Consider the following 69,170-nt stretch of genomic DNA (forward strand, 5'->3'; position numbering starts at 1 on the left):
ACTTTGTACGTGAATACACAAAGTATCATTAAAAACTAAAACAATTATGAATGGTATATATAATGATATCATGTATAATTCATACTGATAATTTTGCATGATTTTTCTAGCTCCATCTTCCTTACATAGAAGATTGTATTACCAACTAATGACTTAAATCTTATCCTAATCAATAATTTCTTTGGAAGTTAAGGATGACGGATGCAATTTTACATTTATCCAATGTACTGTCCGCTTACTGGGATTGAACTTGTGACTTCTCAGGTGGGAGAACCACAGCTATGCCGCTTGACCACAAGCACCTTGTGCTCAGATAACATGTAGTGACTTTCCTATATGGGAGGTCATGAGATCGAGCCTCAGTGGAGGTATTGTTGACTCTTTGTGCTACAACATGTTGAAAAAGTATGTATGAACAGATACTACAATGTAATAAATTAAAGTCAATAGACTAAAAAAATAATTTATTTATTTATAAATCCACCGACTATGTAATTGATTTTGGTATCATTAATCACAATTTTTAAAGGTTAATAGTTGTAACCGACATATATATTGTTGAGATACTATGATTGACATTTGGTACAACTAAATTAGGTTGTGACCAATCCAATCAAAAGCCATAATCAATCAGTTTATATAGGTTAAATAAAAGGCCATAAAACCAATTTACATGTAAGTAATAATATTTTTTATATTTTTTATATTTTTTTGACAATAATATTTTTTATATGATGTATGCAAATGTACAATTATGATTTTAAACTAGTATTGTCAAAGTGGACTGACGGGCATGCCAAAGCCTACTATTTGGCGGGCCTCAAAAATCAAATCTTGATGCCTTTATCGCGGGAATTATTGAAGGGGTGGACTGGTCCGGCTCGCCAAGCTTAGCTTATTTTGACAATTATATTTTAAGCACAATAAATATATTAATAAAATTATTATATCTCTAAAATTTAATAAGTGTTAATAATGTTAGATTTTAAATAGAATATAAATTATTGTAGTGTTATTAGTTGTACCAACTTTTTTTGGGATATTATTGTCTTACACCATTACACTTTCTTTCTAATTTTACCTTTCACATTTTACATTTTGAATTTTTCTTTAACATTAGTCATTAACAGTACTAGAACAAAAAATACATTATTAGTGATATAATTGGTATCATATTGAGTGCTTTTCTTTAGTATTTTTTGTGTTCAATATTTTTTCTTTATCAATTTTACCCTCACTATGTAAAATAAGAACACATGCATACACATGTGAATATATAGTTTTTTTTTTATATAATTTAACTTAATAATAGTTTTAAATCAATGAATAATGAGTATCTAATTTAATGCAATTTCTCATTTCAAAATTTAGCTTGTATTTATTTATTTTTTAAAATTTAACTCAAATTTTCCAAAAGAGTTTGCTTTCCATTTACATTATCTTACTTAATGTTGTTATATATACATGATTGACTTATTGTAAACAAAACATTACTTTTTCATTTATTATAGTATAGGTGTTAAACTTTAATTAGAATATAAAAAATCAAAGATAAAATCTATTTGCATTTGCTACAAATGTAACATACTAAGAGCATCAATATCAATGGGGTTTTTTGGTAGCTTTTGAGGAGTTTTTGTAAGTGTGGCTGTTAGTTGGCAGCCACTTTGACTCGCCTCAACAGGCGCGTGAAGAACATACACGCGCTCGCTGGAGCGCGAACTGATGCCCAATCGCGCGAATTGCGCTACTTTATTATTATTTTTTTTTCTTCTTCTCCTTGATTTTGCAGGAGAAATAACTTAGCAAAATTTTGCCTTCACATCAGCTTCCTTCTTCAACCCATGGTTCTTGCTTTGACAATATCCTTCAAAAAACCACATGTATGGATGCTCTAAGTCCAATGTACTTTTAAAAAAAAGTCCAATGTACTTTTTAGAAATTTTAATTTATCATTTTTTAATCATAAAAAAAATCAAAATTTCACATTCTAATAATTATAAGATTGATATGTTTCTTCTTCAATCACGCATTTGTGCATGTATACAAATTACAACTAGTTTCATTTATAAATATTAATTAATTATCCCGGGCACAGCTCAACTAGTCAACAAATTCAAAATAAGTCTAGCTTTGTTGTGTAGCAGTCGCAGGAGCATAATTCGAATCCTTCCAATGACCCAAAAAAAAGTATGATTTGGCCTTGTTTTGGACCTTAGTGTACAAGTATTCGAAGACTTGTTAGTCAGCCTCTCAATTGAGGCACATCTTGCGATTTAATTTTTCCACTAATCTCTAAGACAACAACGGTGAGTTGACTTTTAAGTTTGTGATAAAGCATCTAAATTAATTAAATAAAAATTAAATACAATGTTCTACACTCTTTTAATGAAACTTGATTGGATTAGCTTCTAATATTAAAGTTAGGTATCTTTAGTGGTTTTTACCCTATGAAGGAATTGAATAGCATAAACGTATACTCCGTAAATAAATAAATGCAGAGTAATTAAGTTGTTACGTGCACTATACTATCTGATCCATCTACCTAGCTTTCTCAAGCCTCAACTAAATCAAAGATGAAACTTGAAAAAAATTAAAAATTAAAAATTAAATGAATGGCGACTAAATATTAAATATTATTAGTACCACTTACAAGAAAATAATGAGGTACATTATTATTATTATTATTATTATTATTATTATTATTATTATTATTATTATTAACTAGAAAATTATGTGCTTATTAGTAGTTGTAACACTTTTTTTAAAGGAACAAAATCAATCAATCATTGAGTGATACAATTAGGGGGATAATCCACCCAAGTACAAAGACCAGTGTTTGAATGGGCTGCCCGTGCTACGGTGTGAGTTTGCGCATTCACTGATCTGCGGATATATCTAATGACAAAATCTTGAAAATTAGATAATATGAACAGACTATCCCTAATAACAGTGTTCGTATAAAATAAATCATTAGGGAGGTCATTAAAGAGTCTACAGACTTGCTAGCAATCTGTCAGTAGTTGTATCACTTAGTTTTGAGCTTTTTCCATTTTTATTCCTCGAATGTACTATTATACTATACGTCTTTCATATTTTTATATATTGACTATTTTATTTTATTTTATTTTATTTTTTACTTTTTTAATGTCAATAAGTAAAGGGTAAACCCTGATGCAGCGTCACTTAATTCATCTTTAAGGGGGTGTTTGGTTGGATAGGAAATATTTTCTATGGAAATTGTTTTCCTAAAACTGGAAGAAAATGATGTTTTATGTTTTTTGGTTATATGGAAAACATTTTCCATTGAAAAATTTTTTCCTTGAGAATGATAAAACTTTTTCCTAGCTCATCCTAGTAAAACAATAGAATTCATATTCTTAGTAATTTCTTTTTCACCAACCAAACAATGGAATCCATTTTTTTGGAATTTATTTTTCATGAAATTTTAATTCCATTTCCCTTCAAATATTTTTTCAGCAAACCAAACGGGTTGTAAATGTAGCAGAAACTTGAAGAATCATACATTAAATGTGAAAAAGATTAATAATTATTGAACAAATGTAAAAAATGTATAACAGTACATTAAGAGGATCAAAAATAGAAAAAAAATAATAGTTTTTAATGAATTATATGTTGTTTTAGAATACCAAATGCCATGATTTTATATAACTTGAATAGTTGAGAGGTTGGTAGAGCAATTACTAATACCAAATTGACAAGTTATTGAAAAAGGTAGGAAGCAAGCTGCAACCCTCCCTAGCTAGCTTGTCAAATCTCTTAAAGGCCTCTACCTTCTACCCTCTACCCTCTACCACCATTACCAATCCAAGCTTCTATAGGGGAAAGAAAACTAGGGCTAGCTACATCACATATGCTTTTATGGAAACATATATTGAATGCCATTTTTACCCATTACTTATATATATATATATATATATATATATATATATATATATATATATATATATATATATGATTATAAGAGAACAAGTCCATAGGAGAAAACTAAAAACTAATCACGATCTTACATTTAAAAAAGTTGAACACACCAGATCATATTTTAAAAAATGCGGTGATAGTTTCATAATTATCACAAACTTTATCATGCAAACGTGAACACTCAAACCTACTATTTAATATTAACATTTTACAAATTTAGTGTTAACATTTTGCATATTTAGTATTAAAAATTTGCACTTGCAAAAATGAGAAAATACATTACAATAATAAGGGTTTCGATTTTAGAGTTTTATGATTGATTTTTTAATTTTATTTAGTCCAGTTGTTCACTGTTTACTGCTTAAGGTTTAACATTTGCAGTTTAGATTTAAAATTTAGCTTTTTCGTTAAAGTTTGCACAGTGGAGTTGATGATAATTATGAAATTGCCATCACACATTTTTTTAAAAATCTGTTAAGATATGTTGAATTTTTACAGATGTAAAGCTGAGATTGGTTATTATTTCTCTCTTATGAAAGTGTTTTTACAAAATTCACATATATATATATATATATATATATATATAGAGAGAGAGAGAGAGAGAGAGAGAGAGAGGGGGGGAAGGGTTCAGGTGCGGGTATATCTTCCTGTGCAGTTGTGCGGTACTCACCTTAAGCATTAAAATGGTGCACCTTAAGTACACAAGCCACGCACCTTAAGAACACAAATCATGCACCAAAGGTTTTAAAATGACGCACCTTAAGTTTCAACAACTCACGCACCTTTAACATACATATTATGCACTTTAAGAAAAAAAAACCACGTACCTTAAACTTTAGGTTCACGCACCTTATGCTTTAACACACATGCACCTTAAGCATACAAATTACGCGTTTTAAGAAGAAAATTACGCACCTAAACCTATCGCATAACCGCATGGAAAATATCCAACCGCACGGGAGTCTAAATTCTATATTTCATTCATTATTTCTTAGAGAAATACAAAGTAAAGAATGTATCTGATTATTTACTCTCTCTTTTTTTTATTTGAAAAATAAAAAAAAAATAGACAATTAAATAGACCATAAGAAAAATACAAAAGAAAAAAGAAAAAAAAATCATAATATCTGGTAGGAGAAAAGCCAAAGGTGCCCAAGCCTTCACGCAAATGCAAAAAAAGTACAATATACTGCGGCCGTATAATTGTACAGGAAAAACAAAAGAAACGACAATAATAACGTTCTTTAAAATAAAATTAAAAAAAAAAAAAAAAACTGACAGACATCTGAAGCCGTACGAAACGTTACAATCCTAACGTGTGAACTCTGTTTGGTAAAGTACCCATTTCCATTTTGTTCGTGCACTGCCACAATACGAGGTCTTTTTCTTTTTATTTTTTCTCTTTTTTTTTTTTCACTTAAAAATCTTGGTATTTATATTTTAAAATAAATTTTTTAGTATTATACGAAATAAATAAGTATACATCGACTTTAAAATCAAAATATTTATATTTACTAATAATCTTATCCGTCTAAAAATCTTATCAGAAAATACGCTTGTGAAAAATAACATTTTCGAATGGATGCTGATCTAACAACTAAGAACATTCATATTAGTGATTTTTTTTTTTAAAAAAAGAGCATTCACATTAGTGATTTTTTTGTGGAGTTTTTACAGAAGAAAATATTAAGATAGAGTTTTTGCATTGAGGGGTGAAATTTTCATAAATTTTTTTTCTCTTGCAATTCTAAATTTTTTGTGGGCACTAGTCAAGGGGCAAATGATGCGCATTTCGCGCACTGTCGTGCCCAGCATGGCACGTAAAATGATCCATTTTTTGTCAGAATCGTTTTTTTTCCTCTTTTCTATTTCTCCCATTTTCTCTATCCGGTCTCTCTCCCAATTGTCCCAACAAAAAATTCACAAAAAATTATGGCCATGTTTGGTAATATAGTTAGCTTATATGTCAATTTTGACTTATTTGACCACAATTAACTATTTAAAAAGCTACTCAAAACAATTTTTTCGATCAACTTTTTTAAAAATAAATCATTTTATCTGTAATCAGCTATCAACTAACATCTAATTTACCAAACATTTTTCTACAATTAGTTAAAGCTAACAAACTCATTAACTCAATCAACTAAAAGCTAACCGCTAACAACTAACAACTATTTACCAAACACCCCTTATGTCTATTGAGTTTGCTCTAGTACCCGGTGGTCACATTAAAAAAAAAAATGAAAACAATAGAATTTATATTTATACCACTTATTTCATAAAATAATATTTTGATAAAACACACGAAAAAATTATAAAGTAATTATAGATTATCACGTCAAGGTATTAAAAAAAAAAGATTATTACGTCAAGAAGTTTCTTGTTTGATAAATATAAGAATTAAAAGTTAAAACTAGGTTCTTTTTTGAAATATTAAAATTAGGTTCTAATTTGGAAATGTTTGGTAAATAGATAGGATCATAGGACTCAATATTTTCTTGCGTCTTGGTGTTGTAAGCATCCGCCACGTGGCAGCGGGAGTGGGCCCACATCGTTCACCGGAACAGATACCCCCAACTGCCGTCACCGATTTGCGTCTTCTTCCATATAGGCCGAGCTGCATCATCATTACGCTTTCTATTTCATTAAAAAAAAAAATTGTTAATATTTTTATAAGAAAAAAAAAAACAATTATCAGTTTTATTTATTTCTGAAATCTCAATTCCCATTGTTTATTTATATAATTGACTTTCTCCTCTGTTTCCCAGAAATGTAGAGTGCTTGTTTCCATCGAACTTAGCTCAGAAAATCACAAAAGTAGATTACACATATTATTGTAGTTTCTTTCTTATTATATATAAATGGGTTCTCTTCCCTTTCACGTTTCCTTCTAAAGATTCGATTTTTATCTTTCTGTTTCCACGAGGAGGAGAAGGGCTTGATCAGCTCTTTCTCCTGGGATTCTTATATTTTTGAATTTTGGGGTTTTCTTCAAAAACTATATTTACCCATTTGTTTAGTGAGTCTGAAATTGGGGGTGGGTGGGTGGGTTGGGAGATGGGGGGATGCATGTCAAGGCCGGGTAGATTTGGAGGTGAGAAAAAGAAGAAATGTGGGAAGAGAAGGAAATCTGGTATCAAGAAGAGGGTCTCTTTTCATTCTTCTGATCCATCATTGGATAAAGCTGACAAGAATCCATCTTTCACCAATCCTATAATCCATGGTTTGTGTTTTGTTTATGTATATTATGTGTGTAGTGTTCTTGTAAATGTGTTTGATCCAAGCATTAGTGAAGTTAAGAAAACAAAATTTGTGTTTTTTTGAGGTTTATTTGCTTTTCTTTGGGATGTTTTTAGCTGAGTTTAAGGGTTGTGGAAGAGAATTGAAAAAGTTGAAAGGTTAGAGAGCTGAGCTGCATTATTGATGAGATGTGTTTGGATAAAAAGTTTCCACTTCTGAATATTATAAGAACATTTATGCTAATAATGTGGGGTTAAAGTAAAAGAACCAAGGAATTTGTATACTTTTTGCCTTAATTCCTTGAATTCTTGCCTAGATGGGATCTTGTTAATAAACTACAGTACTTGAGAAGATCACTTGATGGACCTTCACAGTGGTCCTTTAGTACTAACTGTTTCTGGAACTATGTTATTCTCCAATTGCAGCAATCATTTGTTTGTGTATTTGTTGTGTTAGTCTGCACCTGAAAGATGAATAATGCTGGGTTCCCAACTAAGCCCCTTGTTGTATGTGATGATGCTGATATCAGGAAGTGCTGAGGAGACATGGTTTGATTCTGCTGCAGTGTTTGAATCTGACTGCAGTGATGAAGAATTCCAGAGTGTAACTGATGGTATGTTTTTCGAGATACACACAAGTATTGATCCTCTAGTTTTACCCTCCCACTTGTTGGGCGGAGGCCAGTGAAGGGCCAAGTCCAGGACCAGGTGGGTAGGGATTGTTGGACGGAGGCCTGAAGGGCCAAGTCCAGTGCTAGGTGGCTAAGGGGATTGTTGGACGGAGGCCTGAAGGGCCAAGTCCAACACTACATGCCCAGCACTAGGGGTGGCTAAGGGGATTGTTGGACGGAGGCCTCCAGCACTAGGGGTGGCTAAGGGGATTGTTGGACGGAGGCCTGAAGGACCAAATCTGGCTAAGGGGATTGTTGGACGGAGGCCTGAAGGACCAAATCTAGCACTACATGGCTAAGGGGATTGTTGGACGGAGGCCTGAAGGGCCAAGTCCAACACTACATGCCCAGCACTAGGGGTGGCTAAGGGGATTGTTGGACGGAGGCCTCCAGCACTAGGGGTGGCTAAGGGGATTGTTGGACGGAGGCCTGAAGGACCAAATCTGGCTAAGGGGATTGTTGGACGGAGGCCTGAAGGACCAAATCCAGCACTACATGGCTAAGGGGATTGTTGGACGGAGTCCTTAAGGGCCAGTCCAGCACTACATGACTAGGGGATTGTTGGGCAGAGGCCTGAAGGGCTAAGTTTAACACTAGGTGGCTAGGGAATTGTTGGGCGGAGCCTGAAGGGCTAAGTTTAACACTAGGTGGCTAGGGGATTGTTGGGTGGAGGCCTGAAGGGCTAAGTTTAACACTAGGTGGCTAGGGGATTGTTGGACAGAGGCATGAAGGGCCAAGTCCAGCACCTTGCCTCTTGAAAATGTGGCGATATAAAGAAATAAAGATGTGCTTTAGCTACGAGCTATAGCTTTTGGCTTAGTGGTAAGCGTTTTATCCTAACACCACCCCAAACATAGTTTGAAGGATGTTACTTATCATGTGAGAACTTGAACAGATGTTCACTCTCTCAGCGGCTCTGAAGCCGAACATGCGCACAAACCCGAGTATTCACCGAAAGATTCTGAGGTGAAGCCGGTGTTCCTTGATGAAATATCTCCCTGCATAGATGAATGCAGTGGCAGGGATGAAGATTTGTTAAACAATTGTGGAATTCTCCCAAACAACTGTTTGCCCTGTCTTGCATCTGCTATCCCTCATGTCGAGAAGAGAAGATCCTTCAGCTCCAGCCCTCCAAATTCAAGGAAAAAGAATGCGTTAAAACTGTCCTTCAAATGGAAAGAAGGAAATTCTAATGCAATTTTACGTGAGTTAATAATAAACTCAGATTTGTTTTTTTTTTTTTTACTCATTGCTTTAGTTCAAAATATCTTAATTTGCATCATATAAAGGTAGCCCCACTTGCTAATCAGTTGAGTATTAAGACACTCAATATGATAAGGAGTTTTAACAGTTGATTAAAAACGAAATGTATTATTTTAGTATTTGACTATTTACAATGCCATTAATTCCTAACATGCTTGTTGACAATTGAGCACAAAAAACTGATTATTTTACTCTCTTTTGGAGGCTTATGATTTGAAACTCCGACTTACTTACCTCTGTTACTGAAATGATTAGAGAACGAAAATTGAACCGATGATATTTATTGTATGGTGCAGTTTCATCGAAGTCACTTCTGCAAAGACCAATAGCTGGCTCCCAAGTACCATTTTGTCCCTTAGAAAAACGAGTGTCAGACAGCTGGTCACGCATTGAAGCAGCTACTTTCAAAGTTCGAGCGGAGAACTATTTTCGGTAAGCAATCTGCACCCTTCTCCGCTCCCTAGTAATACCATTTATGCTTGTCTTGCTTTGCAATTCCATTTTTGACATTTTATCTATTTTCTGTTTGCAGGGATAAAAAGAAGGATTTTGCTCCCAAAAACGCAGCGTATTACCCCTTTGGTGTTGATGTATTTTTATGTCCTAGGAAAATAAATCATATATCTCAGCTTGTGGAACTTCCGGTTATAGAATCTTCTGGGATGCTTCCGCCTATTCTTGTCGTGAATATTCAGGTATCACGATGATTTTCTGGGCTGTCTTTTCATAAATTTAATATTAAGGACAATAACACACCGAAGATTATCTATTCCCTTCAGATATTTTAAGCTTTCCTACTCGGACAATATTTTCGTTTAATAGGTACCGCTGTATCCAGCCACAATTTTTCAAAACGAAACTGATGGCGAAGGAATCAGTTTCGTGTTGTATTTCAAGCTTTCCGAAACTTATGCTAAAGAACTTCCGTCCCATTTTCAAGAGAGTATAAGAGTAAGTTTGAGCTATACTTTAGTTCTATTACTTAGCATCGTATTTTGTGGCAAACCTAATTTTATATCTATGATGGTGATTTCTATGCGGCTTTCAGCTGTTACTGCACTTACATGGTGTGCTCTTTTCTTTTTGCTATTTGAAACAACAGCGCCTAATTGAGAACGACACGGAAAAGGTAAAGGCGTTTCCTGTTGACAATACTGTGCCCTTTCGGGAACGGTTGAAGATATTAGGTCGTGTAGCGAACGTGGAACATCTGCCGTTGAGTGCAGCCGAGAGGAAGCTCATGCATGCCTACAATGAAAAGCCTGTCCTTTCGCGGCCTCAGCACGAGTTCTACACAGTAAGTCATATCCAAATCTCGTTTCATGTAAAACCAAGTTTTAAAGTAACCAACCCGATTGATTCCATAATCTCTACTCACGATATTATTCACAACCCTGCTTGGAGTAAACCTGATTGCCTGCACAGGTTCAGTAAGCAGTATTTGGGAGAAGATTTAGGGTTTATACCATTACATCATGAAGGCGTGAGAGTGACTGATTCGATTCTCATTAGAGAGTGTTGAATTTGATCATTTTTTTGGTGCAGGGAGAGAACTATTTCGAGATCGATTTAGATATGCACAGATTCAGTTACATCTCTAGGAAGGGATTTGAAGCATTCTTAGATAGGCTAAAGCTTTGCATCTTGGATTTTGGGCTCACAATTCAGGCAAGCTTAGCTTTTATGTTCATTCTTTGCAATTGAAACCATTGCTTCTGCCATTGTTGCTGATCAAAGCTTCTGGTGTTGTGAATGGAATGAAACAGGGTAACAAATCTGAAGAATTGCCAGAGCAGATGTTATGTTGTGTGAGACTGAATGAAATTGATTATGTAAATTATCAGCAGCTAGGGCCTAGGGTTGACCCTAATTATGTAAACTGAAAATTAGATCATAGAGAAATGATAAATAAATGTAGTTTTTTGGGAGCAAATTTTACTCTTTTTTTTTTTTAGTACTATTGACTTTGTTACAATGTAGTATCTGTTCGTAGCTACTTTTTCGACCAAATGAAGCACAAAGAGTCAATAACGTCTCCACTGAAACTCGAATTCATCCCCATGTGAGGTGCAACTAAATCACAATGTCTTTGGCTTACTTTTAATCTTTTAATCATCTATTATTATAACATGGCAAGTTCTCTTGTGTGACCGACTCACGTGTCTCTACCCGTAAGACGCGTTCAGTCATGAGAATTTGGATCTTATAGTATATAGATTTAGTATATGCAAACTGTTTATTACAGTATTGCTATAAAATATTTACATTTATTTTATAAAATATTATATTTAAGTTAAGAATATTGATTACATCTGCAATTCTGCTATGTAATGACACTTTATAGTTTTCTTATAAAGTACTAATTTATATTACAAAGTATATTATTCAGTATATATAAGCTTGAGGTATTGATGGTTTCCCTACAAAATGAGCATTATATTTATGCTATAAAGTATTATATATAAGATTTAAAGTATTGATTATATCTGTTTTTCTATTATGTTATTACTTTATTTTTTGTAAATTGTCTATTACAGTTTTGTTATAAAGTGCTTTGCTACAAAGTTTTTTATATATAGGGTATAAAATATTGATTATATTTGAATGTTGCTATGTTATTACTTTATTTCCTGTAAATTGTCTATTAAAGTTTTGTTAGAAAGTAATACATTTATGTTATATATATGACTTAAAGTATTAATGATATATGCAATTTTATTATGTTACTTCTTATTATTTTTATGGTAAGAATGTTACCGGAAAACATTGCTTAATCGTTTTGAGTACAAGATTGAGTATCCCCCGCCTGTCACAAGGGAATGACTTTTATACTGGACCATAGCTACAAAATATAATAGTTACACTAATAAGTACAATGGTCATTTAATAATTGTGCCTCTCCTTTGTAAGTGCACTACCCTCTATAATTGTTGCTCCTTAACAAGTTGGTGTTCTAATAAGTGTATTGGCTATAAGTCCTAGTGCAATTGTTGGGCTCTAAGTCCTAGTGTAATTGTTTCACATACTCCTACTAAGGTCTTGGCCTTTACTATTTGACTGTCTTAATCGTCTTGACGGGTTATATTAAAAGTGTTTCAGGTTAGATCTAACTTATTAAATTATCACGACACTAACCCTACTCCTAAGTTGCGAGCACAATGAAATCAACTAGGGAGTAACAATAGTGATTTTTTTTTTATTTTATGTTTACTTTTTTTTTTCTTATTTATTATTGTGTGCATAAAGTCAAGAGTCCGAGCCTGGGACATGGGCAACGTCTAATCCCACTCCCCTACCTCTTCGATTTTCTTTTCAAACCTTTGATAGTTTACACCCGGGCAAATCATCGAATTCTAACTTAAATTGTCATGACTTTGGACTTGGTACATGTGCGACATTGATCCAACCAAGTAAATCTCCGAGTGTTTTTTAGTGAATGATCCAATACTAGTTGGGTTTCGTAAGGTCGAACCCTATGGTTTTGTTAGAGTTGTGCGTAAAAGTGAGTCTGTAGCCAAGGGACAACTACTTCCATTGGATAGGTAAGGTCTGACCCCCACACCCTTATGGTACGATAATTTTATTTTATTTTTTTGTTGAGTTTGGTTAAGGTAGGGTATCAACCATTTTTGTTAAGACTCGAGATTTGTCGAACCTCAAGCATTTTTCTACGAACTTTCACCCCTCCTTATATCCCAGTACAAGAATTTCATAAATTAAAATGAAAGGAAATACCATGATCAACATTTACAATGAATCTTTACTTTTTTAAAGGTTAATTGGTTTCCTACCTCCCACCAATTTAGTGGATGACTTGTTTCTTGCATCCTCTAACTCCTTTTCCCTTAAAACCAGTTAGTTTTTTTTTCCGATTTATAACTTTTTCTCTCTCCCGTTATTTTCTCTCGTGGAGTGTTTTTTTCCGACTAGGGTTTTGGTTTCCGGTCTTTTGGTTTTCTTTTCGTTTCTGGTTTGCGATTGCCATGGAGGCCAGAGGGTCGAGTAATTTAGCACAGGCGTGTGAGGCACTAACATTGGATGGTGACGATGAGGGAGTGGTTGTGGAGATTGAGGAGGAGGAACAGCCGCAGGTCGATTACCGTTTTACTCTTGTTGGAAGAGTGGTGACTGATCGGAGCGTCAAGTTTGTTATTTTTCATGATGTGATGGCGAAAGCATGGAAACCAGTGAAGGGTGTTCATATCACTGAGTTTGGTACTGGGAGGTTCCTGTTTCGTTTTTTCCATGAAGGGGATGTAGTTCGTGTGCTGGAGGATGGTCCGTGGACTTTTGATCAGAACCTGGTTGTGATGCGGCGAATTGAGCAAGGTGAAAATCTGGCGGAGTTGGAGTTGAATGAGGCATCGTTCTGGCTTCAGGTACATAGTCTACCTTCGGGTTTCATGTCTGAGAAGGTGGCGAGAGTTGTTGGAGATTCGGTTGGTAGGTTCCAATCAGCGGATCCTCGAAATTTTGACTGCTAAGAAGACGTTTATGAGGGTGAGGGTTAAGTTAAATATCCAGAAACCTTTGCGTGTTAGGATAAGGATGAAGAAACCAGGGGGGGAATGGTTCTGGGTGGACTTTCGCTACGAGAGGCTACCATCATTCTGTTTTCACTGTGGTGTGATCGATCACAGCGATAGGTTCTGTCCGGTAGCTTTTGCGACGCCGGTGGTAGGGAAGGAGAAGTCGTTTGGACCTTGGTTGCGTGCTGGTGGGAAGAAGCCGCCGCCTGTTTCGTCTAACCGGTGGTTGGTGCTGGACCCGTCAACGGTCGATTCTCCACCAGAGTCGCCAGTTGGGGGTTTGGTAACGACTAGCAGTAATGGTGACTTAACTCGGCATTTATTGTCGGGTAAAGGGGTTACTGGTTTTTCAAATGATGGAGGTGATCATTTAGGGGGTAATTATGGGGGTACTAATGAGGGTGTTAATGTTGAGGGTGTTAATGCTGATAGTGATTGTGAGGGTGTCGTGGTTGTAGAACAAAAGAGAAGGAGAATGTGGCCTTCTGATGGGGTTCGTGAGGCGTATGAGGATGGGTTTAGTTTAATGATAGTTGATGGTCAGTTATTGAATATTACTGATGAGGTGGGTCCTGGTTCCCAGGCCCACCCGGCCCAATGAGTTGCCTAAGTTGGAACTGTCGAGGGTTGGGTAACCCTCTGGCAGTTCATGTACTGTTAGGTTTTGTGCATCATCATAAACCTGACATTCATGTACTGTTAGGTTTTGTGCATCATCATAAACCTGACATGTTATTTCTTTTAGGTTTTGTGCATCATCATAAACCTGACATGTTATTTCTTTTTGAAACTTTAAGTAGTTCTGACCGTATGGAGAGAGTTCGGGTTCAATTAAAGTATGAGAATTGTTTTGTTGTGAGTGCTCAAGGGCGAAGTGGAGGTTTAGCATTGCTGTGGAATGGTGGTTTGGATGTGGAGGTGGTGGGTTATTCGAACCACTACATTGATACGTTGGTGTCTTCCGGGGGGGTCTACTCCGCGGTGGCGTTTCACTGGTTACTACGGCAGCCCGGAGAGGCACCGAAGACATTACTCTTGGGATTTATTAAGGTACTTGTCTACTCTTTACAGTATTCCTTGGGTTTTAATGGGGGATTTCAACGATTTATTATGGGATTGGGAGAAGGTGGGCAGGGTTCATCATCCTGAGTGGCTGTTACGAGGGTTCCGGGAGGCAGTGAGTGAGAGTGGTCTTACTGACTTCGGGTTTGAAGGGTTTCAGTTCACGTGGGAAAGAGGCGACTTCGGGTTTGAAGGGTTTCAGTTCACGTGGGAAAGAGGCTGGGGGACGGAGAGGTGGGTTCAAGAGAAGCTAGATCGTATTTTGGTTACGGGGGATTGGCGGGATTTGTTTGGTGATGCCCGGGCTTGGTCTCTTGAAGGAAGCTGTTCTGACCATATGCCAATTTTATTAAAATTGGCGTCTGCAAGAAGGAGGGTGGGTAGAAATAAGGTGAGGTATGAGAATGCTTGGGATTACTATGATGAATGTCGTAGGGCAGTGAATGATACATGGGAGGGGATGAATGGCTGTGATATTGTGCATAAATTATATTGCTGTAAAGAAGCTGCATGGAGATGGGGGAGGCGGACGTTTAAGGGTATGGCGGCGGAAATTATTTCTTGTCGTCAGGAGATGAGTCGGCTTCGGGCAGTGCGGGGTGGCGGGAATGGTCATGATTTTATCGTGATGCAGCGTCGGTATTTTACGTTATTGAAAGTCCAAAGTGATGGTTGGCGTCAACGAGCGAACGAGAGGTGGTATACGGGGGGTGATGTGAATAGTAGATTTTTTCACAATTCTGTGAATGGGCGTCGAAGGCGTAATTATATACGGGGAGTGAGGGATGTTGAGGGGAATTTAATTTCGGATGAGGAGGGTATGGGGGCAGTGGTTTTAAGCTATTTTACTGGTTTGTACACGGCGAAGGAGGGAAGTGGTGGTCCTGTGTTAGAATGTTTGGAGAGGAAGGTGTCGAGTGAGCAGAATGAGATGCTGTTGCGGGATTTTTCCCATGAGGAGGTCCGGGCCGCAGTATTTGCCATGCATCCTGATAAATCTCCAGGTCCGGATGGTTTTTCTCCGGCTTTTTTCCAGATTCACTGGCCTGTTTTGGGTAATGAGGTACTCTCTTTTTGTCAGTCTTTTCTGCTTTCTGGTTGTTTACCTGCAACTGTCAATGATACCCATATAGCCTTGATCCCAAAAATTAAAAACCCACAGTTAATGTCTGACTTTCGGCCTATATCTTTATGCAATGTCTTATATCGTATGTTAGGGAAAGTCTTGTCTATGCGTCTTCGGGTTTTGCTTGACTCAATTGTTTCCACTGCTCAGAGTGCTTTTATTCCGGGTCGTTCAATTATTGATAATATAATGATAGCTTACGAGTCTAGTCATGCTCTGAATAGGGGTCAGGGTACTGGGGGTGGGTCTGTAGCTTTAAAAGTTGATATGAGCAAAGCTTACGACCGGGTGGAGTGGGGTTTTTTAGGAGCTGTTTTGTTGAGATTGGGGTTCAGTGAGAGGTGGGTCAGTTTGATGAAGGAGTGTGTGTGTACGGTCAAATATAATGTGTTGGTGAATGGTAGGGAGTGGGGTCCTATTACTCCTACTAGGGGTCTCCGTCAAGGTGACCCTCTTTCCCCTTGTCTTTTTATTCTCCTTGCTGAAAGCTTGAGTGCTATGTTACGGGTTCAGGAGAGTGAGGGTGCATTACATGGGGTTCGTATTACTAGGAATGCTCCGTCCATTTCCCATTTATTCTTTGCTGACGATTGTCTATTCTTCTTTCGGGCAAATAATTTAGAAGCGGGTCTTATTCGTGAGGTGTTAAGGGAGTGTGGGCAAGCTAGCGGTCAGCGAGTGAATTATGACAAAACTTCAATTGTTTTTGGGAGACAGGTGAGTAGGGAGGATAAGGAGGCTGTATGTGAGGTCTTGGGTGTGCATGTACAGTAGGGGAGGGGACGATATCTTGGTTTGCCGGGTTTAGTTGGTCGTGGGAAGAGAGAGGTGTTGGGCTTTATTAAGGAAAAGGTAAGAGCTCGGATTAACCATTGGGGGAATCGTTTTTTGTCTAGGGGGGGTAGAGAGGTTCTGTTAAAAACAGTTCTTCAGAGTATTCCGAATTATGCTATGAATGTGTTTCTTCTTCCAAAAACTCTTTCTAGTGAGCTTGAGCGTTTAATGAACTCTTTTTGGTGGGGTTGTGAGCAAAGAGGGAGTTCGGGGATAAGGTGGAGTACTTGGGGTGCGCTGTGTAGACCAAAGAAATTTGGGGGTATGGGTTTTAGATTGGTAAGAGAGATGAACCTCGCTATGTTAGGGAAACAAGGGTGGAAACTTTTTTCTAATCCGGCTGCTTTGGTTACCCGGGTGTTTAAAGCTCGGTATTTCCCTAATTGCTCGTTTCTTGAAGCTAGTTTGGGTTCTAATCCTTCTTTTGTTTGGTCTAGCGTGAGGGAGTCTCAATCTATGATTCGGGAGGGTTCCCGAGTGTGTGTAGGGGATGGAAATATGGCTCGGGTTTGGGGAGTGCCATGGTTACCAGATTCTTCTAATCCTTACATATCTACTCCGGCGATGGACTATTTGGGTAATCCTTTAATTAACTCTCTTTTTTGTTCCAAACACTTTGAGATGGGATGGTGAGGTGGTGAGGGACATTTTTAATGCTAGGGATGCTCACCTAATAATGAGCTTGCCTACTTCATATAGACCGGTGGGGGATTCTTGGTTTTGGGGGGAGGACGTGTCGGGGGAGTATTCTGTGAAAAGTGCATACATGTTATTAACAGGGAGGTTGAGTGTGGTGGATGAGGTGTGTTGGGGTGGGATGTGGGAGTGGGAGTTACCTCCAAAGATAAAGTGTTTTTTTTTGGGCTTTGTGTTCTAATAAGTTGCCTACTAAAGATTTGTTGGCTATCAACGAGTGCCTTGTGATCTGATTTGTCCTATGTGTGGCTTGGCACCGGAGTCCACGATTCATCTTTTTGCTAATTGCAGTTTTATGCATGAATGTTGGCGTGAATTACATGTGAATTGGCGGATGGATTATGTGGATTGTCTTGATACTTGGATTAAGGATATTTGGTCATCTTTGCATAAAGACTTGATTATTAAATTTATTTTAATTTGTTGGGCAGCATGGGATAATCGTAACAGGATGGTGTTTAGTCAACAATGCATGACTCCTAAACTTATGGTGGCAGCTGCTTTGCATTACTATAATGATTGGCTCAAGATTAAGGTGAACACTTCCACTCTAAGTACTTCTCCACACAGACTGATACATACTACACGCTGGCAGTCTCCCATGCATGGCTTTTTGAAGATAAATGTTGATGTTGCAATGGATTGTGTTAATCATAGAATGGGGTTTGGTTGGGTTGTGAGAGGAGAGGGCGGTCATAGAATGGGGTTTGGTTGGGTTGTGAGAGGAGAGGGCGGAGTAGTTAGGGGAATGGGATGGAAAGTCGAAGATGGTATGTTCTCGGTTCGGGGAATGGGATGGAAAGTCGAAGATGGTATGTTCTCGGTTCGTGAAGCAGGATGGAAAGTCGAAGATGGTATGTTCTCGGTTCGTGAAGCAGAGGCAGTTGGAATACGGGAGGTTTTGAGTTGGGTTAAGCGGAAGGGTTGGAGCCGGGTTATTATAGAGACTGATGCTCAGGTCGTTACGAACGCGGTGAGTGGCGGTCGAAGCGGTGGTCCTTTTGGTTTACTTATTGAAGATATTAGACTTCTTTTAAATCAGTTAGATTTGGTTTCTATTCAGTTTGTAAAGAGGGAAGCAAATATGCTTGCACATACTATAGCGAAGNTAAGCGGAAGGGTTGGAGCCGGGTTATTATAGAGACTGATGCTCAGGTCGTTACGAACGCGGTGAGTGGCGGTCGAAGCGGTGGTCCTTTTGGTTTACTTATTGAAGATATTAGACTTCTTTTAAATCAGTTAGATTTGGTTTCTATTCAGTTTGTAAAGAGGGAAGCAAATATGCTTGCACATACTATAGTGAAGAAATCTTTGGATGATTCGTGTATAGGTGTGGGGGATTATTTTGACTATATCCCTCGTTTTGTTTCTTGTATTGCTTGTTTGGATTTTGCTGAGGTTTAATATATGTGGTTTTGTTGGTTTTCAAAAAAAAAAAAAGAAAAAACTCCTTTTCCCTTTTCTCACGATCTGGTTGTACTGTAATGAGCATTATTTTTGTTATTAATTTAAATGTAAATGAATTTTTTTTTATAATTTATTTACAATTTTTGATTAAATTGATGTTTATATTTTATTCATTTTAATAATTAGCTTTGTTTTTTATTTTTAATATTTTTATTGTTATTGAGTTAGTTTTAGTTAATAAATTGTATTGGCCATTATTTGATTTAATATTATTCAATAATACTTCCATAATCATTTTATTAGCTTAAATTATTTATTCTTTAAGCAGATTAATCCGTTTATAACAATTGAATCATGTGCTCCATCCAACTAAAAGCCTAAGCTGATAGTTGGACTGCACATTTATGCTCACACGCCCCAAGCAACACGTGGACCATAGTCTTTTGTGTGCGGGCCGACTTTGATGGGCTCCAAGCAACACGTGGACCATAGTTCTGATACCAAATTGAATCATGTGCTCCATCCAACTAAAAGCCTAAGCTGATAGTTGGACTGCACATTTATGTTTATATTATATTTATGCTCACAATAACTCTACATAAAAAGTGGGGTAAATAACTTAAATCGAAAAGAAAGAAAAGACAATGACAAAAATAGGAAGCTTTTTAAAAATGTATAATATTGGAAAAAATTTATTTTGAACATGCATTTTTTTTTAGAAGACAATGAGTTTCTCAAAAATTCAATATAATTTTTTTTTTTTGCTAAAATACTAGAAATGCATGTCTCCACATGCGTTTATTGTATAAATACGAAAAACATATGCCCACATACATTTCTCAACCATCGTTCTTTCTTATATTTATACGAGAAACGTCGCATTTCTTATATTTTAACCAAAAAAAAAAAAAAAGGAAGTATTTTTGACAAAAAACACGCTCCAAATAATTTTTTTCTAAAATTATCTATTTTTAGAAAGCTTCCTATTTTTGTAATTACGAAAGTTATCCATTTCAGTGATTGACCTAAAAAGTGTCAGGTAGCGAGAAGACAGGAGAATTCTTCCTGAGCAAAGTTCTATGGAGTTCGCAGAGTTTCTTGAGTAAATTCAACAGATTTGTTATGCATACGTTGAGGAGAGGAATTTGTTAATCATTGTATCTGAAAATTATATGAATAGAGGGCGATTCTGAAGAGGGAGGCATCACTTTTATTCTCACCGAAGAATTTCGTCGCAAATTCTTAGTGGCAGCGTCGATTTCTGAGCTGCGACAAATTTCCAGTAGCGCGGCAGCTTCAATTTCCGTAGATGATTACTAATGTCCAGGCAATTTGGAATTTCCTCCTTTTCATTCACTAATTTGCTGTTTCTATTATTGCAATTTGCAATACCTAACCTAGTTTTCAACATTTTATTTGTTAGTAGCTTTACATCAGTACATGAAGTCTAATTGTGGATTTCTAACTTTTGTATGTCTAGGACCTCAAAGCCCCTCAGCTTCCATTGCAGTCTTGAAAATGAAAACAAAGAGAAATGCTTTGTCTACGTTCTTCACTAACATGAGTTGGAGGAGAATAAGGACAGCAAGCTCTACTCCTATTTCGCCCATTTTTGCGGCGGAGGTGGAGTCAGGTACGGTTTCTTCTGAGCCCTCACTGCTTGCGTTTCCTTCTGGCCCACAAACGGTTTCTTTAAATAATAATAGCTCCGTTTCTCCGAATCAATCCAAATTCAGAAACAGCTTTAATGATTTAGACGATGCCCTGAATTTATTCCGTCAAATGGCTCATACCTGCCCCTTGCCTTCTGTTAGTCAGTTCAACAAACTGCTTAGTAGAATTCTGAAATTGAAGCATTATTCCGTAGTTGTTTCCCTCTTTCAAGAAATGCGCATTAATGGCATCCCAATCAGTGTGTGTACCATTAACATTCTGGTGGAAGCAATAGGGTTCGATTAATCGTTCCGATTGCACACCCTGCTCTCCTGCCATAAATCCCTATTCCCTAATTCTCTTCTGCCAATTCCCTAAAGACTCAGAGTCGCCGACCTCTCCGGCTCTCCCAAGCCCTAGTCAACGTCACAAACTCACAGACTGTAGTAGCAACCAGCAGTCCAGCACCGACCGGCGAGGCAGCGACGTCGCCCACCCACTCCGGTCACGACGCAGTCAGCTGGCCTACAGGTAATTGAATTAATTTTTTTTAATTGCTGTTTTTTTTTTCTTTTTTTTTTTTTTTTAGTGTTGGCAGTGTATCCTACTATTGTAGGACTGGAGATTACATGGTGATTTGGGTGATATGACCTACAAAATGGGGAGAAAGGAGGGAAAGGTTAACTTTCACTGTTGGATGAAAACAGTAACTTCTTTCCTCAAAGCCCTAACTTTCATTTCATGAAAACAAAGAGAAATAATGCTAATTTGTCTTGGTTCTTCACTAACATGAGTTGGAGGAGAATAACCACAGCAAGCTCTACTCCCATTTCGCCCAATTTTGCGGCAGGTACGGCTTCTTCAAATCATAATAACTCCTCGGTTTCTTCCAAATTCAGGAAGAGCTTTAATGATTTATTCCGTCAAATGGCTCGTACCCGCCCCTTGCCTTCTGTTTTTCACTTCAACAAACTGCTTAGCAAAATTCGGAAATTGAAGCATTATTCCCTAGTTGTTTCCCTCTTTCAAGAAATGCGCATAAAGGGCATCCCAATCAATGTGTATACCATTAACATTCTGGTGGATGTGTACTGCCGCTCTAGTCGAGTAGATTGCGGGTTTTGTCTACTTGGTGTGGTGTTCAAGTGTGGATTAGAGTTTAATGTGGTAACATTCAACACTCTGATCAAGGGTCTCTTTCTGGATAATAAGATTGTGGAGGGTGTAGGGCTTTTCAAGAAGTTGGTGAGGGAAAATGTGTGCAAAGTTGATCAAATTACTTATGGTAGTGTTATAAATGGGCTTTGCAAGGCAGGTCATACACAGAATGCTCTTGATTTACTTATAGTAATGCAAGAAGAGGGACCTAAGCCTAATACTATAGCCTATAACATTGTGATTGATTCTCTATGTAAAGACAGAATTGTTGATCAGGCTCTTGGCCTTCTCTCTGAGATGATTGAAAGAGGAGTTCCCCCGGACATCTTCACATACACTTCACTAATTCAAGGCCTTTGCAATTTTAACCGATGGAAAGAGGTTACGAAGTTAATGAATGATATGGTCCTACATAATGTATATCCAGGTGTCTATATTTTCAATATATTAGTGGATGCCCTCTGTAAGGTGGGGAAGTTGGAAAGTGCGGAAACTATTATTCAGATCATGATTCAAAGGAAGATTTATCCTGATGTCGTCACGTACAACACTCTCATTGAGGGGTACTGTTTGCAAGAACTGATGGATGAAGCGAGAAAAGTTTTTGGTCGGATGGTAGAAAGTGGCATTCAACCTGATGTTATGACCTATAACACATTAATTAGTGGATACTGTAAAATAAAAGAAATGGATAAAGCCAGGAGAGCTTTTGGTCAGATGGTAGAAAGTGGCCTTCAACCTGATGTTAGGACCTATAGCACATTAATTAATGGATACTGTAAAATAAAAGAAATGGATAAGGCCCTGCATCTATTTTGTGAAATTCCTCAAAAAGGGCTTCATCCTGATGTTGTTACGTATACCATAATGTTGCAGGGGTTATTTCTGGTGGGTAGATGTTCTGCTGCACTGAAACTTTTTCAGGAGATGCTGGTTGCTGGACATAAACCAAATTTTTACACTTCATGTGTCTTACTTGATGGTTTGTGTGGTAATGGACTTGTTGAAGAGGCGATGTCAGTCTATCATCAGTTATTAACGAGAAACAGAAATGGTTCTCATGTTTATGGTGCCATCATAATTGATAGGCTCTGCAAGATAGGGCGGCTTAATGCTGCACGCGATGTATTCAATGACCTCATCTCTAAAGGTCGATGCCTAAATGTGAATACATACACTGTAATGATAAATGGGCTTTGTCGAGAAGGATTAACAGATGAAGCCTTAGAGTTGTTAAGGAAAATGGAGAGAAATGATTGCTTACCAAATACTGTGACTTATAATGTTATTTTGCAAGGATTTGTTAGGGAGAAAAAATGTCATGAGGCAAATCTACTTTTGGATGAAATGGTTGGTAAGGGTATTTCTCCAGATGATGACACATTGTTCTTCATAAACGACTTACTTGCACTTAAAACTGAAGATGAGACAGCACTAAAGGTGATGCAGAAATTTGCTGCAAATCATGTAAAGTAACTACATATTTGGAATCTTTTAGCTTCTCTGCTTGTTCATGGATTGTTACTTTTGGAGGAATGTTTTCGGGGATTTCACTCCCAGTTCCATCTTCTTGTTCAAATGTGTGCATATTTCTTGAGTCAAGTCTGCTAAACCCAGCTCTTTATTTACCAAAAGACTACCCTTGGAAGATTGGATATGTAGAATAGGCTGAAGTATTCTTTTCTTGAGTTTGTGCAGATTTGAATGGTATTGGACCTTCAAAAACTTGCCATCCATACAGTTAAGACCCAATTCTATGGAAAGGGTACCAAGCAAGAATTGTAACCAACCAAGCACTTGATTTACAGCATCACTAATGCATCAGATTGCTGATGTAATAGTCATTGTAAGATTAATGCAAATTGCAAACTGATATGTTTTTATAAAATTATGTATTATATGTTCAATAATTCTATATATGGGAAAGTTTACGGTCCCAATAAGTATCGTTACCTTTTTTTAAGGGGTAAAGTGCTGGTTATTATTGCTATTGAATTTGGTTTTTCCATACAAGAGGAGCTTTGAACTCCCAACCACTCTTAAGGGACGAGAGTACCTGGGTCATTCACGTCAATAAAGTTGGTTGAGTATTGATATGTTTTGCACTAGGTACAACAAAAAAATGCATATATGGTTTGTATTGAGTACTATGAGGATAAATGTATACATAGTACTCGGTACAAGTCTTTTAGATTGAATCTAAGGCAAGAGGCACCAGTGTCAATTGACACTTCGAATTTTCCTTATTTTTAACTGGTAATACACTTAAATCATGTGGCAATATGATATTGCTTTTATGTAGGGAGTAAAATAGTATCGTTGGGACGTGGATCTTAGGTCTAGATTATGGGCTAGCCTAGGAGGTGAGTGCAAGATTAATCCAATTGTGGTGGTCCCGATTTAGCTCATTGTGATCTTTTGTCGACTATATGACTAAGATTACAATGTGTGCTTTATCCAGAATGCAGATTTTGAGTGTAATTTCCTAGATAAAAACTCATCTCATCTATGTTACATCACCATTGTTAGTTATACAAGGTAAACAAAACCGAAAGCACTACAATAATATTACTAAGTAGCCAAGCAAAAGCAGCAAAGATGAGAGAATGAGCTCCATTGAATAAGCCCGGTGGGCGGCGGCTGGAGCCGGAGAAGGCGGCCGACTACCGACCACCACCGTCTTCTCTTTCGGGCAGGTGAAACCGCAGCGGCTCGGTCTGACAACTCTGTAAACGCCGGTGCTGGTTAAGATGAAAACATCTTTTCTGTTGTCCTGAGCAAATGAGAAAATATAGCCTAAAGCAGGCAGAGGGGTGTTGGTGTTGGTGTTGGGGACAGTGGTGCAGTTGAGTGGTGAATCATGGGCACACCCAAAAGGCAGGTCTGTTTTTGTGAAGTTGCCACTGTTTGTGGGGGTTTCTACACCTGCCCACATGTTCTTTGCATACAAATCCCCATACAAATAACTGCACATATATAGATTCATTGTTATTATTATTAGTAATGTTGCAGAAGGCGCTAGGCGCTAGTTAGGCGTTCGGGGCGTCTAACGCCTAGAGCACCTAGGCAGTGTTGTTATAATCTCAAATTAGTTAACTGCATATATTAGATGATTAGTTGAGTATATGACTGAAAAAATATAGAAAAGGAGTAGTCGAGTAGGCAAAAAAATCACTCGACCGGGTCGAACTCTAACTTAGCTGAGTTAGGTGCCTAGTCGGCCGGTTAGTCGGTCAGCTAATTAAGTAGGCAAAAAAAATCACTCGACCGGGTTGAACCCTAACTAAGCTGAGTTAGGCGCCTAGGGTGCCTAGTCGGCCGGTTAATCGGTCCGCCAATTAAAAGCCACCTAGGTTGAAATCGCCTTGGCTTAAGAGCCCTTAGCGCCTAGTCGGGGCCTAGACTGATTTTTACAACACTAATTATTAGCCACCCGACAGACCATATTTAAAGTTTTAATTGAACTCTTTTGTGTTTACCTTCCATACATGCAGGGATCAGTCTGGGAGCGGTAGAAGAAACCGCCGGATATAGCTGCTGATCCTATCTCTTTATTTATTTCAGAATGGTTGTACCCAAGAACTGGGAAGATTGGATCAATGGAACTGCTGGAAGTCTTCCCTCCTGCAATTTCTTTAGGCTTGAATGGTATAGGACCTTCAAAATTGCTCCATCCATAGTTTCCTCCCTTTGTAATTATATCCACTTCTTCATATTGATCCTATATATATATATGCATTTTGTTAACATTCTTTCTTTGGGTGACGGGGGAAATCCACATCTATTACTCGAGAGTGTGTATTTAGTAAACTCTGTCTTGTGATCTTATTTGGCAAAGGACCACAAGAAGGTAATGTAAATCAGGAAGACAAATAGACCACTCCCACGGGAAGTCGAACTTAAAACCTTGTGGTTACCAAGCCAACTGTCTAATCAATTTCGCTGTGTTGCCCCATTTTATTAACATTCTGATGAGGAAAACCTGCGGCCACTGTTCAAGATTGTATGCAGGTCCCGCCTTGTGATACAAGGAGATTTTTATTAACATGATGAGGAAAACCTACCTCCACTGCTCGAGATTGTACACGGGATAAATCCCGCCAATCCACCATGTGACCCTAGCCATTCGGCAAGAGACCACAATGAGGCAAACCAGCATAAGCTGCAGACTAGTTAACTCAAACTAAGGAAACAAATATAAGCCGTTCTCACTGAGAGTCGAACTTGGAACCTTGCGGTTACCAAGTCAACAGTTCTACCAATGTGTATGGGGTTGTCCCATTTTGTTAACATTCTTGATATGCAGTGTACTAGGATATAACACAATCAATCTATGTAAGAAGTGCATAATAAATACCTGGCCAATATCTGCACAGAGGAAATAGTTAGGCCTTTCTGCATCAAAGCTGCAGCGCCAAGGATTTCTGAGACCAAGAGCCCATATTTCGTGCGCCATATCCTTCTCCTTGGCGAAAGGATTATCATCAGGAACAGAATAGTTTCCCCAGAGGCCAAGATCAGATATTTGTTCTTCACCTTCTCGAACGAATCAGATAAATAATCAGAAAAATGAAAGATGAGGATGCTGCAGTAGAGTACCTACTTCTTTCTGATCTGATATGTACTTACTTGGTATGTTATCTACATCAAGCCTCAGAATTTTTCCCAGCAAAGATTTTTTATTTTGAGCAAAGTTGTATAGATCACCCTTGCTCCCGCCATCGCCTAACATGACATACATGTATCCATCCTCGGGCCCGAAAAGAATTTGGCCACCATGACTGTCTGCATATGGAAGTCCCAGTGTGAATATTCTTCTCATTTCTGATGGCTTTGCTTTCTCTGCCTGCAAATTTACAGCATTGTAATCAGCACCAGATTTCCATTTCTCTTTGGTTAAAATAAATCCCTAGAAGTTGATGTGAAACTATTGGCCAGAGGCCTGTAAACGACTGAAGGGCCAAGTCCAGCACCAGGTGGCTGAGGAATTGTTAAGCGGAGGCCTGAAGGGTCAACAGAAACATACGTTTTGACCCTTCAGGCCTAAAGTTACGTTTTTGCTACTAGTTAAAGTTTTTGGCGTGATGGTAAGCGTTTGATCCTAACAGAAACATACGTACCAGTGAAGGATTTGGAGCTGTTCCATTAGCACTATACTCTGCAACAACTGTATGAAATTGGCATGGCTGAGAGGCAATCTTTGAAGGATCACAGCCAACATCTGAGTTGCAGGCACACCTTCCAACGCAACCCGGGGACTTGGACTTATCGCAGTTGAAAGACGCGAAGAAGCGTCCGTTCTGTGCAAACTTCGGGTGGAAAGCCATTCCCATCATCCCAAACTTAGCATCCAGATAAACTTGATCTGTCAAGTCAGCAAAAGGACTTGATTCATCGAGTCCTATTGCCTGTCCAGAGTCCTGCTCGGGTATAGTAGCCAGCCAAATTTTCCCGGGCTGATCAGAGAAAAACGCCCGGTTTGATCCATCGGGGTGAGGGACCATGTTGAGGTAATTGGTTCCACTGCCAATCTTCTCAAGGCACATCCCATTCGGGAGCGAAAAGCTATCACTGCTGTTCAGCTTAACTGGTTCCCCGCTGTAACAATAGGCCTTCCCATCAGAGCTGTTTCCCCCAAATGCTTGACAGAAATCATCTTTAGATTGCCAGAGGTCATTTAGCTTGGAAACTGTGGAGTTTTGTGGCTCTCCAGCCTTGGTTTGCAAAGAGGGAGCAAAGGGAGAGTTTAGTATTGGTATGGTTTTGCAGGCATCCCAAACAGATGAACAAAAACTGTCATCATTTTCTTGTTGTCTTGACAAAGACGAGGTTGCTTTAGAAGGTGTGTTGCATAGAACTGGTATCGGTCTAGGCCCCGATTTAGCCTTGAACAACTCTGCTGAAAATTGATCACAAGCCTGCAAAATCATACCAGATTTTCAGTTTCAGAGTGTATCAGATGAACATCTACTTCAAATACTGTGCTGGTTACAAAGTCCTTAACTCATTGTTTTCCTTTGAAATAGTTGCATTTCAAACGGCTGAACTTGGCCCTTCACTGGCCTGCCAACAATTCTAGCCTTAATTGCACAGTTTTTACTCTTGCTCTAATGGCACTGGTTAGGATTAAACGCTTACCACTATGTCAAAAAGTTATAACTAGTGGCAAAGACGCAACTTTATTTCCTTATACTCGCCACATTTTCGATAGTCAGGGTGCTGGACTTGGAATTTCAAGCCTCTGCCCAACAATCCCTAGCCACCTTATGCTGGACTTGCCCTTCAGACCTCCGCCCAACAATCCCCTAGCCACTAGAGCTGGATTTAGCCCTACAGGCCACCACCCAACAATCACCTAGCCACCTAATACTGGATTTGGCCCTTCACCGGCCTCCGCCCAACAGGTTTTCTATCTCTCTTTGACAGATTAGATGATATCACAAACTTGAAAATTTTGCAAGATAGAGAGTTACCATAGCTTTAAAACTTGTTCAACATGCTCAAATTTGCAAGTTCACTTATAATGCAAAGTAATCTCAATCTAGTTGGGATCAATTATAATGATGCTTAAGAAAAAATGCCACAAACAACTTACTGCACAGAGGATTGATTTCACAGCAGAAGCACAAGCAGAATCAGAAATGTTCATGCCTACAAACTTCTTCTGCAGCTGCAAATCTTTGGAAGAGTCACAGCAAACAGTCCCATTGTATGGGCAGAAAGCCAGAGGCTTCTTTGCAGTGATGGGTGCTCCTAAATATCCCAAAAATTTTGAAACAAAACCATCAAGATTTCATCAAACATTCAAACTGATGCTTCAGAAAGTTGCATAGAAAATGAAATGAAAAGATGAACAAAGAAATTAAACTTACTCAGGTCTGTACACAAAGGGTGTGAAGCAGAAGGGTTAATGAGGCAGAAGAGTAGCAGACAAAAGATTGAGCAAATCATGGGAAACTTTGCCATTATCATTTCTGGAAACTTCAAAATCCAAACAGAGAAAGACAAGAAATATACACCAAAGTGAAAGAGATAGAAGTATTTTAAAGATATATATTGATTTTTATCATCACCATTTCTCTACATGAGTGGTTTAGCTTAAAGTGACTGTCAAGAAAATTTCAAGAATTTCCAGAATATGTTGAACAGTTCATGTGAAAGTTTGAGTGAGAGAGTGAGCAAATTTTATTTATTTATTTTTTTTTTACATTAATTTGAATTGTCCAATACCATGGATGAAGTCCCTTTTTACCAGAAAGGCCAAGTTGGTGTAAGTAGACAAGGAAAAATGGGCACTGAAAATAAATGTGGGAAGCAATAATTCATCACTATGGGACCCATAACTATTTTTGACGGAATAAAAGCGCCTTGACTTGTAGGTTATGTCAATATTTAAAGTTATATTTTCTCGAATAAACATCGAGAAAATTAATGTTAAAGAAATTTTTGTTACATTTTTGTAAATTTATTCAATCGAGTTTAAGATGTTGATAAAGATGTATCGTGTGAAAAAAATTTAAAAAATAGTAATTTGGGTTGACTTGTAGCTTGGGATATCTCAGTGGATGAGAAGTGGTTGGAAAGTTAAAGATAGTGCTGTTGTGCAGATAGACATATTTATAATTTAGCAGCTGAGCTGGATGAATATGTTGAACGTGATCAGTGCAATGACATCAGAGATACAATGAACATATGTTTAAATTTATTATCTTGATTTACACCTTCCATTTTCTTCTTTCTTCTGCTTTATTGGGTGACCTATCCTATTCATCCATATATATGCTTTCCTAATGGTAGAAAAAAATGGTAAAGAATTAATTACTAAAACATTAATGAAGTCAAATAGTCAGTAGTCTTTTTTCTTTTTACTTTAAAAGCCCCTTTAATTTTTTTATTTTTTTTTAAATATAATTGATATTTCAACCTCATTAAGGGTCTGTTTGGAAATCCATAAAATGACTAATGACTTCTGTAAGTCATTTTTCAGAATTTTCTGTATTTGGATATTCAAAAAAAATAAAGTCAAAGAAAAATAATCATTCTAGTCAACAGAAAAAAATACTCAATTTGATTGAAAATGTCTTCCAAAATTTTTAGATGGAAGACATTTTTCGGATTATTTATTTTCTCATCTCTCTCTTCTCTCATATCCCTCTTCAAGTTAATTTCTAAATTATTATTATTATCACAACAACCACTTATTATTATTATTATTATTATTATTATTATTATTATTATTATTATTATTATTATTATTATATAACAAATAATGTGTTCATTTCCAGGAAAATGAACCAAACAAAAAAATTACAATTTCTTAACTACCAGCCAAATATAAAAAAGAAAGTTTTTTTAATATTGAACCAAACATCAGAAAATTAAAATATTTCCTAAAACATGAGTCATCTAGAAATCATTTTCCAGAACACAGTTTTCAACAAGTTTCCTAATTGCCCCTAAATGTAAATCATTTAAACATAAACTACAAATAAACCATCCTATTATTTGAGAACAAGCAAGCAATTAAGTCATCCAACTCGAATAACCCCCAAATAAGCCATTGGATTCCAAAAAAAAAAAAAAAAAAAANAAGACAAGAAATATACACCAAAGTGAAAGAGATAGAAGTATTTTAAAGATATATATTGATTTTTATCATCACCATTTCTCTACATGAGTGGTTTAGCTTAAAGTGACTGTCAAGAAAATTTCAAGAATTTCCAGAATATGTTGAACAGTTCATGTGAAAGTTTGAGTGAGAGAGTGAGCAAATTTTATTTATTTATTTTTTTTTTACATTAATTTGAATTGTCCAATACCATGGATGAAGTCCCTTTTTACCAGAAAGGCCAAGTTGGTGTAAGTAGACAAGGAAAAATGGGCACTGAAAATAAATGTGGGAAGCAATAATTCATCACTATGGGACCCATAACTATTTTTGACGGAATAAAAGCGCCTTGACTTGTAGGTTATGTCAATATTTAAAGTTATATTTTCTCGAATAAACATCGAGAAAATTAATGTTAAAGAAATTTTTGTTACATTTTTGTAAATTTATTCAATCGAGTTTAAGATGTTGATAAAGATGTATCGTGTGAAAAAAATTTAAAAAATAGTAATTTGGGTTGACTTGTAGCTTGGGATATCTCAGTGGATGAGAAGTGGTTGGAAAGTTAAAGATAGTGCTGTTGTGCAGATAGACATATTTATAATTTAGCAGCTGAGCTGGATGAATATGTTGAACGTGATCAGTGCAATGACATCAGAGATACAATGAACATATGTTTAAATTTATTATCTTGATTTACACCTTCCATTTTCTTCTTTCTTCTGCTTTATTGGGTGACCTATCCTATTCATCCATATATATGCTTTCCTAATGGTAGAAAAAAATGGTAAAGAATTAATTACTAAAACATTAATGAAGTCAAATAGTCAGTAGTCTTTTTTCTTTTTACTTTAAAAGCCCCTTTAATTTTTTTATTTTTTTTTAAATATAATTGATATTTCAACCTCATTAAGGGTCTGTTTGGAAATCCATAAAATGACTAATGACTTCTGTAAGTCATTTTTCAGAATTTTCTGTATTTGGATATTCAAAAAAAATAAAGTCAAAGAAAAATAATCATTCTAGTCAACAGAAAAAAATACTCAATTTGATTGAAAATGTCTTCCAAAATTTTTAGATGGAAGACATTTTTCGGATTATTTATTTTCTCATCTCTCTCTTCTCTCATATCCCTCTTCAAGTTAATTTCTAAATTATTATTATTATCACAACAACCACTTATTATTATTATTATTATTATTATTATTATTATTATTATTATTATTATTATTATTATTATATAACAAATAATGTGTTCATTTCCAGGAAAATGAACCAAACAAAAAAATTACAATTTCTTAACTACCAGCCAAATATAAAAAAGAAAGTTTTTTTAATATTGAACCAAACATCAGAAAATTAAAATATTTCCTAAAACATGAGTCATCTAGAAATCATTTTCCAGAACACAGTTTTCAACAAGTTTCCTAATTGCCCCTAAATGTAAATCATTTAAACATAAACTACAAATAAACCATCCTATTATTTGAGAACAAGCAAGCAATTAAGTCATCCAACTCGAATAACCCCCAAATAAGCCATTGGATTCCAAAAAAAAAAAAAAAAAAAGCAATTAAGTCATTTAAACAAAAAATAAATAGCAATTAACCCATTTTTCAATTTTCCGTCGATATTTTTCAGCACCGACGACGACTGAGTCGTTGCCGATCGCCATGTCCAGCGAGGGCGACCAGAAAGGTCGCCTTCTCCGGCGAGGGCGACTAGAAATGGTCGCCCTCGCCGGTCGCCGGAAGGTTGCACCGGTGCCGGAAAATATCGCCGGAAAATTGAAAAATGAGTTAATTGCTAATTTTTTTTTTTTTTGGTTTAAATGGCTTAATTGCTTTATATTTTTGAATTCAATGGCTTATTTGAGGGTTATTCAAGTTGGATGGCTTAATTGCTTGTTCCCAAATAATAGGATGACTTATTTGTAGTTTATCACTTTAAACAAAAGTTAGTGGAATTATTTGACAATTGTAATCTTACTTAAAATAAAAACTTAAATTTTATTTTTATTTTTAAAAATCTACTATGCTAATAGAGAATAGTGATGCAAACGAGTCGAGTCAATGTTGGGCGTTAGCTGAGCTTAGCCCATGCTCGATTCGAGACGTGGCGTTGTGGCTGATGTAGTTAAATGGTTAATATTCACATACTTATCACCAATTGGTTTTAAGTATGACAACAATCACATGATGCGTGACCCACGAGAAGTTCAAACTTGAAATAGTTATAGTGATTCGTGGTTAAAATTTAATGTTTAAGCTCAAATTTTAATCAATTATACTACATCTTAAGCCTGACTCGCTAATTGTACTTATATTTGTTAAATAATATATATATATATATATGGCATGAGCCAAACATTTTAAAGCTTCACTTTGGTCAATTACTTAATAAGTCGACTCGAGCTCAACTCATTTACACCGCTAATAGAGATAGAAATGTGAGCTTAGCTCACACGGGTTGTTGTATGCATGACACGGTCCTATATATAAGGCTGTGACGAGCCACCATTCATGTAATATGCGTTATGGGGTTAGGTTAGCGTGACCTGAGACCATATTACTTTTATCTCTTTTTATTTTTAATTACTTTTTTTTATTTATACTTACAGGCTAAGAATGTAGTGATTTAATTATTTTTTTTTAACATACAAGGTAAATTTGTAAAGAGTCTCAACACATATCGATGAATTACAAAATCTTTATATATTAGTTTAAACTTATTTGTTGTAACTTGTATTAATTTTAGTTTTCGAAATTGTAAGTCTCTTACTTATAAAATATAAAATTTTAATTTGTATACATAATATACATTTTAATAATTATACAAATATCTACTCCGTATAAAATTATAATTTCATAATAATACTTAAAATTTAAAAAGTATAAATTATAATTAATAAAAAAATTTAAAAAATTATTAATATAAATATTTTAAAAGACCTTTGCCGACTAGGGTTACAAGACCAATGTACTCTATAAGGTTCCAAGTCCGACTCTTAGTGTTAGCAACCTTCTTAGTTTGAGTTGTCCCACCCAATAGAGGTGCGTACAATCCAGCGAGGGGTTAGTCACTGTGTGCAACGGTGGAGACCCTAGGGTTACACCCAAAAAAGCAATGTGTGTTTCACCCAATGTGCACCTTTGGATAGCTATGGTGGACTTTCCCGTAAACCAAAGAATTTATTGTGATTTTTTGGAATTTCTTTGAATTATTGTTCAATGTTGTATTTTTTGGAAATTATTGTAAACTTTTAAAATTATTTCGTATTTTTTTTCAAATTACTGTTGATTTTTTTTACTTTTTTCTAAATTTTTGTTAATTATTTTTATTTGTTTCGAATAATTGGTAATATTTGTGACTTTTTGTGAATTACATTCATTTATTGTTATTGTTGTCGTTGTTATTATTATTAGAGAGTATTATCTTTTATACTTAGGTGATCCTAGCTAGTTTCACCGGACTAATCTTAAGCTTACAGGATCTCATCTCTTAGAGCCCATGCAAAGGTAAATCGTGAGTCGTCCAGTGGGATTTAAACCCTACATTACCGCATTCAATCATGACATTAAGTCAATCAGGTGATGAAGCACTATGCTAAGCCCAGGGACTATTATTGTTGTTGTTATTATTATTATTATTATTATTATTATTGAAGCTAAGTGTGATGTGTTTGAGAACAGGATTGGATGATTTGGATCCCACAATTGTGATTTGAAAGCAGAAGAAGATGGAGCAGTGATGTATGTGTGTTGGAGTGTTGATCACATGCATGCATGATAGCATTTGTTGTTAATATAATATTAAATTGGAAATATATTTTAATAGGATAATCAATGCTATATCCTAATTACATTTCCTTTATGGTGAAAATGTGAAATTATATTTCTTCCTTTAAAAAAATCTTTGATTTATATACGCATTTGCTAAAGAGACACATGACGGTAAGCCAGCATCCAAAGACTTGGCAACTATATATGATGAATTGATTTCTTGGTGAGAACACTACAATAACCTGTTTTGCTTCATAATATTTTTTTTAATGATATAATAAGATTTAGTGTCATTTAACCCAACCCCCCCCCCCCCCCCCNAGTGTCATTTAACCCAACCCCCCCTCCCCCCATAATGGTAAACCTCATGAATAGAGGCCAAACACACTCAACTACTGAATTTTAATAAAATTGATATAGTGTCGTTTAATATTTTTTAAAAAATTGTATGAAACATTTTCTTCTTTTTTCTTTAGTACCTATATTTTAGTATTCAGTAGAAGTATTATCTTTTACATTTTTTTTTTTTTGGGTTTGAGACTGCCATATCTTTCTAAAACATATATTAAATTACTTTTTTATTTTAAAAATATCAACAAGTAAAAAAGTGTGGATTATAGCCTTTTCAAGTTAGGGCATATAATAAGGTTATTTTAAGTGTGGAAGACCAAAATAAATAAATAAAAACCAGCTGAAAGGTTTTGAATTTTTAATTATATATGATTTAGTTAACTATACATACTTAAGACCATACCCTCCTATTTCTCAAGGGTGAATAAAGTACTCCAAGAATATTATATTAAATGATGCTATGAATCAACTTTTCAGAAAATGTTTTCGAGTGACCCTTCAAGTTGATCCAGTGATTACAAAAATAGCCATAATTTTTACCAAAATGAAAATGACAAGAGTTTGAATCACATAAGGGCAAACTTTTACAGAAAAACACATAGATAAAACCATAAATAATTATAAGCTAGGTACATCAATATTCAACAACATTGTCCACACAAAACAAACTTGCATAATTACATTATATTCATGATTGGATTTATAGAACAATCAGATAGTGACACTATTGGGAATACCTCTACATGTAACTCCGGGACCGGAGCTAGGAGCAAGAAGTTCATAAGGTATAACGCCGGCACCGCACCGATTGTTCAGGCTCGGGTTGCGGTTCCGGCTATCAATCTCCTCCTCAATCTGACCAATGTCCGCCGAGAATTCAAAGAACGCCTCAACCATGGCAGCGTCCGACGTCCACGTCGAAGGATGCGGTCTCTCTCCCAAGTATTCCTCGTCCGGGGAATGAGTAGACAGTGTATCCACGACGGCGATCAGCTTCGTCGCATCCGGCTTGCTCGGTAGCGCCTTGAAGAAGTACTTTTGCGGGTCGGAGACGAACACGGCGTACTCCGGGTCGTTCTCGTCGGGGATTAATCGCCGCATTAGCGTCGGCCGGTTGGGCAGGTACCCGCCGTAGGGATACTGCCCGAAGTTTAACGCCGCGTGTTGCGCGGAACACAGCCAAATGATGGTGGTGAGAATGGAAGCCAGGTCCGCCGGAGATTCTAAAGTCGGCCACCACTCCGCATTACGCAAGTCAGCGTGGCCAACATTGACCGCCTCGGAATACCAAGCTTGAAGCTCCCGATCATTGCAGACCCCGTCGAAATCTGGGTAGTAATGGTTCACGTAAGTTGTGACCCACTTCTGAATCGCCTCCCAAATCAAAAGCCCATCCGCCGCATACGGATAATCCTCGATCAGAAGCTTTAGCCCGTGCGGCTGCATCGGGTCTGCCACCGCCATTCCTCTTCGAATCAGGTCTGCCGGGAGATTTTCAAGATTGAATTGCCAGAAACTCTTGTAAGCCGCCGCGCTAATCTGCATTGCATAACGCCCATGAGTGAAGCAAGACTCAAGCACGCCCTCGTTGTTGATCAATGTCTGGCGAGCCAAGGCATTGATTTCCAAAGTGTATCTCATGTGCGGATCAAGAAGCTTGTAGATTGGATGCATCGCACTTAATTGTCTATGTGCAGACAGAATGAAAGGTTCCATGGACGAATGGGTGCGCAACCTGCATTTATCAAACAAAAATCCATGAATCTCAAAGACAAACTACAACTTCCAACCATGACTCCCATCAGGAGTGGCTTAATAGTCTTTTTAGTTGAATTGAACAGTTATGAATAACCTAAACTGATTTATCTCCTTAATTATGATCTAGCAATCTAGAACTGGTTAAGATCATAAGGCGGGTAAACCCAATAAACATTTTCGATGAGGTGATAAGGTTTACCAATGGTGAATAAGTTGATGAACACTGGCATCATTTGACGAGACATGAGCTTTGGCTATCTGCCACATCCAAAACGAGGTTGCATTGCCGTCCGGCGTGACGACCCGTTTTGACCGAGAAACATGACCGTTTGCCGGGAGGCAAAGCTCTATAGCAATTGGTTTAAGAGTTTCATTATCCGTCAGGAAAAATATGGTTCGGGTAGCATAAATTGCACGGCCGTCAAGGGCATTAATCCGATCGACAAATGGAAAATACACGTCGTGATAATCGACAATGTACAACTTGTTTGAATCCAGGGCTTCTTGGACACTCATCCCGTTAAGATAAGCAAGAATGTGCTCTTCTTTGAGCGCAGATTTCAGCGGCCCGTACGCCGCAGGATCAAGCTTGCTGACCGGAGGAAAAACCCGAAGCCGTTCGATGTGGACGGGACTGATCCCTGCTAACATTTGCCTGGCGAACTCACCATCTCGCAGCCACGCCAGCTTATCCTCTGAGAAATGACAGAACAGAGTAAGACCTAGAAACAGAAAAAGTTTAGGTCATGTTTGGTAAAATAGTTAACATAGATATTTTTCTACAATTAACTAATATTATCAGTTACTTATAACCTCTAACCCATCCAATCAGCTCGCTAACAGTTATTTACCAAACAGGTAAAGAAACAGATAATGGCGGATTGGGATTACTTCCGAGGATGGTGGGAATGTTGAACTTGAAAACGTCGGCGTCTTTGAACCTCTGGACGATTTTGGGCAGTGGGAGTTTCTCCACGACATCTTCCTTAATCCCCAGCTTGTTAAAGAGGGTTTCACTGTAAATGCTATCAAGATCCTGGAAACCTTGAAAATCCATGTTCTTCTCCGACAGCTTCGCCTGTAACCCTGGAAGTAAATTGTGCATTGTTCCTCTCAGCCTCGCACTCAGAAAAGCATCGCGCTTTGGATCGTCAAATTGCTCGTCCCTTGGAACGTACATTTGCGCAGGCTTCTCCAATCGGCTCTCGCAACTCGGGTCTAAACAAACCACAATAAAACCTCATTAACCAAATCAAAAACAGAAACAGTACGAGAAGCAAAACAGAAAACAGAAATGCACTAATGTCATTAACCAAATCGAAAATAGTACAAAAACATAAAACAAAAAACGCACCAGTAACGCATGGCGGGCGACCAGTCCGACAACGTCGAGGATAAGGAATGGCTTCACCGCCGAGCGTGGGACGAACAAAATCAACACCCTTATCAGGATTCCCCAGATCATTGTAGACATCAAAATCGAAAATTCGGTCATGTAATTGCCGGACGCCATTGCCATCTCCCCTTAAATCTCTGAGCTCTTCCTCCCTTAACGCTTTCACACCTTCAGGTGTTTCATGAGGCAAGTATGGCTGCCAATAAAAAACCCAGACATCATTTCAATTATCATTATTTTTCTGAAAGTTTAACAAGGAATGAGATGCACTTTAACAAGGAAAGTTTCGTTGGCTACTTTACATAATTACATTACCAACAATTAGTGCATAACCCATCAAGGTTACTACAATGTTTGGCAAGAGCTTATTTAAGAGCTTATAGCTTATTTTAAGCTACTAATAAGCTATAAGTTATGTTTGGTAATGTTCCTAAAATAAGCTAGTAGCTTAAAATAAGAGCTTATTTTTGAACGCTACCTAATGTAGCGTTTCAAAATAAGCTAGTAGCTTCCTAACTTTTTTTCCATCTTTAACCTTAATATTTTAAAGAAATGACATCAATTACCCTTCCCAATTAAACCATTTTTAGCTAAACCCTTTTTACTTTTTCTCTTCAATATAATTGGTTGTAATTTTAATTTAACATTTTTGTTTGAACATTGATTTTTGTATGAACTAATCTTATGAATTATAAACATTTTGTTTTACTTTATATGTTTTCAAATATATGTTCTTACTTTATATTTTATTAAAATATATTGATTTCACTATTTTATATTTTAATATATAAACAAACCTATTTAAATTTAAAACTATTTAAATTGTATAAAGATGTCCTTTTTAGTCTTTTTACATTTATCAGCTTATCGAAAGCTAATTTTACCAAACACTTTTAAGCATAACAGTTAGCTTAACAGCTCTTCAGATTTCAGCTTCGAGCTTATAGCTTTTCAGTTTTCATCTAGTTTTCAGCTTTCAGCTACCTTTTCAGCTAGGTTTGCCAAACATAGCCACACACTTTCTTTTCACTATAGTTTTCTTCTTTTTCTTTTTTTTTTGGGAAAAAAATTATAATGCCAGATAATAGACCTCGCATGGACATAGTTAAGTTATAAGTTATTATATATATATTTTGGGTCCGAGTCCACCCGCGTTCGCTCCGAGAGGCACGGGAGCTGGCCCAGGAGAATCGTCACTTGAGCTACCCCATTGAGTTATAAAATTAAGTTATATATATATATATATATATATATATATATATATATATATATATATATATATATACCGACAATTCAATCCATCAAACAAACTAAAAAAAAAATCAATTTATAACATTCATAAAATCTAAAAACATAATAAGTGTGACATTTATGTCTGTTTTTTCCGTTATTGGAGTTACACATCATATATTGGAGTTATATGTTAGTTATTTTCTAAAATATAAATATAAAATTTATAAAAATATTTTACATTATTATTATTATATATACAATAATTTAAATACTCCGTATCTAAAATCTAAATAAATTTAAAATTTTAATATAAAATATTAATATTATGCACCTATTTTTTGCGCATCGCGCATAAGAAAAACTAGTGATAAAATAACATTCAACAATCATAATTAAAGAAGTACATACTAATTTTTAGAATAAAATTGAACATAATAAAAATTCAAATTTCATATTGTTGAACATTAATAATTGGTGTAGGATCTTGGCCTAATGTAGTAAATTCATCGTTAGTTATGTTCATGATGTCTTTTATAATCTCATTCATCACAATGGTTCTTACCTAACTGACAATGGTTCTTAGCAAGTTATAAACAAGTTCGTGTAAACGAGTTAACACGATAATATTAACGGGTTAAACGGGTTCTTAACAGGTTTAACGGATTGACCCGTTAAGACACGAAACATAATAGGTTCTTAATGAGTCAACCTGTTAAAGACAAGGGATATGTTAAGACTAAACACTAACCCGTTATTTTCGTGTCCGGTCTCATGTCGTGTTAACGGGTCATGTCCATAATTGCTTGGTCTACCAGATAATAATAGATATTAACAAATACTCTCTCCTTCACATTTTATGTGTTGGTTCAATTAACAAAACTTGAATGAAATTATTTTTAATTAAATTTTTGGGCAATTGTCCCAATCAAACGACGAGATCTCATTGGCCCACATTCCAACCTCCATTAACCGGCAATTTATATCGTGGACCAGGGTGCACAATGCATTGTGCACCCCGTACCAAAACGACGTTGTTTTGGTCATTTTAATTAACGGTTTGTTTTTTTTGGAAATCACGTTTCTCGTTTCGATCGGTCTATATATTTGTGTTAATATTTTGTGTATTCTTTGAAGGCTTTCTGTGTATTCATATTAGGGGTACTTAAACATATGTTGTGACATGTTTTGTGTATTCGAATGTTAGTAGGAAGATGATTTATGTGTAGTTGTATCAATATTCGTATTCCCTCAAGTCATTCTGTGTATTTTAAATAAGGATTCTGTGTACTCCCTGAAATCATTCGTGTTCAGCGTCCACTAACATTCGAAACTACGTCATTTTGGACCGGATATAACAATTGCCATTAACCACCATCGGCCTAACTTGGGTCATCATGGATGCAAACGAAAAGAGAAGAAACAGAAGAAAAACAAGAAAAAGTAAGCAGATATACCTTATTGGAGAAGAAAATCCTCTTTCTGGGATAATTTTTCTTGGACTGAACCCATGAACTGCAGGGGAAATAAACCGGACCACGAGAAAACCCTTCAAGAGTAATGTTTTCAAGAAAGAATTCCTGTTGATGTTTGTTAACCACCGTTATAGCACCTGGACACCCAAAATTGGTGTCCACTTCAAACTCAGCACTGTAATTAACTGTCTCTGTTTTCATCCCAGTTTTAACCGCCCAGTCTTTCAACACCGCTGGTTCACTCTTCATCGGACCCTTGGTTTCTGAAAAAAAAAAAGAAAAAAAAAAGTTTCGATATGATTCTTTTTTGGGTGTAACCCAGGGTCTCCACCATCGGTGGTTAGCCCTCGCTGGATTGTAGGCACCTCAATTTGGATGGAACAGCTGGTCTGGAGATTTAAGAAAACAAACGACACCAGAATGCGTACTACTGTACAGTTGAAAGTAACATAGGATTGAACTTACTAGGATCAATTTCTGTGCTGATAAGCTCCAACACAACGTTCCTTCCCAACTGATCATCAGCAGTGAAAGCATCCAAACGTTTGATCAAAGCCTCCTTAAAGCCGCCTGCCTCCTTGTTCCTCACAGTCACCACCGCTCTGACCTTAAACTTCACCGCTTTCTCAGGAACAATCTTCACTACTCTCTGCTCAACGCTCACAGAAGCCATTGGATCAGCGGTCCTCACGCCCCTCTTCAAACGCAGCCGGTTCGCGTGAACCCGGTTCTCAAGATTCACCAGCGCACTCGATGAACAAAGGAATGAACCTGGCTTCGCCTTGTCCATCACAGATAAACCCCAGAATTCACTCGCAAGACCCATGCTTAGCTTTCTCCTTAATTGTGTCAGAGATGGAGATATTAAGGTTGTCTATTTCGATTCCTCTCCACCCAGATGGGTTTATATAAGCGCAGCGTCGTTTACAATTATTTGGCAGTGACAAACACAAACCATGTACGATGTTGTATTAATCAATTAATATAATGTTATCTGTAAAATTAGTATGATAGATGATCCTTTCAGCTGTACTAGTGTCAACTAAAGTGCACTTAACTTTATGTTTATGGGAAAGATGATAAGTTGACCAAAAAAAAAATATAATAACTGTTTGGTAAATAATTAGCCTATCAGCCAATTTTGGCTTATTTGATCACTATTAGTTGTTTGGTTAATTAATAAACTTTTTGTAATTCCAAAATGCTAAAACTCAAAATGCTACCCAAAGTAGTCTTTTCAATTAGTTTTTTGAAAGAAAAAAATTATACCAAACAGCTATAACTAACAGCTAATTTATCAAACAACTTTCTACAATCAACTAATGTTATCAACAAATCATACCTTCTAACCCAAACAGCCAACCCAATCAGCTAACAGTCATTTATCAAACAGGGCCAAAAAAGATGAAATTCTTAACAACATCCACACTATTTCATGATATGATTCTATATGATTCTAGTCACAAGTTTAATTATTGTCAACAAATTGGAAGTACAAAAATAATTCTCAAACCAATAACTGCATGGCAAGTTGAAACACAAGAGTTCATGATCCAACAAACATCCAAAATAGGGATACTAGGGGATTATAATGAGAACCATGTGACTCACACCAACAATTGCATGGCAAGTAAGTTACGTTGTTTCCTTTTTGGTCACACCAACAATTGCATGGCAAGTAAGTTACGTTGTTTCCTTTTTGGTCCCTAAGTTATATAATAATTGTAGAATTCATTCATAAGGGTGTGTTTGGAAGCCCGGAAAATGATTTCCGGAAATCATTTTCTGGGCTTCGTGTGTTTGACAACAGCAGAAAAACGTGATCAACGGAAAACATTTTCTGTTGACCACGAAAAATCAATGCAAAATTCCGAAAAACAACTTCCGGACAAAAAGTCTGGAAGTCGTTTTCCGGAAATGGGAACAAGGCTCCATAGCGAGGAGGGACGGAACCGAAAACTAGAGCAGCGGCGGCTGCTCTGGTTTCCGGTTGGCAGTCACCGTCCCTTTTTTTTTTTTAAATATTTTTAATTAATTAATTAATTTATTTAAAATAAATATTATTAATTTATATATTTTTATATTTTAAATAAAATAATAAAAATATATAATTATATATTTCTACTCATTTTCCGAAAAATAAACCAAACATCGAAAGACAATTTTCCGGAGTACATCCAAACACGGAAAATGAACTCATTTTCCGGAAAATAAATCATTTTCCATAAAACATTTTCCATAAGTCATTTTCATGCTTTTCAAACGCACCCTAAGTGTTGGTCATACTCACTTTTCATTTCTAAGTTATCATTGACATTACACTTTTATCTCTTTACTAATAAAACATTATGGACAAAATTTACAATTATTGTATAATTCATAGACGAAAAGTGAGCATGAAAGGACGAGAAGTACAATGCCAATGATCACTTAAGAACGAAAAGTGAGCATGAGTAGTAACACTCAAAGACCTGCAATTACCATATAACTTAGATACAAAAACTATATATATAATTTTCCCTTTGTTTTATATTGAAACATTAAAGTTCATGATCCAATTAACATCCCAAAAATGGATACTAGGGGATTATAATAAGAACCATGTCTCTTACACCAACAATTGCATGGCAAGTATGTTATATTGTTTCTTTTTATTATTGAAACACATTAGAGTTCATGATCCAACAAACATCCCAAAAATGGATACTATGGGATTATAATTGAAAAATATAATCGTGGATCTTGAATACAAAAGATAAGCTTATAAATAAATAAATAAACTATAAGAAGAAATAAGGAACTAAACACCGAAGAATTGTTTACCCAGTTCAAAGCTAAACTCCTACGTTTACGGGGTAAATCAAGTTAGACCAATCTACTAGATGATCACCAAAGGGTTACAAGGAGCAATACAAAATCATACACACTACGATTTACAAAAATACTCCAACAATTGCCTTCATCATCTTCGTAGTTGACCACACTGATTAATCATTCGAAATATTAACTGAGAATATATGAGAGCTTGGTCGAACTGCTGTGCCAGATTTCAATCAATTTAAGTCATCAAATAAACCACACTTGGGAGCTATTTATATAGTAGAAAAACCCAACAAATTCTGTCTGAAAATATGTATCTTAAATCCCCTCAAATCAAGCTGCTTCATTCACTTAAATCACTGAATAATGATAGGTCCAAATACCAGATTCACTTAGAGGAAAAATAACTCACTGGATCGGGTACTGACTGTGTCCGAGATGATTTGAAGAAGCTGTCTGACTGTGATCCAGAATATGATACAACCTAATGAAATTAATTTATAACAAACCTATGTTGTGACTAATAATTAAGTCAATATAGATGATTGTGTCCAAATGCGTGGGAAGTAAGTTACGTTACGTTGTTTCTTTTTATCATTGAAACTTTAGAGTTCACGATCTAACAAACATCCCAAAATTGGATACTATGGGAAAATTAAACATCCCAAAAATGGATGCTAGGGGATTATAATAAGAACCATGTCTCACATCACACCAACAATTGCATGTGAAGTAAGTTACGTTGTTTCTTTTTATCATTGAAACATTAGAGTTCATAATCCAACAAATATCCCAAAAATGGATATTAGGGGAAAACGTCCCAAAAATGGATACTAGTGGATTATAATAAGAACCATATCTCTCATCACACCACACCGACAACTGCATGCCAAGTAAGTTACACTACTGTTTCACTACACCAAAAATCGTATTTAGTGGCGGTTAAATATTTATTTAGCAGTGGTTTTAAACCGCCGCAAATGAGTGTGACCAAATAGTGCGTCGCGAAAGTTTTAGCGGCGATTTTTTACTACATTTAGGATATTCCGATTGGGATATTTGTTTACGTTGCACCCTCGGAGACTAGCCAAAAGGAACCAATTAGTAATGGCGATGAAGCTAAAAAGGAAGAAACAATGGAGAAATCACCATGTGAAGATGAAAAGAAAGTAGCAAAGAAACAAGAGAACAACAAGCAACGACGCATACATGGTGGCAGACACAACCACAGAACGAAGTTAGCTGCTGTTTATTCCGACACAGCTCTATACAGAACTTTAAGGAATGACCTAAAACCTACGAAATACAGTGAACCAAAAAGAATAGAACTATATTGCTTTGCTTTGTTTACTTTTATGATGCATGAGTAGTTAGCTTTTGGATTTGGATTAGGGTTCTATTGTTATTCTTGATGCTAGGTTTATGATTATTGCATAAAGGGAATAATTTATTAACCTAAGGTTTTATGTTTGAATTGGATTATAAATTCCTCTTATTGATAATTGATGCGCAGCTTTTATTGATTTGTTTTGGAGAGGATTTCATCACAACAAAAGTTGGGTGAAAGTCTCAACCCTTACCAATTTCAACCCAATTTTTCCTACTATGAGAATATGGGTAATTTGGAGGCTTATAATACTTTTGTGTTTAAGGTTATAATTGATGCATCACAAAAGTGGGCAATCCTAGCCCAATTCTAGTTTATTGATTACGAAAGTAGCTGAACTGAATTCTTGAGTGCATTATATTGCCAATAAATCCCTTGGTTAATTGTTTTTTCCTAATTTTGAGATTGTTAGAGCATCAAGATTACAATACCCCTAATCTGACCTATTCTTTTATCATATAGTTTATTCCTCATTTAATTTGCATCTTTTATTTTCATTCATTAATTATAGTTTGCATGGATTCTAGTGAAGTCCAATACTTTAGTGACTATAATTTAATAATTCACACAATACATGTCATAGCCCCAATCTTCTTCAGCGGAACGACATTTTACACCCTCTTTTTACTATCACCATTTTACTCATCAAGTGCAATTGAAGATATGTTTTGGATCGATTATGTTTTCTGATGCTATCATTGTTTGAATTCCATCAAATAATTGCTTAATTAATAGCTAATGTGTAGATATACGCATGCGGTGCTGGAACTTTAGAGATTTTATATATCATTGTTTATGATTTTTATAAATTAGGCAAATATGCTCGTTCTCTAGTAACTCAGTTATAGTATTCAATTGCTATTCTAATTCATGTGTATGGAAGGTATATTTTTGCCATCTTTTAAAAAAAACATAATATCACCGGTTGCATTTACACATTATTGAAAATATCTTTGTAAACAACATTAGTAGTAGCAACACAATCTTGTCCATCATCGTCTAGAACTAATTAACACTTTCAGGCTATCAGGATGGGTGACTCGGGAGATAGCCTTGTACAATTGACCGTGATTAAAAACTTGTTTTTTATCAATAACCCAACGTGAGTTAGTGTTCGGCCCTAACTTTTGTTGATAGTCATGGCATATGCAAGCATCAATGGGAATTATTTATGCTGGAACTTGAAGGGTAATCTCGTATTAGAAAGAGTGAGAGACATTCAAGGGATAAGAACGTAGGAAATAGTATAGATTGCATTGCAGGGAAATATATGCACTGTATTATTACGATTAGTAATTTAATCTAGAATTGTATTACGAATAAGAACGTAGTTAAGAATATATTTTATTAGGAATTGTATTAGTATATTTTAATTTACAATTGTATTACGAATAGGAATTGTATAGAAGTGTTTTGAGCAAGAAGTTAAAGTTGAGGATATTGTTTTTATTGATAGTACATATATATTGCATTGCAGGGAAATATATGTACTATTATTACGATTAGTAATTTTAATCTAGAATTGTATTACGAATAGGAACGTAAGTAAGAATATATTTTATTAGGAATTGTATTAGTATATTTGAATTTACAATTGCATTACGAATAGGATTTGTATTACTATATTTTACAATATTAGGCAAACCTTAATAGTATAGGAGTGTTTGGAGCGGGACGTTAAAGTTGAGGATGTTGTTTTTATTAATAGTATAGATAGATTGCATTGCAGGGAAATATATGTACTGTATTATTATGATTAGTAATTTTAATCTAGAATTGTATTACGAATAGGAACGTAGGTAAGAATATATTTTATTAGGAATTGTATTAGTATATTTTAATTTACAATTGTATTACGAATAGGAATTGTATTACCATAATTTACAATATTAGGCAAACCTTAATAGTATATGAGTGTTTTGAGCGGGAAATTATTGTTGAGGATACTGTTTTTATTAATAGTATAGATATAGATTGCATTGTAGGGAAATATATATATGTACTGTATTATCACGATTAGTAGTTTTAATCTAGAATTCTATTACGAATAGGAATGTAGGTAAGAATATATTTTATTAGGAATTGGATTACAATATTTTAATGTACAATTGTATTACGAATACGAATTCTATTAGCATATTTTACAATATTACGCAAACCTTAAGAGTATAGGAGTGTTTTGGGCAGAAAGTTAANGTTATAGTATTCAATTGCTATTCTAATTCATGTGTATGGAAGGTATATTTTTGCCATCTTTTAAAAAAAACATAATATCACCGGTTGCATTTACACATTATTGAAAATATCTTTGTAAACAACATTAGTAGTAGCAACACAATCTTGTCCATCATCGTCTAGAACTAATTAACACTTTCAGGCTATCAGGATGGGTGACTCGGGAGATAGCCTTGTACAATTGACCGTGATTAAAAACTTGTTTTTTATCAATAACCCAACGTGAGTTAGTGTTCGGCCCTAACTTTTGTTGATAGTCATGGCATATGCAAGCATCAATGGGAATTATTTATGCTGGAACTTGAAGGGTAATCTCGTATTAGAAAGAGTGAGAGACATTCAAGGGATAAGAACGTAGGAAATAGTATAGATTGCATTGCAGGGAAATATATGCACTGTATTATTACGATTAGTAATTTAATCTAGAATTGTATTACGAATAAGAACGTAGTTAAGAATATATTTTATTAGGAATTGTATTAGTATATTTTAATTTACAATTGTATTACGAATAGGAATTGTATAGAAGTGTTTTGAGCAAGAAGTTAAAGTTGAGGATATTGTTTTTATTGATAGTACATATATATTGCATTGCAGGGAAATATATGTACTATTATTACGATTAGTAATTTTAATCTAGAATTGTATTACGAATAGGAACGTAAGTAAGAATATATTTTATTAGGAATTGTATTAGTATATTTGAATTTACAATTGCATTACGAATAGGATTTGTATTACTATATTTTACAATATTAGGCAAACCTTAATAGTATAGGAGTGTTTGGAGCGGGACGTTAAAGTTGAGGATGTTGTTTTTATTAATAGTATAGATAGATTGCATTGCAGGGAAATATATGTACTGTATTATTATGATTAGTAATTTTAATCTAGAATTGTATTACGAATAGGAACGTAGGTAAGAATATATTTTATTAGGAATTGTATTAGTATATTTTAATTTACAATTGTATTACGAATAGGAATTGTATTACCATAATTTACAATATTAGGCAAACCTTAATAGTATATGAGTGTTTTGAGCGGGAAATTATTGTTGAGGATACTGTTTTTATTAATAGTATAGATATAGATTGCATTGTAGGGAAATATATATATGTACTGTATTATCACGATTAGTAGTTTTAATCTAGAATTCTATTACGAATAGGAATGTAGGTAAGAATATATTTTATTAGGAATTGGATTACAATATTTTAATGTACAATTGTATTACGAATACGAATTCTATTAGCATATTTTACAATATTACGCAAACCTTAAGAGTATAGGAGTGTTTTGGGCAGAAAGTTAAAGTTGAGAATATTGTTTTTATTAATAGTATAGATTGCATTGCAGGGAAATATATGTACTGTATTATTACGGTTAGTAATTTTAATCTAAAATTGTATTACAAATAGAAACGTAGGAAAGAATATATATTTTTTAGGAATTGTATTACCATATTTTAATGTACAATTGTATTACGAATAGGAATTCTATTACCATATTTTACAATATTATACAAACCTTAATAGTATAGAAGTGTTTTGGGCGGGAAGTTAAAGTTGAGGATATTGTTTTTATTAATAGTATAGATATAGATATAGATTGCATTGCAGGAAAATATATGTACTGTATTATTACGGTTAGTTATTTTAATCTAGAATTGTATTACGAATATGAACGTAGGGAAGAATATATTTTATTAGGAATTGGACTACCATATTTTAATGTACAATTGTATTACGAATACGAATTCTATTACCATATTTTACAATATTACGCAAACATTAATAGTATATTATACTAAATTCTTACAGTTAATATATTATATATTTATAGTTAACATATTATGTACTTCTAATTTATTTATAGGCAAATAATCTATTAATTGTATACACATAATGCGTTATTACAAGCACATAATCTAAATTTGATTTTGACTTCAGACTCTACAATGCAAGGTACGTTCTCGTCCATGGTATAAACCAGTCGTAACGGAGCTCCGTAACTGATACTACAATTCACCTCAAAAGATACTGCCTCACATTTATTTTTATATTATCGAATGAAACTGTAGTTATATCGAAAAGGAACTGCAGTTGTGTTGAAAGGAAACTGCAGTGTATATAAACTGATACTGAATAACAGTTTCACATTTTTTGGTATATATTGTCTAATGAAACTGTAGTTATATCGAAATGATATTGTAGTTGTGTTAAAAGGAAACTGGAGTGAATTATAAAAGAAATTGTACATGTGTTGAAAGGAAACTGGAGTGAATTATAAAAGAAATTGTACATGTGTTGAAAGGAAACTGAATAACAAGTTCACATATTTGAGTGTATAATATCGAATGCAATTCGAAATTGCAGTTATATCGAAAAGGAACTGCAGTTGTGTTGAAAGAGAACTGCAATTGTGTTGAAAGGAAACTACAGTTGAGCGGGACAGAGCCGTTTCAACTGTTTGTTTTCATTATTCAAAACGACGTTATTTTGATGTTTGGTCCACGATCCACTGTAGACCGCGGTCCACAGTAAAATTTGCGCGTATAAACATATTGGGTCGAGATAACCCTCGTAGTTGTTGTGGGCTAAGCCTAATTAAGTAGGCCCATAACTTTTTCTTCATTCAAACCCAGAAACTTTGGGCATGACGCCATGTCGCCATGTCTTCTTCTCCGATAGCTTCTCCTTGCCGAAAATGGAAACCAAGAGAAGTGCCTTGTCTTCTGCGTTTTCATTTTTCAGTTCGAGAAGAAGAGGAATTGCAGCGGCAATAGGTACTTCTTCTTCTTCTTCTTCTTCTTCCCTGCGTTCATTTTCATTTCACTCTTGCCCTGAAAATGTTTCTTCTTCGTCAAATCAAAGTTACTCGCCTTATTCCAACCTTTCCGAGACCGGAAAAAACTTCAATCACGTAAACAATGTAGACGATGCTCTGAATTTGTTCCGTGAAATGGCTCGTACCCGGCCCTTGCCTTCCACTATCCACTTCACTAAACTGCTTAGTAGGGTTATGAAAATGAAGCATTATTCGATTGTTGTTTCCTTGTTCCAAGAAATGCGCGTTAGGGGTATCCCCATCGGCGTGTATACCCTTAACATTCTGATTGATGCATTCCGCTGCTCAGATCGAGTGGATTGCGGATTTTGTGTGCTCGGTCTGTTCTTCAAGTGTGGAATTGAGTTTGATAATATCACATTCAACACCCTACTCAAGGGTCTCTGTCAAGATCACAAGATTGTGGAGGTTGTGGAGCTATTCAGGAAGTTGGTGAGGGAAAATTTGTATACCCTTAACACCTTTAACATTCTGATTGATGCCTGCTGCCGAGCAAATCGAGTGGATTGTGGATTTTGTGTACTCGGGATGCTCTTCAAGCGTGGAATTGAGTTTGATGTGATCACATTCAACACTCTCATCAATGGTCTCTGTCTAGATAACAAGATTGCAGAGGCTGTAGAGCTATTCAAGAAGTTGGTGAGGGAGAACATGTGTGAAATCGATCATATTACCTATGGAACTCTTATATCTGGACTTTGCAAGGCGGGTTATGCACAAACTGCTCTCGATTTACTCACACAAATGCCAAACGAGGGGCCTAAGCCTAACACCATAGGCTATAATACTCTGATCAAGGGTCTGTGTCTAGATAATAAGTTTGTGGAAGCAGTGCAGCTATTCAGGAAGTTGGTAAGGGACAATGTGTGCAAGATTGATGAAGTTACATATGGTACTCTTATAAGCATGCTTTGCAGGGCAGGTTATACACAAAACGCTCTTGATTTACTCAGAGTGATGCAAAAGGAGGGTCCTAAGCCTAATACTAGAGCCTATAACACTGTAATTGATGCTCTATGTAAAGAGGGAATGGTTGATGAAGCTCTCAACCTTCTTTCTGAGATGAATGGAATTGGGGTTCCCCCGGATATCTTCACATACACTTCATTAATCCTAGGGCTTTGCAATTTTAGTCGATGGAAAGAGGTTACTAAGTTAATGAATGAGATGGTTCTTCATAATGTATATCCCGGTGTCTATATCTTCAATATATTAGTGGATGCCTTTTCCAAGGAGGGGAAGTTGAAAGATGCAGAGAGTATAATTCAGATCATGATTCAAAGAAACACTTATCCTGATGTGGTTACATACAACACTCTTATTGAGGGATATTGTCTGCAAGGACAGATGGATGAAGCAAGGAAAGCTTTTGGTAAAATGGTGGATAGATGCATCCAACCTAATGTTAGGAGCTATAACACTTTAATTAATGGATACTTTAAAAGAAAAGAAATGGATGATGCCATGCATCTTTTTCATGAAATGCCTCAGAAAGGGATATGTCCTGATGATGTTACATATACCACAATCTTGCAGGGGTTATTTCTGGTGGGTAGATGTTCTACTGCAATAAAACTTTTTCAGGATATGCAGGTTTCTGGACACAACCTTACTTTTCACACTTTCTGTGTCTTACTTAAAGGTTTATGCGATAATGGACACATTGAAGAAGGAATGTCTGTCTATCATAAGTTAGATAGAAATGTAAATTGCCCTCTTGTTTTTAGTAACATCATGATAGATGGATTGTGCAACACTGGACAGCTACATATTGCACGTGGTATATTCAATAATCTCCTTTCTAAAGGACCACACCCAGATGTGCAGACATACAATATAATGATAAATGGACTTTGTAGAGAAGGATTCACAGATGAAGCCTTATACTTGTTCAGGAAAATGGAGGAGAATGGTTGCCTGCCAAATACTGTAACTTATACTGTTATTTTGCAACAATTTGTGAGAACGAAAAAGTGTTATGAGGCGAATGTTATTTTTGATGAAATGATTGGTAGGGGTATTTCTCCAGATGGTTATACATTGTCCTTCATGAACGACTTGCTTGCACTTGGAACTGGACAGGAGTCGGTACTAAAGATGATCCAGAAATTTGCAGCAAATGATGTAAAGTAACTACATGTTTGAAAGCTTCTTGCTTGGTGTGCTTGTTCATAAATTCATCTAGCACCTTGAGGAGGACACAGAACCAGCTGTACGCTGAGGACACCCAACCGGCTGTACCCAACAGATTCCACAAGCTTGCATCTTAGCCTATATACTTTTAACAAGAATATAAGATAATACTTTTTGGTGGAGAAAGATAAAATGCCAATTGCCTCTTATGCACTCACTCACCAGGGGTTTCTTGAAGTTAAAAGAGTACAATTGAGTGATGCCTCTTGCAAAGTAATATCCATCTGACATTCTAGTGATGCCAGCTGCACAAGTATTCCTTGCACGATCGATGTAATTGACTAATTGTTGATTTGATTCCTGTTACTACTGGAGCTAAGGAAAGCACAAGGAGGTTAGGAAAATGCAGCTGGGATTGGTGGAGATAATGGCTTGAGTCGAAATTTTGAAGGAAACACAGAATATGGGTCTTGCAAGATGCTCTGAGATGTTTTCTTCTGCTAAAGATGCCTTGCCTGAGCCTCAGAAACTTGTGGAGTTTCACAAGGATTTTCAATCCAAAGCAAAATCCGTTTCAACCCATTTAGCCTTATGAGCCAGTAATTACTCTGTTTATGCAAGGGACACATCATTTCTAGTTGTGATGGTCCCTTCAGTTTCATATTTTTACTTTCTATTATTCGATGATCTGTGTTACTTTGTTTTACCCTTGTGGATTGTTGTTCAATATGTTGATTTTAAGAAAACAAAATGAGAGTCAGGTTTTGCAGTAGCAGATCTCTGCATATTATTGCAGTCTACAATTTTTCAAAATACTAATGTAATGAAAGTGATAAAATTGCAGTGTGTGTGTGTGCTTTTTTTAAAATAATTTTTCTATGACTAGAAGGTGAGTGGTAACTGCTAACTCTGCCATTCATCAATTTAACCGATCCTTGTAATGCAACAACATATGATATCTATTGAAGGATTTATTTAATCTAGATAAATTGAATGGAAGATCTAGGTGTAATATTGCCATAATTGCATTGGAAACTATGTAAATGTTTGTTTGTTTTTTCCTGTCTTTATGAGAAGAATCTAAAGTTGTGTTGATTGATTCCAAGACAAATGCCTCCTTGTTCTGCAAATATGTACTAATTTCGGCTACCTTTAAAGAATGTTTCTTTATTTTATCATTACCATACAAAACCTTAGGGCATTATAAGGTCTCTCTGCCCTGTGTTATATTACATTGAATCAGCCCCTACCCCCATCCCAAGTAGTTGTTGATATCAGGCCATGGCTACAAGTGGGGTTAAGCTTCTAGGAGTGCCACCAAGTCCTTTTGTTAACAGGGTGCAGATATCCCTCAACCTCAAGTCAGTTGACTATGAACTCATCCCAGAAAATCCACACTGCAAAAGTGAGCTCCTCCTCAAATACAACCCTGTTAACAAGAAAATCCCAGTTCTTGTCCATGATGATAAACCTATTTGTGAGTCACTTATCATTGTCCAATACATAGATGACACCTGGACCAGCAGCAGCCCTTCCATTCTCCCATCTGACCCCCATGATCGCGCCATAGCTCGCTTTTGGGCCAGCTATATAGATGACAAAGTATTTCAAGAATTCTTTCATACAACATTTTTTGAAATTTGGAAACTTTTAGTTTGTATGTTGTGAATTTTATTGGAAACTAAGAGAATGATTTGCTTGATTTCAGTGGTTTCCTCTGCTAAAGCAGTTGCAGGATGCAGAAGGAGAGGAGGCAAAGGCTGCAACAGTGGGGAAAATAACCGAGGGGGTTGTGCTGCTGGAAGAGGCTTTTGCCAAATGTAGCAAAGGGAAAGCTTTCTTCGGCGGAGATAGCATTGGTTATGTTGACATTGCACTTGGATCCTGCATGGGATGGGTAAAAGCCGTAGAGAAAATTGCCAACTTCAAAATTCTTGATGAAACCAAAACGCCTGCCTTGTGTCAATGGGCAGGCACATTTTTGGCAGACAAAGCTGTTAAGGATGTTATCTTGGCGCCCGAGAAACTCATAGAGCTATTTATGATGATGCAAGCCCAACAGAAGCCAGCTTCAAACTAATGAGTACTTTTTTCCTTCATTGTTGAGTAATAAGTATTCTCAGGGCAATCAATCTGTATTTTTTTTTTCACTTGGTTTGGTGAACAATAACATGCATATGTAATAGTATACTCACATAGAGTGAGTGAAAGTGTGTTTTTTTTTCTTCCCTGCATAATAAATGAAATCAATATTTCACATTTTGACAAGTTATCTTGACAGCAAATTCATTGTTCCATTCTAGTTGAATCCTAAAGTCTTTTAGCTAGGATGTCTAAAACAACCTTGTGGTTTTGATATAACTAACCATATCAGACACCAATGATTTCAAATTTCACTTGCTATCACTGATCTGACCCGACGCACACACATGTTCAATACTGATGAACACGATTTTTGTTTAAAGGTGCCTGTAAACCTATCCAATGCTCGAATTTTAGTTGCTGTTAGAATCCCCTGTGCCCCAAAACTCAAATGGCAAAATCAGGCATTTGGTCAGCCTAAAATGATGAAAATGTACCTTTTTCTGTGGATCACACACAAGCATCTATCAGCAAGGAATGTTTTTAATTCCCTCTTGTCTGTGTTGTTTGCAGGTGGTTGATTAAGGAAACTTGTTGAGCCGAGGACCGAAGGGCCAAGTCCAGTACCCTGCCTCTTGAAAATATAGCGGTATAAGGAAATAAAGTTGCGCCTTCACTACTAGCTATAGCTTTTGGCATAGTGGTAAGCGTTTGATCCTAACAAAACTCTCATTGTTGCATCTTTCTTGACGTTTCCAACAGGTTATGCATCTGTCATTTGAAGGTCGGGCAAAACAAGAACAAGCTGTTCATATAAACATTCTGTCACTCAGCTGTCAGCCTCTGCATTGATGTTTGGGAAACAGAAATCTTCTGAGTAATCAAAGAAATCTGTCTTTTTCACAATGATAAAAAAAGAATGGTTATATCAGCTTAAATATATATTATATATATAACTAATCTTGTGCATTGTTTTTCAAGAAATTCTGCAGGTGAAGCCATCCATGGCTGGAAGTGATGTCAAGCTTGTAGGTATAAGGCCTTGCCCTTATGTGAACCGGGCGCAAATCGCCCTCAACCTGAAGTCTGTAGAACATGAATTTATCGAGGTGAATCCATACACTGACAGAGACATGCTTGTGAAGTTGAACCCGGTTCACAAGAAAATCCCGGTTTTGATCCATGAAGAGAAGTCAGTCTGTGAATCCTTGATCGTTGTTCAATACATTGACGAGGTCTGGACTAATGGCACCGCCATTCTCCCTTACGATCCCTATGATCGCGCCATTGCACTTTTCTGGGCATCCTATATCGAGGAAAAGGTAAGCATATCAGCACTTCAATACTTCATTCACCTAACCCGAATGTTTAGGACTGATCATCTGATGCCAAGACCTTGTGGTCTAGTGGCACCCGGTTGCACTTTCATATGGAAGGGGGTGGGTTCGAGTTTCAGTGGAGACGATGTTGACTCTTTGTGCTTCAGTAGGCTGAGAAAGTAGTTATGAACAGATACTACATTGTAACAGAGTCAATAATACTCAAAAAAAAAAAAAGACTGATCATCTGATAAAGAAAGCTGTTTCTTGTAGTTTAATTATGCTGTGATCTAATAACATGAATGGTTTTTACTTTTTAGTGGTCTCCATTACTGGGAGAGCTTAGGAAGGCAGAAGGGGAAGAAGAAAAGGCAAAAGTAATGGAGAAAATAGGGCAAGGGATGGCATTACTGGAAGAGGCTTTCCTAAAATGCAGCAAAGGGAAAGCTTTCTTTGGAGGGGATAGCATTGGGTATGTTGACATTGCTCTAGGAGGGTTCTTGGGATGGATAAAGGCGACGGAGATATTGGCTGGCCGGAAAATACTCGACGGAGAAAAAACCGCCGGGCTGGTGGGATGGTCTGAGAGGTTCTTGTTGGACAAAGCTGTTAAGGATGTGATCATGGAGCCTGAGAAACTTGCTGAGATTTATCAGAGGTTTCAAGCAGCTAAGGCAAACTAGCAACAACTTCATGGATGTTGCTTTTTTACTTTTTAAAATTCACTCCGGGATTGATCGAATCTCGACTGAATTAATTATATCTTACTGTATCTCGAAGCATTAAAATATAACAAATTTCTCATGTTATTGTAATTCTCTTTTGTGATAATTGTTCAAGTTAGATCAGTCAATTAATAGTATTACTAAATGTTAAGAGGTATAATACTTATCACTAGTGATATCATTTTAGACCAGATTTAAACATTATGTATACATGATTTGAAATAAAAAAAAAACATTGCTATACATTCTTGATAACTTAATATTGACAAAGACATTTTTAAGATGATAAGATTTAAACTTTCTTGACGTAAAATTAGATGACATCAAGTTATACTAAACACGCCATACACCTAATACGTGTAGTACCTTGCAAGTCCTAGTGAAGAAGCCTCTACGCCAATAAAGGTGGATGTTTTAGCACCTCCACAATCTTGATGCATCATATAATTAATGATTGTGTTTTGTACTCTCTATATATGTATGAGGTATAATCCCACGGCCTATAGGTCTGATTGTATTAGGTATTTCAAAGATAAAGGTTGACAACGTAGATACATTCAAATAACATACATAGTTGTACTCGATACAAAAAGACATTAGTGTCAATTGATGTCACTGAAATCGAATGTACATTCTGCTATCAAATGACCACAATCGGCTCAAACAAAGAAATAGACAATTTACACTAAGAGTTAAATTTTGGACCTTATAATTATAGTTAACTGTCCGACATTCTTTGAATATTTATACTACATAATAATATAACTACATATTTAAAATATTATTTTTTTCTGTGCTAAAATCATTCTTAACGGGACAATTTATTATTGTAATCAATGAATTGAAGTAATTGCTTTTTAATTTAACAATTAATCAACTAAGATGCATTAATTTAGATTGAATTTGTTGAAAGTATACCTACAAAGTATCTCAATTATTTTTCAATGTGAGCAAGGTACTAGGTAGGATACTTAGATATCCTACCAAATTTTCAATGTAAGCCTACACAGCAACACGTATACTATACAGATATTCTCTTACAAGGCTTTGTGTGTGTTAAATGTTTGTCCAATCTAGCAACAAAACCCAGGAATCCAGGATACACTATTCATTTCTTGCCCACTCAGAGAGAGAGATCGTAGTCTCAACCCAGACAGAAAGATATGGAGAATGGAAGTTTCAAGGTTGATAAATGGGGATATGGAGTCAAGACCCACTCAGATTCTTGTATTGCTGCAATCAACTCCTATTATGACCAGGTTCTTTCATTTCTCCCTTTTCTGCCCCAATTATTTTGTCTTGAGGGATTAAAAAACTGATTTTTGGGTTTATTTGCTGTCAAATGCTTCATGTAAAGTTGTAATCCAGTTTCATTCAGCAGTTATTGGCTCAAATTTTGTTTATTCCTTTTCTGTACTGATTATTGGGGTTTGAGATTGCTGGGCAGAGCCGGTGAAGGGCAAGTCTAGAATCAGGTGGGTAGGGATTTTTGGGAGAAGGCCTGAACGGCCAAGTCCCCTAGCTGCAAATTGAAAATGTGACGATATAAAGAAATAAAGTTACATCATTCGCTATGAGTTATAGCTTTTAGTTTAGTGGTAAGTTCATAATGATGAAGGACCAAGTCCAATATTATGTGGCTAGGGATAGTTGGGCGGAAGCTTGAAGGGCCAAGTTCAATACCACGGGATAGGATTAGAGATGATTGGGTCTAGTACCATGTGGCTAGGTATAGTTGAGCTATTAGCTATAACTTTTGATTTAGTGGTAAGCCCGTGAGGTCAGTACTATGTGGCTAAGGATGGTCGGGCAGAGGCCCGAAGGACCAAGTCCAATACCATGGCGTTAGAGATGGTTGGGCGGAGGCCTGAAAGACCAAGTTCAATACCATGTACCTAGGCATAGTTGGGCGGAAGCTTGAAGGGCCAAGTCCATGCTAGCCTCCCAAAAAATGTGACGGTATAAGGAAATGAACTTGCGCCTTTACTATGAACTATAGCTTTTGACACAAAGATAAGGGTTTGATTCTAATAGATGGTTGATACTTGATACTCAGGTACTTGGCTATGGACGAGAGAGGTCAGTGATAATGGAAGCTCCTAAGCATGACCCATGTTGTGTTTTGGGTAACATTTTGGCTGCCCACTACATTTCCTCCAGTGATCCTTCTCGTGCCCCTCCGCTCCTTGAGGCTGCCAAGTCTAATCTTGTATTTCTTTCTTCTTTCCCTTTCTTTATTGGGTCCTTTTTACTTCTTTGATTGTTTGTCCATATTTTCATGAAATTTTTTCTTTTTATGCATTTTAGGAAAATGCTAGCTTGTATGAAAAATCAGTTTTTGAGGCTGTCAATTACTTGATTTCCCCAAACAGAGATGATGACTTGGCTGTAGAGTTACATTCTCAGGTGAACTATCCTTGGTATGCTTAAATTTTCTATATTTGTGGGGTTTCTTTCTAACTTTGTTAGAAATTAGTAACTTGTACAAATCAAATATCGTTCTCTACTAGATAAGATATCCAGCAAATTTTCCTGTTTTTATGTGGGAACTAAAATATCTATGGTCCTGGAAAAAGAAAAAAAAGCCAGGGCTACTAATTGCTTTGAACACAATGGAGAGAATGCATCCCGGACTCGGGACAAGAAAAAAAGAAAAGGGGAAAGGGGAAAAAGATACACTTTTTCAAAATTATTAGGTTTCATATTATAGGTAATGGTCATGTTTGTAATGTGTATCTTATGAAGTAGAGTTGTTCTAACAGGTGATTTTGCATTATTAGTCAAATAGTCAATTTAAAGTTTGGACTACACTGTAAACATAACCGAGAGGATTGATATGAGAAATGATGATTTGTGAATGATAAGCAAACTTTAGTGCAATCCAAGAGTTCATAGCATTTGAATTAATTCTTTCCTCTAGACTTAAGTATGTATTTTGATCCCACTTTAACGGTAGATGTTTTCTTTTACACCTGCAGTTGCTAAGAGATTTTCCAAAAGATTTGGCGTCTCTTAAAAGGGCTCAAGTGCTATGTTTTTATATGGCACGAGCTGATCTGTCTTTGGAACTTGTTGAAAAGGTCTGTTTCATTGATAAGAAAATATGCACAAGTTTAAATATTTCACTTGTACGTTTCATGGAATTCACATTTACAGTAGTATTATCTGTCTGATTTGATTTATGCCCAGCAGGTCCTACCAGCAAATGAAGAAGAAAATTACATATATGGAATGCTCGCATTTCCTTTACTAGAGCTTGGTCGATATGCTGATGCAGAGAAAGCTGCAAAGAAGGGGTTTGAGATCAACAGTGCAGATCCATGGACTCAACACGCAGTGAGTTATATTACAAGCGAGTCCCTCTTTATGAATTCCCGTCACAATATTCAAATCATTTGGTGGATTATAGTATTATACCCAACCTTGGATCCTTTGCTATGCATAATTCTGTATCATTTTTTTTTTAGAATTTTTATTTTTTTTGGGTGACAAGGGAAACCCACAGCCACCACTCGATGGTGTGCACTGGTAAACCCCGCTTTGTGACCCTAACCGGCAAAGGATAAATCAGCCTAGGTTACGCATAGCTGACCGGCTCAAACCAAGAAGACTGGGATTCGAATTTTTAGTATTATCATTGTAAGTGGTTATTCTCTCTACTTTCAAACTAATTCAGCTGAACATTGGAATTTAATTGCAGCTTTGCCATATTTATCAGTACCAGTGTTGTTTCAAGGAAGCAGTGCAATTTATGGAGAAGTGCTCAAGTTCATGGGGCTCTTTGTCATCGTTTATGTATGCATACAATTTACAGAATATTTTCCATATATTTCACATATACTATATATTGATTATTTAAAAGTTATGTCTTAACGGTGCTCTTACCCAGGTATACGCATAATTGGTGGCATGTTGCCCTTTGTTATTTGGAAGGCCATTCTTCCTTGGAAAGAGTACGAGAAGTATATGATCTACATATCTGGAAAGAGTTGGAAAGAAGTGATTCTACGCCAGCAGAAGTATATTTCAAAGCTTTTACTTGAAGGTCTCGTACTCACTTTTATATTTTGTCATGTTTCATCTCTTTTGTGCACGCAGGTATACTTGAACGCCGTTGCTTTATTACTACGAGTTCATATACGTGATGCTATTGATGTCTTTGAGGACCGTTTAAAGATACTAGCTAATCGCCTTACAGATAAAGTAAGTTGAAATTTTTTGTTTAACGGTGCCTTGTCCTTTGGTATAATGTGATTCTTTATGTTACTCAACTAAATATTCTTCATTTGTGATGTCCACTGCGATCTTAGAGTTTTTGGTATCTCGAGTGGCACCTTGACGTGTTGACACTGTGGGCCTTAGCTTGCACGGGCGAAGTCTCTAAGGCAGAAGATTTACTCGAAGGTTTGAAGGCGAGGTTGGAAAGATTTCTTTCTTTTCATCCTAATCTTCAGTTTAGGTGTTCCAAACTAAGCAGAATTTCTTTTTCTGTAGACTATCTAAAATGAGCAAGAAAAAACGAGGACTAATGCAGAGAGGATTGCAGGTTTGTTCGGGATATTTTTTTCATCATTTGGTTTAGCAATCTTAAATTAAACTAATTATTACTATTTCATTTTTTGTTTTGTTATATGTAAGAACTTTTTTTTTTTTTTTTTGGGTTTTCTTCATTCTTAATTTTCTTGAGAGGCTGGTTAAAGGTAAAGGGATATATCCATTGAGTTTCAGTGTGAAATACTCAATGTTATCTCTTCCTGTTTCTGGTTCTCTCTCAACACCTGTCAGTCTTAACTGCACAGTTTTTACTCTTGTTGGAACCTTGTTAGGATCAAGCGTCTATGCCAAAAGTTATAGCTAGTTGCGAAGACGCAACTTTATTTCCTTACACCGTTACTTTCTGGAGAGGTAGTACTAGACTTCCGCCCAACAATCCCCTAAACACCTAATGTTAGACTTAGCCTTTCACCAGTCTTCGTCCAACACCTCTGATGCTTCATTATCAATTGATCAAAGGATCATTATTGCTTCGGGGATTGGTCGATGCTTTCATTTAGAAATGCAAGCTTCTATCTACCCATTGCATTTTGTTCTTCTAATACTATTCCTTATATATATATATATATATATATATATATATATATATATATATATTTATAAATTAGCTCGCAGAAGCTCTCTTTCAGTACGGGAAGGGTGACGATAAAGCAGCATTGGAATTGCTTGAACCCGAGTTCGATGCAGTAAATTATAAGGTGTGTTTGGGAAGACATTCCTCTTTTGGTGTTATTTTCATCTATCTGTTCAACATCAATTACTGAGTAATACGACTTTACTGTAGATAATTGGGGCATCTGACGAACAAGCTGATGTTTTTAATGAAGTTTGGATCATCTTATTGCTGAACAATGGACATGCCACAAGAGGTACCCGTTTACGTTTTCCTTAACCATATTATCGTTTCAACTTGACGTTTTTAGTTGCTTAGCCCTCTTATCTCGAGATTTGGCATTTGCAGCTATAGAAGCCATTGAGAAGCAGCTAAAGAAAAGGGAAGGAGCTGTATTCTTGTGGCGCCTTCTCGTAAGTTTCTCGCTTCTAAGCTTTTCTTTACTGAATTTTACAACCTGAGTTCACACCATCGCATTGATTGGCCAGGAGCGAGCCCACACAATGTTAGGGCGAAAAGAAGCCACGAGTATAGGCGAAAAGGCGAGAGCATTGCAGAACACGTACTTCAGTTAGCCCGGCCAAGCGAATAAATCTGCAGCTACTGCTTCATGTGAGGTTTAAAAATGATCAATCTTAGTAGCAATCTCAAGCCTCTTAGAATAAAATGTACTGTCTTCAGGTTGTAAGAACATTGGACACTCCGAATAAGAAACATGGGAGCATAATAATAGATCAATGTTTGGTTGATAGATTTTGTGTCTTATTGTTTTTGCAGAATAGACCATTTGCAATTATGCATGAAATGAAAGTAGTTCAAGGAAACCAAGAATTTACGTATTTACATTCTATCACAGTGCAAAGAAACATATGCAACACCTTACAGTGCTAGCTTAATTAGTTTGATCGATCACTCTAAAGCCTTGCTTCAGTAGTTTGATCGATCACTCTAAAGCCTTGCTTCAGTCATTGTATGGGGTTCAAATCCCATTGGAAACCGGGGAGACCTTGACCTGCTCTAGTCACAGTGTGAGAGTTTGAATCTCACCGAGAACTGAGGGTCAGTAGGAGACCTTGACCGATCAGACAAAGACTAATAGATGCAAATTTTCACTCTCAGTCAATTATTAGCCCAGCTCCATCAGGAACCACAGCATTGCTGGAATTGGAAGTCCTCAAAACGCCACTCCCCCGGGCACGGCTCCTGATCCGCCGTAGCTCGGCTGCCACCTCCCTAGCGTCGGGCCGATCATCCTTGTCCGCAGCCACACACCGGAACGCAAGCTCGGCCACAGCGCCAACGCCTTCCTTGGCCTCCCCGTCAACCACCAGGACCGGGTCCAGCACCTGGTGCAACGCCCCCATTTGAATCTTGGGCACCACCATATCAGCCAATGTCATCTCGCTCTTCTCCCTCGTCTGATCCACAGCTTTCATCCCCGTTATCAGCTCCAACAAAACTACCCCGAAGCTATACACATCGCTCTTCTCATTCAGCCGGAACGACCTGTAGTAATCCGGATCCAAGTAGCCCGGAGTCCCCTGAGGACCGGTCCAAACCTCCCCGGACGAATGCCCGGATTGAACCCCGGGATCCGAGCAAACCAACAGCCGGGATAGCCCGAAATCCCCAACTTTCACCCTCATATCTTTCTCCACAAAAATATTCGAGGTAGTGATATCCCTATGAACCACAGGCGGAACCACACAAAAATGGAGGTACTCCATAGTCATAGCTATCTGCATTGCAATATCCACTCTAAGACTCCACGATAACGACCCTTTCCTGAACAAATTCTTGGTCCCGTGAAGATGATCCGCTAGGGTTCCATTGGGGACATAATCGAACACCAAAAGAAGCCCCCTCGGGTCACTGCAAAACCCATGGAGCTTCACTAAATTCGGATGAGTAATAGAGGACAAAATGAGAATCTCATTGCAGAAAGATTTGGTGGAAAAGCCTTTCGCCCCTTGATGCTTGTGGAGATGTTTAACGGCCACGATTCGGCCATCGTGGAGCTGCCCCAAGTAGACCGAGCCGAAGCCGCCATCTCCGATCTTGCGTTTCGGATCGAAGCGATTGGTGGAGGATTCGAGCTCTTCGTAGGTGAATTCCGGCGGGAGATGAGTGGCGGAGCGGTGGCGGCGGAGGTAAACGACGGTGGGATCTTCGGAAGAGGAATCTAGGGCTTTGTTTCTCGCCCGGAAAATCACAGCTCCGACGGAGAAAACGATGAGAAAACACATGAAAAGGAACACTAAGCTCAGCATTGCGATTCGATTAGGGCTTGTTTCCTTAATCAATGGAGGCGATAGCGAGAGAGATGGGAAACACAGAAAAGGTTTCAACGGATGTGATGAATTAAACCCACAAACGCCATTCTTAGCTCTACAAGATTTACAGCCGGAAAAATAAGGGTCTCGGTCTTCATCTTGGTCCCACTCAACCTCAACCCCCATTTTCAGGAACCCATCGAGGAATCCGAGGATATCGTCATGGCAGCCCTGCTGAGAATCCGGACGCGTGGATCCACACTCGCGGAGGAGCCGAGCTGGGTTCTTAGTAAGCTTACACTCCCACGGGCAGTAACTGCAGTTAGGGAGACTAACGGCCCGGCAAGGGCGGAGGGCCGTTAAGCGGGCGCAGGCCGAGTCGGAGACCCGGAAGGGCGACCCGGAGAGCGAAATGGGCCGCTCGGGAACCGACCCGGAGGAGCAGGTCTTGCGAGACGGGTAGATAGGGGAGAGGAGCAGGGAGGCGGAGGCCGGGTCGTAGTGGCGAAGAGAGAAGGAGAGATTGTTAATGGAGATGAGAGCGGGGCGAGGGGAGGAGCAGTGGATTTGGAATGACGGGTGGCCGCAGCCGGGCGAGGCGGAGAAGGGGTAAGGAGGGGGAGCGGCGGTGAAGGGCGGGCATGAGGTGGCGTTGACGGCGGAGGACGGCGGCGAGCAACCGTGGGCTAGCGGGGCGGCGGCGGCGATGAGAAATATTAGGGAGAGGGTGGCAGCGGAATGCGGTGGCGGCATGGCGGAGCAAAACGTGGGAATCTTTAAATCTTTAATGTGATTTAAAGGGGAATCATGAATGAGGAAAGAAGGAAGTAGGAATCTGGGAAAATAATGTAGATTTGGTTTTGAGATGATTCATGGATTGATTATGCTTAGGAATCTAGGATGTTGGGAGAGAGGTGGGGGGTGGGTGGGTGGGTGTTGTGGAGGACGAGGAAGTGGGAAGTGGGAAGATGGAAGAATAGTAGAAGAGGAGGGGAGAGAGGTCACGTGAAGAGAATGGGAAGAAGACAAAACCGTATAAAAAGGTGGACTTGGGAGTTGGGAGACCAAGGCTGTGAAATATTTGAACAAACAACCTCTACATACTCAACCCTCATCATTTCATTCATCCTTTAAAAAAAAAAAAAAACATTATTCTTATTTCCATCAGTGATGAATGAGGAACGTGAGTGTCATATAAATAACATTTTTTTTTAGAAAATATAAATGAATACTCAGTTATAAAAGTTGGAAAAGAATTTAGAATTTTGGTAATCAAGCATCAGGATCCTTATAATCGGGACTCAGATTTTTTAGGGCATTCCCGTTAGTAGATTTTAGTGTGAATTTTTAGCAAGTATGGATGATCTAGAGGCGAGAGGGAGAGGAGAGAGAAGCTTTTGCCAAGCTTTTGAATCTTTACATGAAGAGAGGTTTTTGGACTGTGCATAGGGGTGTGCAGGATCCGACCCACCCGCCCAACCCGCTCGACTCGCGACCGAATTGAAGGAAACTGAGCCGACCCGAATCCGAGATCTGAGATCCGAACCGCCCAGTGCATTTTGTCGGCTTAAGTTTATTCGGGTAGGGTATGGTATGTTGCCACCCGACCCGCCCGAAAACCCGAAAGAAATAAGGGTTAGGGTTAGGGCTGTACAACCTGTACTCCATACGATGACGTTTAATATGTATATATATACATATGTAGTCCATTCAGCGCAGCCGCATCCTCTCGCAATTCGCCATTTCTCTCTTCTCTCTTCGCTCTTCAAAGACTCAAAGCTTTCTCCGTTCTCTTCTTCTCTCGTCAGTCTTGTGAGTTGTGAATCTCTTGATTCTCTTCCAGTCTTCCCTACTTCCTGACCTCACTAGTCACTCCTCACCTCAGTTCCTCCTCACCCTCGAAGTCCTCGGCTCCTTTGAATCTAATTTTCTCCGACTCGTAGTATCAACGGGACAAGTAGACAACGATTCGATCGGTGGACCGTGAACGGTGGAAGCCCTATCGTGAATCGTGAGTGTTGATTACTGAAGCCCTTGTTCTCCAGGGAATATTTGGGAGAAACCAAGTAACAATCAAACCTCTCCAGGGAATATTTGGGAGAAACCAAGTAACAATCAAACCCTAGTTTTATTATTTATATCTTTGCGATTTATTCATTCTATTTTGGTGGAAGCTGTGTGAAATATATTATGATGTTGTGATAGTATGTTCTTAAAGTTGTATTTTGATTTTTTGTGCTTAAAGATGATGGGAGTTCAGAGTTGTTTTGTGATATAATATATATTGTAATCTGTGACTCTGTGAGTACTATGAGTACTGTCTAAGCTATAATCTGTGACTCTGTGAGTACTATGAGTACTGTCTAAGCTATTGTAAGTTCATTCTATTGTGGAAGTATGCTACTGTGACTCTGTGAGTACTGTCTGTCTGTTTCTGTCTAAGTATGCTATTGTTTGAGCTTTATATGATTGTTTGAGCCCAAAAATGGTGGAAGTATGCTATTGTCCCTCTGTATGAGCTTTATACGAGTGCTTCTAAGCTTTATATGATTGTTTGAGCCCAAAAATGGTGGAAGTATGCTATTGTCTCTCTGTATGAGCTTTATACGAGTGCTTCTAAGCTTTATATGATTTATTGAGCACAAAAATGGTGAAAATATGTTAATGTCACCCTGTCTGATCTTTATATGAATGCTTTTGAGCTATATATGATTTGTTGAGCACAAACATGATGAAAATATGCTACTGACACTCTGTCTGAGCTTTATATGAATGCTTTTGAGCTTTATATGATTTGTTGAGCACAAAAATGATGAAAATATGCTACTGTCACTCTGTCTGATCTTTATATGAATGCTTTTGAGCTTTATATGATTTGTTGAGCACAAAAATGATGAAAATATGCTACTGTCACTCTGTCTGAGCTTTATATGAATGCTTTTGAGCTTTACATGATTTGTTGAGCACAAAAATGATGAAAATATGCTACTGTCACTCTGTCTGAACTTTATATGAAAACATGCTAGTGACAGTAATATATAATATGGCCATATGTATTGGGTATTTGGGTTTCACAAAATTGATGAATTTACATTCTGATTTTGTGATTTGTGCTTAAGATGCCTATATATATACAAAGTGGAAGCTTATAAGTTGCTAATTGCTATTGTGATATAATATAGCCATATAAAGGGTTGATCACAAAAATGATGAAACTATATTCTGATTTTGTGATTTGTGCTTAAAATGCATTCATATATATAGTTTGGAAGTGTATAAGTTGCATATATATTCTGATTTCTGTCCTAAAAGTTACATATAAGTTGCATATATATTCTGATTGCTAATTAATGATGCCCATCATATAGATGGAGAGCATCACTGAATCTGGACCACAACCCTCTACTCAAGAGGAACCTGGAGTGCAAGCCCAAGGCACTGAGACAAATCCTCAGCAGCCTCAGGTGGCTCCAACGGTTCCTGCAAAAAAGAGGAAAGAGGTAGAGTCCAGATCCAAAGTTTGGGACCACTTTGAAAAAGTTCTTGCCCCTAATGGAAAATTACTTAAGGCAAAGTGCTTGTACTATGCAAAACAGTTTGCATGCGAGACTAAAAAGCATGGCACTTCTTCCTTAATAAACCATATGCTTGGTTGCCTAAAAAATCCTCATTCTAAGGATACAAGGCAGTCACTACTGACTTTCAATGCTGTTTCATCATCTGCTAATGAGGGTTCTGAGGGGGTTTTAGGGGAATTAGGGACTTGGGTGTTTAATCAGGAGGCTATTAGGAGGGCTTTATGTGAGATGCTTATTATAGATGAGTTGCCTTTTAGGTTTGTTGAGGGGCTAGGGTTTAGAAGATTTATTTTAGTAGCATGTCCTAGGTTTCAAATCCCTTCCAGGTGGATTGTTTCACGAAATATTTACCAAAGATACCTAGATGAGAGATTAATCCTTAAGCAACTTTTTAAGGGTAGTAGCCAAAGAATAAGCATAACCACTGATTGTTGGACCTCTGTCCAGAGGATAAACTATATGTGCATTACTGCACATTTCATTGATGGTCAGTGGAAGCTGAATAAGCGAATCATATCTTTTGTTCCTGTTTCATCTCATAGGGGGGAATATATAGCCAAAGCCTTAGAGAGTTGCTTGGTTGAATGGGGAATTAGGAATGTTTTTACTGTGACTGTTGACAATGCCTCTTCCAATGACACTGCCATGGGGTTTTTTAAGAGTAAGTTGTTGTCTTGGGGTACCACTTCTGTTAGGAGTCAGTACATGCACATGAGATGTATAGCCCATATTTTGAATTTAGTGGTACAAGATGGGTTAAAGTTTGCAGATATTTCTGTTAGGAAGGTTAGGGATACAGTGAGATGGGTTAGGAGCTCACCTGCAAGACTTAAGAAGTTTAGAGATCTTGCTGATCTAATTGGGGTAGAAGCTAAAATTGCCTTGCAATTGGATGTTCCAACCAGATGGAACAGCACTTACCTTATGCTAAGCACTGTCATTCAGTACCAAAAAGTATTTGAAGCATATGAGGAGAATGATGCCTCATTTTGTGCTGATCTTGCTGATTCTGTGCCTTCATACCTTGATTGGTGTTCTGTGCAAAGCTTGGTTACTTTGCTGAAATGTTTCTATGACATGACTATGAGAATTTCTGGTTCTCTTTATGTCACATCTAACACTTTTTTCAGTGAGATTTCTGAACTCAATTGCATGTTAGATGACATGATCGCAGCTGAAACAAGTTGTGAAAAGGTAATAAAAATTGTATTGTAAATCTGTTAGTATGTAATATGTTTACTTTTATGTACTTGTATGTATTTTTGATTGACTGTTAATCTATTTATAGGCAATGGGGACTCAAATGAAAAATAAGTTTGTAAAGTATTGGGGGGGTCCCGAGAAAATGAATTGTTTGATATTTTTTGCCAATATCTTGGACCCCAGAGATAAAATTGAATATATGCCCTACCAATTTGCCCAATTGTATGGTGAAGAAAGAGGAAAAACTTGTTTTCAAAAGGTGCAAGCTGCAATGGTTGACTTGTACAATGATTATGCAGCCACTTATTCTGTGAATGTGCAATCTGAATCTGCCCAACCTGTTGAATCTGTGAATATGGTGCCTATCATCCAATGTCAAACATCAGTTGGTAGGCCACAATCTAGGTTGAAAAGCCAATTAAAAAGGCAAAGAATGGAAATTGGTGGAAGCAGTAAACAAACTGAGCTTCAAGTTTATTTGAGTGAAAATATTGTGGATGATAAGGGGGACTTTGATGTCCTTAGATGGTGGAAGCTGAATAGTGAGAGATTGCTAATACTTTCAAAAATGGCAAGGGGTGTCTTAGCAGTGCCAATATCTACTGTTGCATCTGAAAGTGCTTTTAGTACTAGTGGTAGGGTGTTAGATCCATTTAGGAGTTCCTTAACTCCTAAGATTGTGGAAGCCTTAGTATGTACACAAGATTGGTTGAGATTAACAAACCAACCAATACAGATTGAGGAAAATCTTGATGATTGTGAAAGGCTTGAGAAAGGTATACCATTTTCCTTTTGTCATTTATATTCTAAATTATTTTATGTTTTAGTGTTTTAATTTAATGTTTATATTTGCAGAGTTGGCAAGTGGAGTTAAGACTGCTGGAACTAGTTCATCCCTTCCCACCATTGCAGTAATAGTTTTTATTTAATCCTGCTGTCTAGTATTTTTATTTTTTAAAAATTCTGTGAGTATGTGTTTTGCTTTTAATGAACATCTCTTGGTGTGACTTGTGAAACTTTGAAGTGGACAACTCACATTTGGGAACAATTGATTTGTTACTGCCTTAATCCTTGATCCATTCAAACCATTGAATAAAAACAGGTATAATATCAGTTCAGTAAGCCTTAGTCTTTTGCCTTGATTTAGTGATTGAAATCATTGAATCTTGAGTAAAGGTCTTGTGGTAATCTGATATGGTATATCTCTCTCCCTTCTTC

At 36.9% G+C, this 69,170-nt stretch overlaps 9 protein-coding genes across 15 annotated transcripts; 6 read left to right on the forward strand and 3 right to left on the reverse strand.

Moving 5' to 3' along the window:
• The first annotated feature begins 7,008 nt into the window (after window positions 1–7,008).
• LOC116026630 lies at window positions 7,009–11,090 on the forward strand. 2 transcript variants are annotated; one of them, XM_031267960.1, is made up of 9 exons: window positions 7,009–7,165; window positions 7,712–7,795; window positions 8,748–9,056; window positions 9,412–9,547; window positions 9,648–9,810; window positions 9,938–10,066; window positions 10,218–10,412; window positions 10,661–10,783; window positions 10,882–11,090. In XM_031267960.1, exons 1-9 carry the CDS (start codon window positions 7,012–7,014, stop codon window positions 10,996–10,998), a joined length of 1,410 nt encoding a protein of 469 aa, XP_031123820.1. In that variant the 5' UTR covers window positions 7,009–7,011; the 3' UTR covers window positions 10,999–11,090. The 2 variants fall into 2 exon arrangements, with proteins under 2 accessions (XP_031123820.1, XP_031123821.1); XM_031267961.1 differs by having other exon boundaries at window positions 7,032–7,165; window positions 7,639–7,795.
• An 8,710-nt stretch (window positions 11,091–19,800) lies between these two features.
• On the forward strand, window positions 19,801–23,520 carry LOC116027826 (pentatricopeptide repeat-containing protein At1g62914, mitochondrial-like). Of its 3 annotated transcripts, none has more exons than XM_031269585.1 (3): window positions 19,801–20,096; window positions 20,250–20,698; window positions 21,497–23,520. In XM_031269585.1, the coding sequence occupies exons 2-3, from the start codon at window positions 20,288–20,290 to the stop codon at window positions 23,054–23,056; spliced, it is 1,971 nt and encodes a 656-aa protein (XP_031125445.1). In that variant the 5' UTR covers window positions 19,801–20,096; window positions 20,250–20,287; the 3' UTR covers window positions 23,057–23,520. The 3 variants fall into 3 exon arrangements, with proteins under 3 accessions (XP_031125445.1, XP_031125447.1, XP_031125446.1); XM_031269587.1 differs by lacking the exon at window positions 19,801–20,096 and adding an exon at window positions 20,803–20,953 and having other exon boundaries at window positions 20,250–20,402; window positions 21,039–23,520; XM_031269586.1 differs by lacking the exon at window positions 19,801–20,096 and having other exon boundaries at window positions 20,563–20,953; window positions 21,039–23,520.
• A 459-nt stretch (window positions 23,521–23,979) lies between these two features.
• On the reverse strand, window positions 23,980–28,782 carry LOC116027705 (HIPL1 protein-like). Its single transcript, XM_031269426.1, has 7 exons — window positions 28,453–28,782; window positions 28,176–28,333; window positions 26,701–27,498; window positions 26,210–26,426; window positions 25,938–26,116; window positions 25,060–25,301; window positions 23,980–24,546 (listed from the first exon to the last, which is right to left on the reverse strand). The coding sequence occupies exons 1-7, from the start codon at window positions 28,550–28,552 to the stop codon at window positions 24,138–24,140; spliced, it is 2,103 nt and encodes a 700-aa protein (XP_031125286.1). The 5' UTR covers window positions 28,553–28,782; the 3' UTR covers window positions 23,980–24,137.
• A 6,121-nt stretch (window positions 28,783–34,903) lies between these two features.
• Window positions 34,904–41,069, reverse strand: LOC116027957 (linoleate 13S-lipoxygenase 3-1, chloroplastic-like). Of its 2 annotated transcripts, none has more exons than XM_031269755.1 (6): window positions 40,646–41,069; window positions 40,163–40,443; window positions 37,434–37,671; window positions 36,971–37,297; window positions 36,279–36,774; window positions 34,904–36,056 (listed from the first exon to the last, which is right to left on the reverse strand). In XM_031269755.1, exons 1-6 carry the CDS (start codon window positions 41,004–41,006, stop codon window positions 35,033–35,035), a joined length of 2,727 nt encoding a protein of 908 aa, XP_031125615.1. In that variant the 5' UTR covers window positions 41,007–41,069; the 3' UTR covers window positions 34,904–35,032. The 2 variants fall into 2 exon arrangements, with proteins under 2 accessions (XP_031125615.1, XP_031125614.1); XM_031269754.1 differs by having other exon boundaries at window positions 36,279–36,801.
• An 8,209-nt stretch (window positions 41,070–49,278) lies between these two features.
• Window positions 49,279–51,989, forward strand: LOC116027958 (pentatricopeptide repeat-containing protein At3g22470, mitochondrial-like). Of its 2 annotated transcripts, XM_031269757.1 has the most exons (2): window positions 49,279–51,020; window positions 51,115–51,310. In XM_031269757.1, exons 1-2 carry the CDS (start codon window positions 49,281–49,283, stop codon window positions 51,166–51,168), a joined length of 1,794 nt encoding a protein of 597 aa, XP_031125617.1. In that variant the 5' UTR covers window positions 49,279–49,280; the 3' UTR covers window positions 51,169–51,310. The 2 variants fall into 2 exon arrangements, with proteins under 2 accessions (XP_031125617.1, XP_031125616.1); XM_031269756.1 differs by having other exon boundaries at window positions 49,279–51,989.
• A 233-nt stretch (window positions 51,990–52,222) lies between these two features.
• Window positions 52,223–53,888, forward strand: LOC116027959 (glutathione S-transferase U17-like). The gene is made up of 2 exons (XM_031269758.1): window positions 52,223–53,207; window positions 53,314–53,888. The coding sequence occupies exons 1-2, from the start codon at window positions 52,887–52,889 to the stop codon at window positions 53,683–53,685; spliced, it is 693 nt and encodes a 230-aa protein (XP_031125618.1). The 5' UTR covers window positions 52,223–52,886; the 3' UTR covers window positions 53,686–53,888.
• A 373-nt stretch (window positions 53,889–54,261) lies between these two features.
• LOC116027960 (glutathione S-transferase U17-like) lies at window positions 54,262–55,854 on the forward strand. Of its 2 annotated transcripts, XM_031269759.1 has the most exons (4): window positions 54,262–54,336; window positions 54,450–54,564; window positions 54,669–55,009; window positions 55,327–55,854. In XM_031269759.1, the coding sequence occupies exons 3-4, from the start codon at window positions 54,692–54,694 to the stop codon at window positions 55,687–55,689; spliced, it is 681 nt and encodes a 226-aa protein (XP_031125619.1). In that variant the 5' UTR covers window positions 54,262–54,336; window positions 54,450–54,564; window positions 54,669–54,691; the 3' UTR covers window positions 55,690–55,854. The 2 variants fall into 2 exon arrangements, with proteins under 2 accessions (XP_031125619.1, XP_031125620.1); XM_031269760.1 differs by lacking the exons at window positions 54,262–54,336; window positions 54,450–54,564 and having other exon boundaries at window positions 54,640–55,009.
• Window positions 55,855–56,706: 852 nt separating this feature from the next.
• LOC116027316 (tetratricopeptide repeat protein 38) lies at window positions 56,707–61,649 on the forward strand. The gene is made up of 14 exons (XM_031268871.1): window positions 56,707–56,990; window positions 57,788–57,940; window positions 58,039–58,137; window positions 58,710–58,811; window positions 58,924–59,067; window positions 59,432–59,526; window positions 59,621–59,750; window positions 59,830–59,934; window positions 60,042–60,148; window positions 60,226–60,277; window positions 60,894–60,983; window positions 61,070–61,154; window positions 61,247–61,311; window positions 61,387–61,649. The coding sequence occupies exons 1-14, from the start codon at window positions 56,895–56,897 to the stop codon at window positions 61,471–61,473; spliced, it is 1,410 nt and encodes a 469-aa protein (XP_031124731.1). The 5' UTR covers window positions 56,707–56,894; the 3' UTR covers window positions 61,474–61,649.
• On the reverse strand, window positions 61,629–64,083 carry LOC116027315 (LEAF RUST 10 DISEASE-RESISTANCE LOCUS RECEPTOR-LIKE PROTEIN KINASE-like 1.5). Its single transcript, XM_031268870.1, has one exon. It carries the CDS (start codon window positions 63,922–63,924, stop codon window positions 62,014–62,016), a length of 1,911 nt encoding a protein of 636 aa, XP_031124730.1. The 5' UTR covers window positions 63,925–64,083; the 3' UTR covers window positions 61,629–62,013.
• Between the last annotated feature and the right edge of the window lie 5,087 nt (window positions 64,084–69,170).

The sequence above is a fragment of the Ipomoea triloba genome, chromosome 8 (genome assembly GCF_003576645.1).
Source record: "Ipomoea triloba cultivar NCNSP0323 chromosome 8, ASM357664v1".
Taxonomy (NCBI): domain Eukaryota; kingdom Viridiplantae; phylum Streptophyta; class Magnoliopsida; order Solanales; family Convolvulaceae; genus Ipomoea; species Ipomoea triloba.

Excerpts from the sequence above, each read along its gene's own strand:
- LOC116027826 (XM_031269585.1), top strand. The coding sequence starts at position 20,288 with ATGAAAACAAAGAGAAATGCTTTGTCTACGTTCTTCACTAACATGAGT. Across the intron at positions 20,699-21,496 it reads TCAGTGTGTGTACCATTAAC|ATTCTGGTGGATGTGTACTG; the intron begins ATTCTGGTGGAA and ends TATACCATTAAC.
- LOC116027958 (XM_031269756.1), top strand. The coding sequence starts at position 49,281 with ATGACGCCATGTCGCCATGTCTTCTTCTCCGATAGCTTCTCCTTGCCG.
- LOC116027960 (XM_031269759.1), top strand. The coding sequence starts at position 54,692 with ATGGCTGGAAGTGATGTCAAGCTTGTAGGTATAAGGCCTTGCCCTTAT. Across the intron at positions 55,010-55,326 it reads CATCCTATATCGAGGAAAAG|TGGTCTCCATTACTGGGAGA; the intron begins GTAAGCATATCA and ends TTTACTTTTTAG.
- LOC116027316 (XM_031268871.1), top strand. The coding sequence starts at position 56,895 with ATGGAGAATGGAAGTTTCAAGGTTGATAAATGGGGATATGGAGTCAAG. Across the intron at positions 59,751-59,829 it reads GTGATTCTACGCCAGCAGAA|GTATACTTGAACGCCGTTGC; the intron begins GTATATTTCAAA and ends TTGTGCACGCAG. Across the intron at positions 60,278-60,893 it reads TAATGCAGAGAGGATTGCAG|CTCGCAGAAGCTCTCTTTCA; the intron begins GTTTGTTCGGGA and ends TTTATAAATTAG.
- LOC116027959 (XM_031269758.1), top strand. The coding sequence starts at position 52,887 with ATGGCTACAAGTGGGGTTAAGCTTCTAGGAGTGCCACCAAGTCCTTTT. Across the intron at positions 53,208-53,313 it reads CCAGCTATATAGATGACAAA|TGGTTTCCTCTGCTAAAGCA; the intron begins GTATTTCAAGAA and ends GCTTGATTTCAG.
- LOC116027315 (XM_031268870.1), bottom strand. The coding sequence starts at position 63,924 with ATGCCGCCACCGCATTCCGCTGCCACCCTCTCCCTAATATTTCTCATC.
- LOC116027957 (XM_031269754.1), bottom strand. The coding sequence starts at position 41,006 with ATGGGTCTTGCGAGTGAATTCTGGGGTTTATCTGTGATGGACAAGGCG. Across the intron at positions 40,444-40,645 it reads CAGCACAGAAATTGATCCTA|AAACCAAGGGTCCGATGAAG; the intron begins GTAAGTTCAATC and ends TTTTTTTTTCAG. Across the intron at positions 37,672-40,162 it reads GGATTTTCTTCTCCAATAAG|CCATACTTGCCTCATGAAAC; the intron begins GTATATCTGCTT and ends TTTTATTGGCAG.
- LOC116027705 (XM_031269426.1), bottom strand. The coding sequence starts at position 28,552 with ATGATAATGGCAAAGTTTCCCATGATTTGCTCAATCTTTTGTCTGCTA. Across the intron at positions 26,117-26,209 it reads TGATGTAGATAACATACCAA|GTGAAGAACAAATATCTGAT; the intron begins GTAAGTACATAT and ends TCGTTCGAGAAG. Across the intron at positions 24,547-25,059 it reads GATCCCTGCATGTATGGAAG|TTATTTGTATGGGGATTTGT; the intron begins GTAAACACAAAA and ends ATATATGTGCAG.
- LOC116026630 (XM_031267960.1), top strand. The coding sequence starts at position 7,012 with ATGTCAAGGCCGGGTAGATTTGGAGGTGAGAAAAAGAAGAAATGTGGG. Across the intron at positions 7,796-8,747 it reads ATTCCAGAGTGTAACTGATG|ATGTTCACTCTCTCAGCGGC; the intron begins GTATGTTTTTCG and ends GAACTTGAACAG. Across the intron at positions 10,067-10,217 it reads ATTTTCAAGAGAGTATAAGA|CGCCTAATTGAGAACGACAC; the intron begins GTAAGTTTGAGC and ends TTGAAACAACAG.